We start from the raw sequence: 69,535 nt of genomic DNA on the forward strand, positions 1-69,535 counted from the left end.
GTGGGTTCTGACCCAGGAGATGCCCACAGCTCTGTGGTAGCCTGACCAAGAGTCTGCAGTCAGGGGTCAGCATGTCAGGTGTGCCAGGGAGAGCCCAGGTCCACCTGGAAGGGGCCACTCAGTTCTCTGCTTCTGTCCTGTCCACCCTCAGGAATGCCCTATGGACCACTCCAGGCTGCTGGCTCTGTCCCCATTTCACCTCCCTACACCCCTGACTGAGAGGGGGGATTGTCCTTGGCAGGGGGACGGGGCAGCTGGTGTGCAGGTGGGTGAGCAGCTGTGGGAAACAGTCTCCAGACACCACCCAGACACCACCCACAGAACAAGGGGTTCCTCGGGTCACTAGAGGGTTATCCCCATTTCCACAGCCCCTCCTCTTGGGGTGAATGGAGCCCAGGGCTGCTCTGGCCCATAGAAGGTGGAGGCTGAGAAGTTCTGAGACTGAGGAGGTCAGGCAGCCTCCACCCACCCATGGATCCCTGGGCATCTGGGCATCCTGGCCCTCTGCTGGACAGAGACCCACGTGGAGGAGCACCAAGATGTCACATGTCCCACCCTGACAGAGGCCACCATCTCAGTGCAGCTGCCTGAGAGAGCCCAGGGCCAACCACCAGCCACAGTGCCCAGCCAGGGTCCCGCCCACCCACAGCAAGGGACGTACAATCCCATGAGTCCTGGGGCTGATGGGCAGCAGTACCTGCCTGGAACAGCAGGCCACGGGGCACAGCTGAGGGAGAAGGAGGGATGCAGTGGGCTGCTCTTCTGCTCACTGACCTGAGAGGACTGCTCTCAGCTGGCCAGGAGGAGCCCTGTGTGGAGACCCTCTGGAGGTCTCCACTCGGTCAGCCTGGCCAGGCCAGAACTGCATTCCCAGAATCCTTTGCTCTACATGCTCCAGGCTAAAGTGGACCCAGGACCAGGTGAAGGAGAAGCAGCCACAGGGCTGGGAGGGTCAGGAAGCCTGGGCTATTACAGGGACGGGTCACAGGTCATCACGATCTGTTGGTCATCTCACTGGTGTGACGCAATGGCTCCTAACTTCCAGGCCAGAGGGAGGGTCCTGGAGACAGCCACTGGAGCAGGGGTCACTGAGTGCTGGGACAAGCACTGGTGGCCCAGGGGGACCCAAGTGGCCGAGGCTGAAATGGACAGCAACATGCAAACAACCAGGGAAAATGTCGTCCCTGATGTCAAGACAGTGACCTAGGACCTCTGACCTGACCTCTAGGGTCCTATTCACAGTGCCCCATCCTCCCAGGAAAGAGGGCAGGATGAGGCCCATCTCAGAACCCAGTACTCTCAGAATCCCCAGTGCCTAGGTAGGTGTGTGTGTGTGTCAGAGAGAGAGGGGGGGGGAGGTGGGGGAGAGAGCCAGGCAGACACTACAGAGTCAGGCTCTTCTCTGATGCTATAATGAAGCAGCTGAGTCTGGTGATTTATAAAGAGCAGAAGTTCATTTGCCTCATGGCTCTGGAGGCTCCACAATGAAGAGCGTGGAGCCCCATCTTCTCCACTGGGGGGCTCCCTGCTGTGTCATAACATGGCAGAGGACACCACAGGGTGGGGTGGGGCAAGCACGCCAGCCCAGGTCTCTTCTGACAAAGCCACGAATGCCATCAGGGTCCCCACCCCCAGGAACTCATCTAATCCTCCTCAACTCCCAAAGGTCCCTCCTCCTGTGGCTTTGGGACCACATTTCCCCATGTGGACGTTGGGGGACACATTCCAGCCACAGCAGGTGACATCAAGATACAAAGCAAGTAGGAGCCGGTCTGCATGATACCAGGTATTGTCATGGACAGGATTCCTGTCCCCAAACGTCCCATGACCCCATTCACATCTGTAACCTGAGAACCCTGGGGTGGCTGTGCCCACTGTAGGTGACACAGAGGCAGACCATTAAAGCCACAGATTTATGGGGGACAACAAATCTAGAATGTAACAGAGCCTCAGGGTGAGGTAAGGACAGTACAGTGTTACCAAGGGAACCTTCAGGTGGCAGAGGACAGTCCCCCAGGATTCCCACCAGCATCTCTCCTCAGAGCCCTTGGTGCTGAGGTCCCTGCCCTGCAGCCCCCCCCAGGCTCCCCCCAGCTCAGCGTGTGACACCTGAGAGGACGTCAGCAGAGCTCCTGAGTTGGTCACGGGCTGATCAAGGTGTCGTGGGACAGGAGCCGACCTGCAGGGAACAAGGACTTCCATCTCTGACCCCAGCCTTCCCCACGTGAGCTTGGGCGCCTGGCCCTGCCATGGGGTGGCGGGGACCCCCCCTTTCCTTCTTACTTGGAACGTCACTGAAGGTGGTGGTGCCCGGGGAGAGCAGGTCTGGGACGAGATGCAAGTTCCTGCTCAGGGTGGGGGTGCGGCCATGGATGCTGCCCCCTCCGTCTACAGCCAGAGTCAGCACAGAAGGTGGAGTCTGGGTCCCTCTCCTACGTCTGTCCCCAGGAACCAGGTCCTCAGTGTCCCAAACCTGAACTCTCCCTGGGGTCCCCATTGCTCTCAGGGTCCTGGAGCCCTGGCCCCACTCCTAGGAGACATCCAGCTGGACAGTTCCTCCACTCACCCGGCCCCAGAACACAGCGTGCGTGGCGCCTGATGTCACTTCCCAGGTACAGAGCGAGGACCTGGAAATGGCTGCCAGGGCCCTGCTCTTTCTGACCCGTGGTCAATCTTCTCCTTCCAACCTGACCCTGACCCCATCTGTCTGGAGGCCCATGGAGGTGGCTCAGCACACAGTGAAACTGTCCTCCCAAGACAGGGACCTGGGGAGTCCAGGCCATGGGCGGTGCTGTCCACGGTGCTGAGCAGCGTTGGTGGGGCCTGGGGTTAAAACCCACCCAGCTCTGCAGAGGACTCAGGGCCCACGGGAGGGGACCCAGCTCAGACCAGGAGAGTGGGCGGGAAGGTCTGGCCTGTCTGACAGGAAGGATCTGGGAACAAGCAGACCTCGCCCATGGGCTGGGATCTGGAAAGCTGTGTCCCCTTCCTGGTCCATCGTGGACTCTCCTGTTGTCCCTGCTCTTTTAGGAACACTGAGTCTCCAGGAAACCCCATGGGGCCTAAGATTGAAAATCCCAAACCTGAAGAGAGAAGGATTCAGGGAGATGGGCCATGGGCACAGAGGGGGACAACTGAGTGACAAGGGCTCATGGGTGAGGGGCCATCTATTCCAGAGATTGATCATCATAATACCAAGAAGTGGGGTCACTCTTCCTTAGGATGGTCTTCCAGCAGGTTCTTTAAAAGGTGCTTCTCACCAGACTTTGCTGGTGCAGTTTATGCTAATTCAACAGTTTCAGTGGATCCAGGAGAGACCAGATGACTTCCCCTTTCCTGATGTCGGCTGTGCTCTGTGACAGCCCTCCTACAGGCACAGTGAATGAACATGCAGACTTAGGTCCTCAGCGCTCTAACTTCTGGATCCTCAGAGAGGATAAGATTAGGAGTGAACCATCTGTGGCCCCCCAACTCCCCCAAGTAAGAAGCCTTTGGAAAAATTGTACAATTTGTTGTCTGAATAGAATACAATTTGTTGTCTCAATAGATTAATTAAATCACAGTCCAGGTAAGTTCTGCAGGCAGCTTAAAGCAGAGGAATTGATGCAGCAGTTTGTACAGTTTGTGGGGTAGCAGCTGTAATTCCGAAGTCAATAATATTGGAAATTCTTCTATCTTTTCTTCCCCTGCACTGGGATGAAGGCAGGAATTCTGGCAATGTTGGCTAAAGAAAATTGCATAGCATTCCAGCGAGCACTAAGAAAACAATTTTCTGAATAATTTAGTACATGATCCTGAACAAAATTATTAGATATAATGGAAAGGAAAGGTGATAGTAAACAAACAGATCTGGTAACCTCCTTTTTGGTTCACCTCTTAAAAACAATACCCAATTTAAATTAAACTGTTTAAATCACGTGAATAAAAGATATTTGGATCCAATATTTCATGAGCGCTCCTGATATATAGACATACGCACATACAGACATACAACATATAACACAAGTGTGCACACATAACACAACAGTAGAGGCCTTGTAGCTTTTCACAGGTGAAATCTATATTGCAATGTTTAAAAACTCCACAATTGATTAAAAAACAATTAAACTGATCAGAAAAATAATAACCTAGGTCTGTATGAGCTCAAAAAATAAAATAGAAAAATTCTTCTTGTAACTTGCATATGGGTTTGAAGGTATTCCCACAAGTAAGCCTCAAGGTTTTTTGCATTTGAAATAGGCCTTAATGATGTTCATTATTCATTAGCCTCCAGGTGTGGGAAAACCATTGTCACAGATGTAAGGATAACCAAACTGGAGTTCTGGATATTAGTTGTTATGGATTTGAGCCAAATCATCTTCTTTTTGGTCTGCAGAAACCACTCTAGTTAGTCTCTCTGGAATCCAAATTGGCTGCTGTTCTCCCTGTGGAAACACACAAACAGACCCCCGACTCCAGACAATCACTGGGTCAGGACCTTTCCATTGTCCAGTTAGAATATCCTTCCAAAGTACCTTTGGCTTATGTACATTTTTTGGACACATGTGCCTTTCCAAAGCACTAAGCCCTGATGAATCCAAATTTAGAAAGTTTAATGTAAAAAGAGTTATGTTAAGTTTATCTTTGGGGGATTTATATCCTTTCTCAATTCCCTCTTTTTGTTTTAATAAGTACATTTTAATAGTTTGATGAGCTCTTTCAACTATGCCTTGTCCCTGTGGATTATACGGGATACCTGTTATGTGAGTAATGCCAAATGATGAGCAAAATTGTTTGAAAGAAGTAGAAGTATAGCCAGGGCCATTATCTGTTTTTAACTGTTTTGGAATGCTCACAGTGGTAAAATTTTGTAAACAATGATCTATAATATCTTTAGTTTTTTCTCTGGTATGAAGGAGCCCATCAAATATCCAGAATAAGTATCAACTATAACATGCAAATATTTTAATTTTCCAAATTCTGGCAAATGTGTGACGTCCATCTGCCATATATGATTAGGTATCAGTCCTCTAGGATTTACTCCAAGATTAATTTGAGGTAAAAATATTATACAATTTTTAGATTGTTTTGTTATAGGTCTAGCTTGTTCCTTAGTTATTTTAAAGTGCTTTTGTAATGTGTTAGCATTAACATGGAAGCATTTGTGAAAATTTGTAGCTTCTTCTAGTATAGAAAAAATATGTATGTCATGTGTGGTTTTATCTGTTAAATCATTGTCCAAACTAAGGGCTTCAGACAATCCTGTATGTGCCCTGATATGTCCTATAAAGAATGGATCTTTTCTGTCCCAGATTAAACTTTGTATAGCAGAAAACAAAGAGAAAACAGTAGAGGAAGGGGAAATCCTACCAGCATCTTCAAGGGATTTTATAGCATTAACTATATATAAACTGTCAGAAAATAAATTAAATACGGAATCTTTAAACATCACAAAAGCTTGTAATACTGCATTAAGCTCTACCTTTTGAGATGGTTGTTCGGGTACTAAAAATGTAAAAGCTTGATCAGGGGTAACTACTGCTGCTGTACCATTATTTGACCCATTGGTAAATATATTTGGAGCATTCATGATAGGGGTTTTTCTTGTCATTTTTGGAAAAATTACAGAATGCGAGGACCAAAAAGATAACAAAGGATTAGATGGTAAGTGGTCATCAAATGAGCAAATAGATTTACACATGATTATTGCCCAAGTATTTAACTCATTAGCTAACTCATCAATTTGATCCATAGTATATGGAGTAATAATTTTATTGGGGGAAATTCCAAACACGCCCTTTGCTGCTTTTATTCCTTTGAGTATTAATTGTCCTACAGCCTCAGGATACTAGTAAGAATAGTGTTAGGAGAATAAGATAAATGTATCCACAATAATGGAACTTCTTGCCAAAATACTCCTGTAGGAATATTTTTTGTTGGTAATAAAATGAATAACAGAGGCAAACTTATATTAATTATATCCCAATGCATATTTTCCATATATGTTTCAATGAGTTTTAATTTCTTTCTTGCTTCAGGCATTAATATACGGGGTGAATTTGGATCCAATGGACCTTTTAAGATATCAAATAAAGGTCCCAACTCTCCTGTTGGTATGCCTAGATAAGGCCTTATCCAATTTATGTCTTCCAACAATATTTGAAAGTCGTTAAGTGATTTGAGTTGATCTACTCGTATTTAAATTTTTGGTGGGCGGACCATGGTCGAGGATATTAGAATTCCTAAATAATTAATTGGAATATTTAATTGTACTTTATCTTTTGCTATCTCTAGATTATAACTTTTTAATAAGTTTGTAAGTGTGGCATAACATTCTAGCAATGTATTTTTATTTTTGTGTGCTAATAATACATCGTTCATATAATGAAATACTCATAGTTCAGGATTTTGATTTCTAAGTGGCTGGATTGCTTTGTCAACATAAATTTGACACATAGTAGGACAATTAGCCATCCCTTGAGGGAGTACTTTCCATTCATATCTCTCATCAGGACCTTCATGATTCAGCACAGGGACAGTAAATGCAAAACGTGGACTATCCTCAGGATGAATTGGAATGGAAAAAAAAACAATCCTTAATATCTAAAACTAAAACATACCAGTTTTTTGGCAAAGCAGACAATTGAGGAATCCCCAATTGAGCAGGTCCCATAATGACCATCTCTTTATTGATGGCTCTCAGGTCTCACAATAATCTCCACTTGCCAGATTTCTTTTTAATAACAAAAATGGGAGTATTATGGGGAGATACAGAAGGTTGTATATGTCCCTCTGCTAATTGTTGTTTGACCAGGTCATGGGCTGCTTGTATCTTTTCTTTAGTCAGGGGCCACTGAGGAACCCATACTGGCCTTTCTGATTTCCAAATAATTTTTATTGTCTCAGTGACCCCTTCTGAAAACCCAATCCTTGTTTATCTGTTTCTGTTTGTATTGGTGCCGCTATACCTTGTCCTTGTTCTCCTAATCCTTTTTCTTTTTTAAAACCTTGTCTAGCCATATTAGTGGGCGCATTTGGATTTATGTTATTGTTAATGTCAAACCTAATTGATCTAGAACATCTCATCCCCATAAATTTACGGGAAGATGATCCAATACATATGGATGTATACTTTCTTCACATCCTTCATTTGAGTGGCTTTTCAAAATGGCCAATGTTTCGGCCATTCTTGGCGGGAGATAATGCTAAGGTCTGCACCTGTATACTTTAGCCCATTAAATTCATGTCCTTGTATTTTTAATTTTAGCATGGGCTGAGAATCCAAATTCAAAGAAAGCATAGCCCAATCTATACCTGTGCAGCCTAATCCCCTGGAACCTCTTTCTACAGAACGACTGGAAAATTTATCATATAGGCTGGGTATTAAAAATAACTGTGCTATTCTATCTCCTGGTGAAATTACTGATATACCCCTTGGAGAACTGGCTATAATTTTTATTTCACCTTCATAATCGGGATCAAATATCCCAGGACTTATCATAAGTCCTTTTAGAATAGAAGAACTGTGTCCTAATAATAAAACTACCATTCCTTTAGGAAGAGGTCCCTTTACCCCTGTAGGAGTTACCTGGACTCCCATCTCTGGAGTTAGTACTGCTCTGGCGGAGGCGCAGATGTCCAACCCTGCGCTCCCTCTGGTTTGTCTGATGAGGGATCTAATGGATAATCTGTCCTGGGCACTACCCTGATGGGGTTGCTGGGTTCCTCCAATGCCCCGTATATTTGTGGTCGTGGGCCCCGGAGCATTGGGCCCCCATGTCCGTTTTTTGGCAATGAAGTCCAATTTTTTCCTCCATAATATCGTGGATAAATACCTGGTTTTTGTCTGTTTTTTGATAATGGAGTACCCTCCACAGTGGCCTGAGAATGGCATTCATTAGCCCAATGTCTCCCTCTATGGCATCATGGGCAAATACCCAGTATTCTACCCCTTTGATACCCAGTTTTGTTAAACCCTCCTCCTATGGGGCAACTCCTTCTTAAATGTCCTATTTGTCCACAATAGTAGCATGTTTTTAGCCTGGCACCTAATGCCTGTTGTACTGCAGCTGCCAAGACTTGCCCCTGTTCATTAATATCTCTATATAGTTTGATATATGTGTTTAAATCTGTATTTCTCCATGGTCTAATGGCCTCCCCACAGTATTTATTGGCTTGTTCATAAGCTAGCTGTTTAATTAATGGCATTGCTTGTCTGCATCCCCCAAAACTCTGGTAGCTGTTTGTAAAAGCCTATCTACAAATTCTGCATAAGGTTCATTTCCCCCCTGTATTACTTTGGATAAGTGACCTTGCAAATCTCCATGCCCTTGTAAAGTTTTCCATGCCTTAACTGCAGCTGAAGTGATTTGTGAATGAATGGCAGGATCATATTGAATTTGTTGCAGCTCACCCTCATAAGGTCCCTCTCCTAACAACCTATCTAGATTTCTCTGAGGATAACCAGCTGCTGCATTTCGCTTAGTCGTCTCCATACAAAATTCCTGATTGGCAACCTTCCAAAGCGAATATTGTCCTCCATTTAGCACAGCTTTACACATATTAGCCCAATCTGCTGGCGTCATGTTCAAGTTGGTAATGGATTCGACCAAGCTTACAGTGAAGGGTGCTTGAGGACCACAGGTTATTACAGCCTTTTTCAGCTGCTTCACAGTTTTGAAATCTAAAGCACGGTGAATTCGCTGCCCTTTCTCATTCTGAAATACAGGGCATGCCAATCTCCAAGGTCCTGACTCAGGATCCCATCTATCAACTATGGGGGTTGGGGGCCACCCAGCACATGTTTTTCCATAGGTGGAGCTGTTGGTCGAATACCCTCTGGTGATAGAAAGGGGCTGGTAGCAACCTCCCGTTGTAACTTTTCCCCTGATAGCCCCTCCTTCTCTAAGCTTTCTTCCCCTGTTTGACTAACGACTAGATCTAAAATGTCCTCTCCTTGACTAAGCAAACAGGATTGTATCAACGTCCACAATGGTAATGTGCCAACTGGCAGAGTTCCTGGGTTTTCCTTTTTTATCTTTTTTAAATCTTCACCATGGTGATTCCATTGCGATATGTTTAACAACCTCTCTTTAATGAACCATGGGCTACATTTTTGTATCATCTTAACATATGCCCTGACTGTTCTTGATTTTACTGAGATGCCTCCTTCCTTTAACAATTTACTTAATGCCCTTTGGGTTTGGTTCTTATTGATTTTTAATCTCATATTTCTGTGACAAAGATACGGCTCACTAAGATAATGCAAAACAAATCCGAGACAAAATAAAACAAAAATAGAACAAAAATTCATTATATCAGCCTTTCTATCCTCTGGAAATGTCCATCCGTCCTTTCTCCCTATCTATTCCTCAGATGCAAATAGTTTTTCCTCAGATGTGAGCGGTTTTTCTTCCGACCCACCCATCTCCAGGGACAGGCAACTTAAAACAAAAGCGAAACAAAACGAAAGAAGAATCTTTAAATGGCTACCCATCCTCTCTCCCTGCCCTCAGGGGCGAGCAGTTTACCTTATCTATTACCCTTAGTCCCCATACCGGCCACGAACTGCGGAAGTCCAGCTGGGCAAAATAACCGAGAGGTGACAAGCAACTTGAAGGTTGAAGCGAGAACTACTTTATTGTGAGTGAACTCAGCAGGAACTCTGTGAGAACTCAAAGTAGCTAGCACCCAAGGTAGCAGGAGCCGCCTCTCTGCCGGACAGCAGAGGTACTTATACCCAACTAAATACACACAGCTTAACTTAATTAACATCATCTAGATACAGCAGCCAGTCATTAAGGAACCCTCATCATCTTAATGACTTGCTGGCGTTACTTCTCAAATCACTCCTCTTAGCAAAGTGCCAGGCGCCTTCTTGACTTGTTTGTGGATCTCAACAGTCAGGGACTGGATAGAGGGGAGCAGGCTGTTTCTCTGGCCCTTGTGCACTACCCTCGAGTCCATCTTTGCAGACAGGGCAGGGGCTGAGGACCTGAGTTGGTGGCTTAGGAGGGCTTGTTTGGCCAGTGGCTCATGGACGCTTCTCTTTTGAGACTCACTATACCTTTACTTTTCTGCATCCCCAAGTTCCTCCCTCAGGGCCAGTGCAGAGGCCACCCTCATAAATGTAGGTGACACTGCATGGACCAAAGTCCCAGGCCACAGGAAGACGGAGACCTGGCAGGGACGGGCCAGACCACTGTCCCCTCTACCAGGCAGCAGTTGCTTCAGTGACCCTACAGAGAGCAAGGCATGTTGAGGTGGAGGTGGGCAGGGCTCCAGCACAGTCTGAGGAGGTGGCTTTATCATGATGGCACTGGGGAGCCCTGCCAGGTCCTCACAGGGAGGGACACTCGTCCATCTAGGAACTCTGAGGGAAGACTCTGGTTCTGACGGAGATTCGAGAAAGGGGGGCCAGGGAACCTTTGGGCCTCTCAGTTTTGGGTCTCCAGCATCTTGGGATCCCATCCAGACCTGTGCCACCCACCGTCCTCCACCCTGAGCTCCACCCAGGTCCATGGTAAAGCAGAGGGCAGTCGTCTCACTGCCCGAGGTCTGCACGGAGGACCTCAGCTGCACCCACCATCGACCTCAGCTGCACCCACCATCGACCTCAGCTGCACCCACCATCGCAGCTCTCTCCCACACTCACCTGTGCACACGCACCACTACCACCCCCAGGGCCAACACAGACCCACTCTGTACAATGCTTTAAGACACCGCCCCGCGCATGTGCGCTCTGCCCTGTACAAGTCCCCAGCTTCTGCACCCCCTTCACTCCCTCCCCGCAACCCCACCTCAAAGGGTGCAAATCCTATGTTCTATAATTCCTGTAGCCTATAGTGTCGCCAAAACCAGGAAATCAGGACAAAGGTATTTCGCCTCCACGTGAATCACCAGCCACAGCCTTCTGACACAGCCACAGCACCGACTGCTCAGCGCCCGCGTAGGCACAGAGATGCCCAGCAGTGCCCTTGGAGACTCAGCATGAGTGGAAGCCTGGACCCCAGGGTTGGTGGGAATCCCCCAGCCTCAGGCTCCCTGAGGACTGTTGCATTCTGGGAGTCGTAGGCCAGGCAACACCAAGGTCTGGAGGTGACCAAGACGTGCAGAGGCAGGAAGGGATGGAGCTGTGTGTTGGGAGCAGGGTCTGCGCCTGCCAAGTCTCGGATCCCAGTAGCCTGGCCCTGAAGGTGTGGGGGTCTGCAGAGGAGGGAGAGGACGGTTCTGGGGGAGAGTCCACAGCACGGCACTGGGAGGCCCTCTCGTCCAGGCTCCCTTGTTTCCCAGTCACCATCCATGGAGAGGACACGCAGCTGGTCCAGCCGTGGAGGAAGTGGGCACATGCTGGAGGTCGGTGCTAGGGACAGATGGCAGGAGCTCAGGCGGATCCAGTAGCAGGGAGACCAGGGTCAGAGTGGACAGACATCAGGGAGGCCAGGCTTAGGTGGAAAGAAACTCCAGGTGGTGACTGAGGGGACCAGGGAGGTACAGCAAGGTCCAGGTGGGGACCCACTTGGCTCTGCTGTACAGAGAGACCCTGAGTCAGTAGCCACACAGGACCCCAGCAGGAAGGGTGGCCTTCAGGACAGGACAGGCAGCTTATTTGCAGCCATGGGGAGGTGTCCAACCTAGGGCCATGATGGGGGAGGGGTCCCTGATCATGTGGGATGCGGAGACCGTGTCACTGACCTGAGACTACCGGGTGACACTGTTTCCAAGCTCCACGCCCATTGCTGGCCTAGCTGCCCTCTTCCTGGGGGACCTCACTCTGAGGGAAGAAACCAGGGCCCTCAGGGGGGCAGCTGGGTACAGTGGGCAGTGGTCGCCTGTCCTGTGACCTCTCAGAGACTGGAGGTGACTAAGGGAGGCCGAGGAGGCCTGACTGAAGACCTCTTTGATGACACCCACTTCCCCCACGTTGGGCCAGAACTGGGGACAGACAGCGATGGCCCATGGCCCAGGCAGCACTCCTCAGCCCCTGCCTGGCCAGAGCAGTCTTCACCCCTTGGTTCCCCAGCTCTGGGACTCTGGGATTCAGTGCCAGGTGCCTGCCCTGCCCACACCTCCTCTCCACCCCTGGGCAGCGCTGACCTGAGCAAGATGAGGCAGAGGCCGAGGAGCAGGATCTTGACAGCCACCTCCGCAATGGCCACCAGGACCACCTGGGCCATGGGCCCTGACCTCCCTGCAGAAAAGTGGACGAGGCCAGGGTCACCTGCTAATCCACAACCCAGGTCCCTCCTCACACTTGAGGCCATGGACATGGCTCCTCAGGCCTCCTCCATCCCTAGTGTGGGGCCATCAGCCCAGGCCTCCCCCAGGCCCTAACTGCCCAGCAGCTGGACCCTAAGCACTGTCCAGCCTCACAGCTGACTTGAGGCTGAGCAGAGGACCCTCATGCCCCCTGCTGCGCATGTGGGCATTTGCTCAGAGGCCTGGGACCTGCAGGTCCTTCCTGGGCTGGGGTCTGGTGAGCAGCCCACTGTGAAACTCACTCTGCAGTGACAGGCTCAGGGAGATGTGCTGGGAGCCCAGAGGGTTCTGAGCACAGCAGGTGAATTGCCCTCCACCCCTGAGGTGCTCTGCAGACAGCTCCAGCACCCCAGGGTCCATGGTCTGCGAGGGATACAGAGTCAGGTTCCCCCAGGACCAGCTCAGTCTGGCAGGGGGACGGCTGTCGACGACACAGAAGAGACGCAGAGATTGACCCTCCAGGATGGAAAGAGATGAGCCATTCCCCAGGGTTGTGGATTCTGTGGAGAAAGAGACAGAGGGTCAGAGTGACAAGGAGAGCAAAAGAAAAGAGGAAGAATACAGGAGACTGCAGAGGGGTCGATTCAGGGACAGACACGAAGACTGAGAGAAACAGAGACCCAGAGATGGAGAGCATGACCCTGGGCCTGACTCAGCCCCCCTCCCAGGGTGGTGTAGATCCAGCTCTGTCCTGATGGGCTCTGGCCCCTGGACTCAGGCCCCAGGTATCTCAGAGGAAGCATCTTGGGCTTCACAGGATCCTCAGGCAAGTTGTGAGTCCAGTCCTAGATTCCAGGTCCCAGGGACCCTCGGTGACATTCAAATGCCAGACTTTCCTGGAGACTCTTGCCCTGTACCACATCCTCACCTGACGCCAGCCTCTGGTTTATCAGCCTGTTTCTAAGAGGGACTCACTCCCAGGCACTCAGAGACTGATGGACTGGGGACCCAGGAGCAGGTGTCCCTAAGGCCCCATGACAAGAGATGGGGACAGCAATGTAAATGAGACAGTGAGACGATGTGGTCAGGAGGGCTTCCTGGAGGAGGCGCAGCTTCCTTACACACAAAGTACCCAGTGAAGGTCAAGTTTGGCAAAGATGGTGGGAGGAGGAAGGGGCTCCCCAAGGGGAACAGAGAGTGCCCAAGGACCAAGGCCGAGTGCACCAGGGAGAGCCCAGGACCTGCAGGGCAGGTGGGAGACTGTGCAGGGACGTGGGGGCGGACTCACACAGGGCCTCAGAGGTCAGGGGAGGAGCTTGTTCTTGGAAACTCAGAGGGGGACCCCAGAGCTGCCACAGAGCTGATGACTACGACTCAGGACAGACCTCCACCCACTCCCTGTGCAGTCAGCGAGCTCCAAGGGAAAGGCCAGGCGTGGTGTGAGGAGGACGGGCCCCCAGGCCTGGACTGAGCTTCCCAGGACCAAGGTCAAACAGAACATCACCTGGGCACTGAGCAGAGGGGGATGGGAGTCCCCGGAACTGCCCCTGGGAAGAGGCCTCCTCCAGGGAAGACAGGGCTCATGCAGACACGCCACCCAGTCGTCACCAACACTGGCAATGAGGCCTGGGACCCGCTCTCCCCTGGGTGCTGGGAGGGGGCTCCCTGGAGACCCTCTGCCTTTCCTCCAGGTCAGAGGGACAGACGAGCCAGCTCCTGTGGTTTAGGAATTTACGCCACTGACCACGCGGGAGGGACACAGGAGACTGTTCCCTGCACAGTCTTGTTGGGAGATGACCAGTGCTGGGCGCCGGGCACCAATTTGGTTGTCAGAGGACACCCACAGAACAGGGTCCATCTGGGCAGTGGGACACCCTCACCACCAAGAACAAGGACCCTGAGTGCTACTGACATCCAGGGACCTCTCAGTCCTCAGGGGCACAGTCCAAGGCTCAGCGCAGCCTGCATGGACACTGGCCACCTCTGGGAGGGACCTAGGCTCTGGGGACAGCCTGCTGGGCGTGTTCTGTGTGTGCCCTGGACTGTGCCTCCTCCCACAAGCACTTAGATCAAAGCTGTAGGGGAAGAAGAAGAGGAGGCTGGAGGCAGGTCCAGGAGGAGGCTGGGAGGGGCCTGGGAAGCCCAGGTCTGCTGAGAGAGTGTCACCCTGTCCCTGTGGGGGTGAGGGGCAGGTGCTGGAGTCCAGGGAGCCTGGGAGGTGGGGACAGGAGCTCAAGCCAGACATGGGGCTGTGGTGCGGAGAGTCACTGGGTTCCCCAAAAAAGAGTCTGTCACCAGGGTGAGGGGACCCAGCCCTGCCCTGAGCTGAACAGGCCCTGCCCCCCAGGCCCAGCGAGGCCCCTCCCTACCTGGGCCAGCTCCTGGGGACACAGTTACAGTCAGGTTCTGTGGAGAGTCTGGGGCAGGGAGACACGCAGACCTGTCAGTGGGAGGCTGGGGACATCAGCCCTCTGTCCCAGGAGCCTCATGGTGGGGAGGGGTGGAGGCTGCATCCTCCTGGCCCAGCCCCCACATGACTTCAGGACCCAGCACCCAGTGTCCAGGGTCTGACCCCTCTCCCTGCTCCCTCAGGGACCAGCCCCATCAGAGACCCAGGTGTCCCAGCCCAGCTCTCACATGAGATGTTCAGGTGGACGGTCTTTGTCCTGGTCACACGGGCCCCAGGCAGGGTCACCTGGCAGGTGAGGTTGGTGCCATGGTCTGGGGGCCGCGGGGTGAGGGTGAGCACCGAGGAGTGGATGATGTTGGGGCCCAGGGAGGACACAGAGGGCCCTTCCCAGGAGAAGGTGGCGGGCGTCCCCTGCTCACAGGCCCAGGGCACAGAGCAGGTCAGGTTGCTGGGACGGCCAGACTCCAGGGTCCCAGGGACGAGGATGTCAGGGGTCAGGGCTGGTGAGCAGAGGGGACAGGCAGGGTCAGGGGGGAGGGGGGAGGGGGGGCCCTGAGAGAAGCTCAGGCTCTGACCCAGCTGCTCCCTGAGCCCCTAATGCTTGACCCCAGCTCCCCCAGGGCAGGGTCCCACCCAGCCCTGCCCCGTGACCTCCCTGCGGCTGCCTTGACCTGGTGACTTACCTGTCACTCGCACTGAGACCATGTCATATAGGTAACTGAATCTCAATTGTCCTCTCTCCACCCGAAAGTAGTAGGACCCCGCGTCCGTCTTCCTGGCGTCTCTGATGCTCAGGGAGCAGTTGTCGGTTCTTGGGTCCCCAAGGAGGTGGAACCGGCCCTGGGTCTCCTCCCGCACCTTCCTGTCAGGGTCATTGGTGGCCACTGGAGCATCCGTGCTCTTGTCCTGACGCCGGAACCAGTAGCCATGAGCTGGGTCCCTGTTAGTCCAGCTGCTCCAGGGGTAGGAGAATTGGCAGGGCACATGGACACACAGGCCCTCCTGCACTGTCACCTTCCTCTTCTCCACCTCCAGGGTGTAACCCCCCTGGCCCTCCACCCGCCCACAGCCCTGCAGCAGGGGCAGCAGCAGCAGCAGCAGCAGCATGTCGGCCGGGGCTGCAGGGCCACAGGGGAAGTCTGCCCCCAGAGCTCCTCTCTGAGGAACTAAGAGCCCACAGGAGGAGGCCCACGGGAAGGGGACAGAGGGGACGGTGGCCTCTTAGAGGAGGAGCTGAAGCCAGTCTCTGCCAGGGTGGCCTCTGCCCTTGGAGACCGGCCCCCACCACCACATCCAGCCTGCAGCCCTGAGGACAGAGAGGACAGGGACCTCCCTGAGTCACCCGTCTCCTCCCTCCCTGTTGACGTCTTTCCTCTTGGGAGACTTTTCTGCAATGTCACTCAATGGGCTTCCTCTAACCAGAGCCCTGAGTGACCCCAGGGCCACTGACGATTGTAGGGTCAGGATCAAGGGAGGCCATTGGGGTGAGCAGGTCACTTCTCATCCCTCCCTCAGCAGCCACACTGTGTGACACCCTCTCTGCACAACAGACCTGGCCACCAAGGTGTCACCACGTTGGGGACAGACACTAAGTCCTCAGGCACCTGGGCCACACTGGGGTCACACAGGCTGCATGGAGGGCTGCTCCCACCCTGGCTGGACATTGGTCCCAGGGGACTGTGCAGAGGAGACACGGGGCTGAGTTCTCTATGGTAAAACACCAAGGACGCAGAGGGACCCAGCTGGCAGGTGGCCTGAGGGACAGAGACCCAGGCTGAGGCCTCATGAGGGGGGACTGGCCAGGAAGACAGTGGGAAGGGAAGAGGCAGATTTTAAAAGGTGCAAAATGTCCCCTCAGGCACCAGCCACCAGGACGGACTCCCTCACCGCCATGCTCTCTGCTGCCCGGTCACTCCAGAGCATGTGGACCTGGGGCCTCCAGAGCTGGTTGGCTCTGCCCCCAGGAGTCCCAGGGAACAGAAGGGACAGAGCACAAAATGCCAGTGTGGACGGTCCACCCTGGGCTGGCCAGGATTTCGTGTGAGCAGCAGCATGCGCCTGAGTACAGTGATCTTCAGCTGGGGCAGGTCGTGGGGGTCCTGGGAGGGGAGCCCTGTGACTCGTGTGGGTTTTCCTTGAAACCTTTTTCTGGGGGAGATGGAAAGATGTGTCATGTGGGTAAATGTGCCCCGAAAACAACAGCTCCGTGATTGAGGGCCAAATGAGTGTCCTCCAGGACAGGCCACAGAGCACCCAGGGCCACCGTTGTCCTGGTCCCCGTGGCCACCCCTGCTCCCCTCGGGCAGCCCTGGCCTTCCTCTGCAGCTCTCCATCTGAGCTCACCCCCTGCAACACCATGGCTTCCTCTGAGACTCTGTGCACACAGGAAGTTGGGCTGTGTTCGTCCACTCAGCCCCATGGACCTGTCCATTCCATGGTATCCCCAGAACCAGCTCCCAAAACCTGGGGTGGGGTCGTGCCCTGTGATGGCTGGGGGGAGGGGTGGGGTTCCACACGCAACCCCCCTCACCACCCCCTGCATTGCCAGCTGCAGTCCCACCTGCAGCCCTCCTAGGCCCCCCGCTGCCCAGACACCCTCCCAGCAGGAGCAACTGCAGAGCCCAGTGGGCAGTAGGGCTGCTCAGGACCCTCTGTTTTCCATAGTCTCCAATTTGCAACGAAAAACAGAAGAACAGGAAGGAGAGACCTGGGGAAGCCACAGAGAATCTGCATGTAAGAGAGGAACTTCTGAGAGAGCTGGAGAAGCCTCTTGTTCCACTTCCCCAATTTAGAAGAAGACCCCCAGGTCAGAGTGGTGAGTGCTGAGGGCTGAATGCTGTGTCCCTCCAAAATCCACATGTTGACATCCTAACTGCTAAGGGAGGGTCACAGGAGGTGGGGACTTTGGGAAGTGATTGGTCCTGGGGAAGAGCCCTGATGAATGAGATTAGTGTCCTTACAGAAGGGACCCAAGGGAGCTCCTTTGCCCCTCTGCCACAGGAGGACACCAGGAGGAGGCAGGGTCGAGGAGGACACTGGCCTCCCCAGACATGGGGTCTGCCAGCCCCTGGGCTGTGGGCTTCCAGCCTCCAGAACTGTGAGGAGCAAATCTCTGCTGTTCACAAGCCCCCAGGTGATGGCATCTACCCACAGCCCAAGGACTCAGAAAGACAGTGGGTCCCCTCTTGGCTCTGGTCTGGGGCAGCCACCTCATCACACGTTGTCCACCAGGGCTGACTGGGCTGGGGGAGAAGTCCCGTCAGATGGGGAGGGAAGGACTGTCAAGTCTGTCCAGGGGACAAGGAGAAGCTGCGTTCATGCCACAGCCAGGTGTTGCCCATTCACACTGGGCCCTGAGGTCTACAGCTGAGGGGGGAAGAGGACATGTCCAGTGGTTTCCTTGAGGGACAGCAACGTCTGGATGGGGACACACAAGTCCCCAGACAATGCCAGTGCCACAGGGCAGGTGGCTGAGATGGGCAGGCCCAGCTGGGGGTGGGGGGATCTTGCTCTTCTGGAGAGGAAGGTGAACTCTCAGGGGACACAGCAGAGGTGACATGGTGGGGACGTCGGGCAGACCTGAGGGACATGGGTTACCCAGGGGACGCTGAGACAAAGGCCATTCCTGGCTGAATTCCCCACACCTCTGAAGCCCCCTCTGCTGAAGTCCTCAGCCAGTATTGAGTCTGTGCTCCGTCTGTGTCCACTCCCACTCTGCCCAGCAGGGAAAAGGGCGCTGCTCAGAGTGGGCGCTGCCTCTGCTCAGGACTGGCTCTGGCTTGGGGATGGGAGGCCATGGGGTGCTGTCCGTGGTGCTATGAGAGTGGGTTCTGACCCAGGAGATGCCCACAGCTCTGTGGAGGAGCCTGATCAAGAGTCTGCAGTCAGGGGTCAGCACGTCAGGTGTGCCAGGGAGAGCCCAGGTCCACCTGGAAGGGGGCATCAGGAGGGGGACAGATCTCTGCTTCTGTCCTGTCCACCCTCAGGAATGCCCTATGGACCACGCCAGGCTGCTGGCTCTGACCCATTTCACCTCTCTACACCCCTGACTGAGAGGGGGGATTGTCCTTGGCAGGGGGACGGGGCAGCTGGTGTGCAGGTGGGTGAGCAGCTGTGGGAAACAGTCTCCAGACACCACCCAGACACCACCCACAGAACAAGGGGTTCCTCGGGTCACTAGAGGGTTATTCCCATTCCCACAGCCCCTCCTCTTGGGGTGAATGGAGCCCAGGGCTGCTCTGGCCCATAGGACGTGGAGGCTGAGAAGTTCTGAGACTGAGGAGGTCAGGCAGCCTCCACCCACCCATGGATCCCTGGGCATCTGGGCATCCTGGCCCTCTGCTGCACAGAGACCCACGTGGAGGAGCACCAAGATGTCACATGTCCCACCCTGACAGAGGCCACCATCTCAGTGCAGCTGCCTGAGAGAGCCCAGGGCCAACCACCAGCCACAGTGCCCAGCCCGGGTCCCGCCCACTCACAGCAGGGGACGTACAATCCCATGAGTCCTGGGGCTGATGGGCAGCAGTACCTGCCTGGAACAGCAGGCCATGGGGCACAGCTGAGGGAGAAGGAGGGATGCAGTGGGCTGCAGTCCCCCCAGGACGACTCTCGAGGTTGGGGAAAGGAGTCGGGTCCTGAAGCTGCTGGGTGGAGGACAGTCAGAGGCACTGATTTATTAATGACAGCAGACACACGTTCAAGACAGAATGCAGGCCATCTTGAGGGTGAGAAGCTTCTGGAATAAAGAATAGAATTCACGTTCAAGGGAGAGCGTGGGCCATCTCCAGGGGGAAACAGCAGCACCTTGGTCTGGGGTGTCCATATTCACATAGGGACAGTAGTTAGGGGCTGCACTAGAGGGAGCAGGCTGTTTCTCTGGCCCTTGTGCATTGCCCTTGAGTCCATCTTTGCAGACAGGGCGGGGGCTGAGGACCTGAGTTGGTGGCTCAGGAGGGCTTGTTGGGCATCCCAGTGGCTCATGGACGCTTCTCTTTTGAGACTCACTATACCTTTGCTTTTCTGCATCCCCAAGTTCCTCCCTCAGGGCCAGTGCAGAGGCCACCCTCAGAGATGTAGGTGACACTGCATGGACCAAAGTCCCCAGGGCCACAGAAAGACGGAGACCTGGCAGGGACGGGCCAGACCACTGTTCCCTCTACCAGGCAGCAGTTGCTTCAGTGACCCTAGAGAGAGCAAGGCATGTGGAGGTGGAGGTGGGCAGGGCTCCAGCACAGTCTGAGGAAGGTGGCTTTATCGTGATGGCACTGGGGAGCCCTGCCAGGTCCTCACAGGGAGGGACACTCGTCCATCTGGGAACTCTGGGGGAAGACTCTGGTTCTGACGGAGATTCGAGAAAGGGGGGCCAGGGAAGCCTTTGGGCCCCTCAGTTTTGGGTCTCCAGCATCTCGGGATCCCATCAAGACCTGTCCCACCCTCCGTCCTCCACCCTGAGCTCCACCCAGGTCCATAGTAAAGCAGAGGGCAGTCGTCTCACTGCCCGAGGTCTGCACGGAGGACCTCAGCTGCACCCACCATCGACCTCAGCTGCACCCACCATCGCAGCTCTCTCCCACACCCACCTGTGCACACGCACACTACCACCCCCAGGGCCAACACAGACCCACTCCGTCCCCATCCTCCGAGATGCCCTGCGCATGTGCGTTCTGCCCCACACAAGTCCCCAGCCTCTGCACCCCACCCACCCTCCCCATCCTCGCTTCACTCCGTCCCCGCAACCCCACTGTTAAACCACGATGCAAAGAAAGGCCACCAACTCCAATTGACATCAAATTAAAGCAATCCTGTAATTCTGACCAGCCAGGGCTGTCTCCTGAAAACCGTGGGAACAGAAGGCAGCCCGCAGCTCTGAGGAGTGCAGCTTTACAGCACAGAAAGTTACAAAAAGGGGGGTGTCTGCAGAACTTACAGATAGCAGGATTTTGACAAGCATAAGACAGAGGCAGGCAGTAGGTAATGGTGGAGCACTTAGGGAGTGAATCAGATCCCAGCATCAGAATTCATAAGTCACCATTAGAGCTTCAGAGAGGTCCTTATCTGGCCAGGGAAGGCCAGAATTTAGGAGGCAATATCAAAGTTTCAGAGAGGGCTGCTATCTGGTCGGGGAAAGCCAGGGTGGTGAGGTCAAGGCACGGGCAGGCATTCCAAGCAGTGATTCACAGTAAAGCCTAAATTAACTACTCATGCCTTGTGACGTGATGGCTCCCTATCTTAAGAGGGAGTTAGGCTGCGTTATCACCCACCTCGAAGGGTGCTAATCATATGTTCTGTAATTCCTGCAGCCTATAGTGACCACAAAACCAGGAATCAGGACAAGCCGTTTCCCCTCCAGGCGATCCACCAGCGACAGCCCTCTGCCTCATGGACACACGGTCCTCTCTCACCCTGGAGCAGGCACAGAGGAGATGCCCAGCAGTGCCCTTGAAGCCTCGGGCCGAGTGGACGCCTGGACCACAGGGTTGGGGGGAATCCCCCAGCCTCAGGCTCCCCGAGGACTGGTGCATTCTGGGAGTCGTAGGGCAGGCAACACCAAGGCCTGGAGGTGGACCAAGACGTGCAGAGGCAGGAGGGGACAGAGCTGCGTGTCAGGAGCAGGGTCTGCGCCTGCCAAGTCTCAGATCCCAGGAGCCTGACCCTGAAGGTGTGGGGGTCTGCAGAGGAGGGAGGACGGCTCTGGGAGAGAGTCCACAGCACGGCACTAGGAGGCCCTCTCCTCCATGGTCCCCTGTTCCTCTGTCACCGTCCATGGAGGGGACACACAGATGACCAGGCTGTAGAGGAAGTGGGCACATGCTGGAGGCTGGCACTGGGGACAGATGGTGGGAGGTGAGGCGGATCCCATGATCAGGGGAGACGAGAAACAGGTGTGACCAGGGTCAGGGGGACAGACATCAGGAAGGCCAGGCTTAGGAGGAAACAAAGGCCAGGTGCTCAGGGGACCAGGGAGGTACAGCAAGGTCGAGGTGGGGACCCACCTGGCTCTGCTATAGTGACGGGGCCCAGAGCCACTATCCATATGGGACCCAGCAGGAAGGGGGAGCTTCAGATGGGAATGGGCAGCTCACCTGTGGCCATGGGGAGGTGGCCAACCTGGGGCCTTGTCGAGAGAGGGTTCCCTGAGCAAGTGGGAGGCTGAGAGGCCGCGTCACTGACCTGGGACTACCTGGTGACAGTGTTTCCAAGCTCCACGCCCACTGTCGGCCTAGCTGCCCTCTTCCTGCAGGACCTCACTCTGAGGGAAGAGACCAGGGCCTTAGGGGGGCAGCTTGGTGCAGTGGGCACTGGTCCCTGCCCTGTGCCCTGTCAGGGACTGGAGGTGACTAATGGAGGCTGAGGAGGCCTGGCCTGAAGACCTCTTTGATGAGACCCACTTCCCCCACGTTGGGCCAGAACTGGGGACAGACAGGGATGGCCCATGGCCCAGGCAGCACTCCCTCAGCCCCTGCCTGGCCGGAGCAGTCTTCACCCCTTGGGTCCCCAGCTCTGGACTCTGGGATTCAGTGCCAGGTGCCTGCCCTGCCCACACCTCCTCTCCACCCCTGGGCAGCGCTGACCTGAGCAAGATGAGGCAGAGGCCGAGGAGCAGGATCTTGACAGCCACCTCCCCGATGGCCACCAGGACCACCTGGGCCATGGGCCCTGACCTCCCTGCAGAAAAGTGGACGAGGCCAGGGTCACCTGCTAATCCACAACCAGTCCCTCCTCCACCTGAGGCCATGGACATGGCTCCTCAGGCCTCCTCCATCCCTAGTGTGGGGCCATCAGCCCAGGCCGCCCCCCAGTCCCTGACTGAACAGCAGCTGGACAGACAGGACATAACTTCCTCATTGTCACAACAAAGTCTTTCATCAATCGATTTCACCATCAAGAAAATGAAAGACAACACACAGAACTGGAGCACAGAGTGGCCAGTCACAGGGTTCGGGGTGGACAGGTCACTGTCCAGTGTGTGGAAAACCCTCCTAGGGCTCCAGTGACCAAGGACCCACACACCCAGGCTAAAGCAGGATCCTGGGATTTGAAAACACCCCCTTCTGAAGGACCTACAAATGACCACACGTACAGGAAAATGTCCCCATCTCCCTCCACGGGGACCTTCATGACAGTCAAAGCTGCACTGAGTGTCCCCTTCACACCCACATCAGAGCACAGTTTGCACAAAGGAAAACCCCAGTGTTGGTGAGAGTGTGGAGAATTCAGGACGCTGGACAGTGCTGGTGGGAATTCAGAGTGTCTGACGCTGGGGGAGGGGCTGTGCGTCCTGACACAGGGACAGTGACAAGAGTCTAGGTAGCTCCACCTGCAGATTATACCCAAGGAACAGGAAACCCTTACTCAAAGCAAAACACCAGCCCTCCCAGCCAATGTTCATAATGGCCAAAGGGAGGGAACAGCCCTCCTGTCCATCAACTTGTGAATGGATGAGCAATCGTGGTCTTGCCCACAATAGATACTGGACACTTGGGAAGGAGTGCAGTGCTCCTCTGTGTTACAGGGAAGAACCTTACATCACTGTCTGGTGAGCGAGGCCAGAACAGAAGTCACTCTGTGTGATTGCACTTCTATGCATCGTCCAGAGAGCAAATCCTCAGAGACTAGATCAGGATAGTGTTGGCCAGAGGAGGAGACCTGCTTCCTGGGTGCAGGGCTTCCTTCTGGGTGATGAACGTGTTCTGGGACTTCACAGAGGTTGTGGGTCACATCACTGCACAGGCACAAGATGCCACGTCTAGTGTAACGTGGATTGTGGTGGGTTTTATCTCAATAAAAATGTGTGGGTGTAAGTTTATAAACTACAGGGAGATTTGAAATTGGCCTGACATGGGCAGAGATCCAAGGGTTCTTCCAGGAGTAGAGGGTGTCGCTCAGTGGTGACTAGGTCCCGAGCCCTGGGTTCAATCCCCAGCACCAGAAGCACAACCAGACAGGGGTCCTCCCCACCTGGCCTGGTGGACACCCTCACTGGCCCCTCGCTGGTGGGAGTTACTGTCTCCACTCTGAGGGGAGAAGCACCTGGTCATGCCCCAGAATGAGAAGAGCTTGGGACCCAGGTGCCTCTCGTTCAGGAGCTGAGCTCACTGAGTGCACACCCAGCTGTGGACGGAGGCTCAGGACCATCCACTGCCCACTCCTGTGGGCTGAATGGACTCAGAGCCAGGACGGCCAGTTGGTGGAAGACCCCACAGAACAGGGTCCATCTGGGCAGTGGGACACCATCGTCACAGGGAACGAGGACCCTGAGTGTGGCTGACATGCAGTGACCTCTCAGTCCTCAGGTGACATTCCAATGTTTGCCGCAGCCTGCATGGACACTGGTCACTTCTGGGAGGGACCTAGGCTCTGGGGACAGCCTGCTGGGCGTGTTCTGTGTGTGCCCTGGACTGTGCCTCCTCCCGCAAGCACTTAGATCAAAGCTGTTGGGGAATAAGAAGAGGAGGCTGGAGGCGGGTCCAGGAGGAGGCTGGGAGGGGCCTGGGAAGCCCAGGTCTGCTGTGAGAGTGTCACCCTGTCCCTGTGGTGGTGAGAGGCAGGTGCTAGAGTCCCAGGGAGCCAGGGAGGGAAAGGACAGAAGGTCAAAGCAGCTGTGGAGCTGAGAGTGGGGAGGGTCCCTGAGGTCTCCAACTAGAGGTTCTCTTACCAGGTTAGTCCAGCATGAGGGGGACCCAGCCCTGCCCTGAGCTGAACAGGCCTCCACCCCAGCCCCAGCGAGGCCCCTCCCTGCCTGGGCCACCCCTGGGGAGACACTGACTGCAGGGCTCTCTGCAGCATCTGGACAGGGAGATGGTTTGTTTCCCCTTTTAGTTGGATTGAAGATAAGACAGTGTGGGAGACCAACCTGGCATGTGACTGAGTCACTCCCTGGCTGGGTGATTGAGGCATGGGCTAGCAGAAATGCCACTAGAGTGCCCCGCCCTTCTTGGGTTCCAGGACTGGAGGACAGTGTCTTGTGTAGACGCCTGTGTCTCCACAACCCCAGGGACCAATCTCTACACCTGACCTTGCAACTCTGCCCCCCTTGACCTTCATTGGACGGGATTTTCCCCAGAATTTAGAGTTCCCCAATAAAAGCCCACTCCAAACCATGCTTGCCCTCTCTCGCTAGCCTCTCCTGTAGATCCTCGCTCCCTGACTGGGGAGCTTGAGGCAGAGAGCAAGAGGAGCCATCCTGGAGCTTGGTTTAAAGGTAATTTGTGTGTCTGTGTTTTATTTCTAACTCCCTGAGAATTTCCCTGAGTGACCGAATAGTTCATCATCTGCGCTGGCATCAGCCCATAAGGCAGCACTCCCCACACCCAGCCCGTAACCACAGACACAGAGACAGGGCCTGTGCCCTTCCAGGTCCCTGACTCAACCAGGCCCCCAAGACATAAATAGAGTGTTCCTGGCCCTGGAATTCAAGCCTCTTTCCCTGTCCCTCACACCCTTAGGGACCCAGGTGTCCTGGCCCATTACTCACAGGTGACATTGAGCTGGATGGTTCTCTCTGTGGTCACACCAGTTGCAGGGAACTTCACCTGACAGGTGAGGTTGGTGCCATGGTCCTGGGGCCGCGGGGTGAGGGTGAGCACCGAGGAGTGGATGATGTTGGGGTCCAGGGAGGACACAGAGGGCCCATCCCAGGAGAAGGTGGGGGGTGTCCCCTGCTCACAGGCCCAGGGCACAGAGCAGGTCAGGTTGCTGGGACGGCCAGACTCCAGGGTCCCAGGGACGAGGATGTCAGGAGTGTGGGTCAGGGCTGGTGAGCAGAGGGGACAGGGAGGGTAGAGGGGAGGGTGGGAGGTGGGGCCCTGAGAGAAGCTCAGGCTGTGACCCAGCTGCTCCCTGAGCCCCTAATGCTTGACCCCCATCTCCCCCAGGGCAGGGTCCCACCCAGGGCTGTCCTGTGACCTCCCTGAGGCTTCCCTGGAGCTGGAGTCTTACCTGTCACATGCAAAAAGACCTTGTTGTTATAATAATTCCACTTAAATGTTCCTTTCTCAACCCGAAATACGTAGCAGCCACTGTCATTGTGCTTGGCGTCTCTGATGCTCAGGGAGCAGTTGTTGGTTCCTGGGTCCCCGAGGAGGTGGAACCTGCCCTGGGTCTCCTCCTGCACTCTCCGAATAGAGTTGTTTGTGGCCACAGGACAGCCGTGGTCTGTATTGTCCCCTGCATGGAACCAGTAGACAGAGACATTGCCAGTCTCTGAGCCACGGTAGGAGAAGCTGCAGGGCACCAGGACACACAGACCCTCCTGCACTGTCACGGACTTGGGCACATCCACTCTGTGTTCTGAATCCTGAGGGGAGGGCCCCTGGGGAAGCCGAGGATCATCACAGGGCACCCTCCTCAGCCCCACTGCACAGGCCCCCTCCACTGCCCCCAGCAGGGACAGCAGCAGCAGCAGCCGCAGCATCGGGAGGCAGAGGGTCCTGGGCTCCTGGGACTGAGCAGAGCAGTGAGAGCCTGCGGAGGGGAAGCTGCAGGACCCACGGAAGCTGGGGAGGGGCCGACGCCTGGGCGGTTCTCAGAAGAGGAACCTCAGACCCGCTCACCACTGCAGTCCATCTGCTCTGTGCTGAGGAGGGACACCCCACAGCCAGAGACCCAAGACCTGCCAGAGAGGGGCAGAGGAGAGAGGAGACCAGGCCCTGCCCCGTCTTGGGTGCTTCCCTGGAACACTCAGTCGGGACCAGGACCCTGGGGACACTGGGAGTCCGTGACACTGGCAGGGTTCTGAGTCCTCCCACCCTGAGGGCTTTTCTGTGTGTACTGGTCACCCCAGGAGCTGGCCAACTCCTACCTGGACCTGGGACCAGACTTGTCTCATTCTGTGGAGTGGTCAGTCCTGCAGGAGGGACTCTGTAGGGCCGCGTCTGAGCACAAGAAAGGCAGAGGGACACAGCCAGCCAGACACTCTGTGCAAACCACCAGGCGCTCCCTGCACTGCTGGTGAGGCCACCAGAGGCTGCCCCCTGGTCCCCACCTGGGGCGCTCCACGCAGGAGCTCAGCCTCAGCTGCCTGCCCCAGAGCCCCAGGTGCTGGGGAGTCGGCCACCTGCCTTGGTGGCATGAGGGAGGGGTTCAATAGGGCACAGCGCTGTCCCAGTGTCCAGTGCAGACACCAGGTCAGTGACCCTCTAGAACAGGGGCCACGCGGTGTCCTCAGGAGGCACAGAGAGGGGCAGTGTCCTCCACCAGAGCTGAGGGGCCTCTCTCCCAAGAGTGCTGCCTGCTGGGCGAGCACTGGGGCCATTTGGGGACGTCCCCGTCACACACATTGGCACTTCCACATTAGTGTGCCTCTCACTGTGAAGTGGCCCCCGAGGGATGTCAGGTGTCCAGACAGCCCCAGGCTCACAGGACAAGACGCAGTGCTCAGCTCGCGGGTCCCCTCCCCCAGCGGGGGCTCAGGTCTGCTCCACTCTCCTGGCTCCTTATAGTCCAGGGTCATCGCGGGTTGGCTGTGTCCCAGGAGCTCCTTTCATGACGACCACCCACGTGGCTTCTGTGGACACCTCCACACACTCACCAGGTGACAGTGGGGTTGTTGTCAGGCCCTGGTGACAGTGACAGAAAGCTGCTCTAAATAGAGAAACACAAGGACAAGCCGCTTATGTGTGGAGGAGAGTCCCCATGTCACTTGGTGAAGATTTGGGAGAGGTTGGCGTGATCCCTGGCAAGAGTGTAGGTTCCCATTTAGGTGACATCTGCCAACTCCTCCCCACGGGGCGGTACCACTCATTGTCCTGCTGGCAGTCTTGGGGAGCTCTGGTGGCTGCAGGTCCTCTTCAGCATTTGGGGACAATGGGGTGTCCCTAAACTTATGTCATGTCAACCCTCCTTGTTCCTTTGTGAAGGTTTCCTTGGTGCGTCACAGTTGAGCCCGAGAGCAGGGTCACTGGGACACCGTCATCTGGGCAGGGAAGGTGACTGGCTCCACTCTGTCCCAGTGCTGTCCCCTCCCTCTGTCCTCCACCTGTCCCCTCCCCCACCCCCTGGGCTCTTCTACTGATTCACTGTCCTCTCCTTGGGGCTCTGTTGGAGCAGGACAAGGTGGGACTCAGGCCCTGTTCCTGGGGATGCACAGCAGGACTTGGTCCACTGCAGCCCACGGTCCTCCCCTCTGGTCGCTGTATTCCCCTGGAGCAGGCCGCGCACCGCCCCTGGCTGCAGTCTCCAGCCCCACAGGCCAAGGCTGCTGAGCAGCGTCTCCTCACTGACTGCCCTGGATTCTCTGTGCCCAGTGGAGCCTCTTCCTGGGCCCCGCCATGGAGACCCCAGTCCCCTGTGAACTCTCCTGCTCCAGGCCCCTCAGTGGAGATGGTGCTGTCCCTGTGCCTGGCCTCCTGTGCTCAGGGGGCACCCTGCTGAGGCTCCTGCTGGGTCCTCCTCCCCTGCAGGTTAGGGAGGCTGGGTTGGTCCAGCAGCTGCTGAGGGACAGGTGGCCGCTTCCCCTTAGCTACAGTGAATGCTGCCACAGTGACCCTGGGGTGGACACATTGCCTCCCAGGTCTGTGTGGGTTCCCTGGGGGTGGTCACAGTGGAACCTCTGGTGACTGGATCAGCTGTTCCTGGTCTTTTGAGGAACCATGGCTCTGCCCTCCTCAGCGGCTGCCCCCTTTCTCCTTCTCAGCACAGAGCACAAGCCTCCAGCCCCACGTCCTCCTCCTCACTGGCATTGCCCATTTTAAAGTAGGACCCTCATGGTGGGTGTGAGGGGCACGTATTTAACAGGTGCAGTGTGAAGGGTGACGTGGAGGTTTGGGGTTGCACTTCTCAGGTGATTCCTGATGGTGGTGTGTGTCCGCGGGCTTAGCCGCCATTTGTATACCTTGGAGAAATGTCTCCAAGTGTTTTACTATAGCCATGTGTGATTTCCTTACAGAGTGACCATTTGTCAATCAGGTGGGGACCATTTTTGTTCCTTTGTCATTTGTAGATGGCCTGGTTTTGAGGTCCTTCCATGAGGATTGAACCCAGTGCCCCACACGTGCTGGGCCAGCACTCCACCACTGAGCTCCAGCCCATCCCAGAGGGTCCACCTTGACCTGCTCTGGACACAGGACACGCCCTAGTCCCAGGGTTTCCTCTCATGTGTGACTTTTTCTCTCCCCTTGAATGACCTCATCAGCAGAGCAGGTCCCTGTTCCCCAGCGTGGGTGTTGCACACAGGAGCCCACTAGTGTGTCGGGGCTGGAAAAGTCGAACAAAGGTCAGGAACATAGGACAGGGGGCCACCTCATGAGCAGAAGGTCACAGGACATGGCTTTGGGCTGAAGGGACCCATCCAAAGAGTCCCAGGCCCCAGCCACTGGAGCTGTTAATGTTACCTTGCTGTTAAAAGGGGGTTTGCAAATGAGACCAGTTAATGACCTTGAGCAGAGTTGATCCTCCAGGATTATCCAGGGGGTGCCTGAATCCAATCAGGGGTCTCTCTGTGGGAGAGACCTGGGCAGGAGACCAGGCATCCGCAGAGGAAGAGACTGGGGGACGGCAGCCAGGGGTCCAGGCTACACCCTGGGAGAAGCAGGGGTGGACCCCGCCCCAGCTCTGCAGAGACAGTGTGGGAATTGTCCCCCCGTGGCCATCATAGACCAATGGGCACATGGAGGGGATTCACAGGGCAGCTCTGGAGGGTGTGGAGCAGGATCCAATTAAAGCCCTCTGTCCCCAGAGCCATTTGTGTATCCCTCTTTGCAACCAAGTCTTCTAGATGCCTTGTACTCCCAGCGCACTCCTCCTTCCAGGTTTCCTGAACATTCTCCAGGGAAGTCTCCACACCCTTCCCCATCGCTGCGTTGGAACTGCTGTTGCCCAGATCCTCCCCCTGCACAAAGGCCACCACAACAGATGGAAGGCCCCAATGTGAGACCTGGAGCTGTCACACGCTGGAGGGAACACGGGGACAGTGCCCTGACCCTGGCTGTGGCAGGGGCATCATTTCCTGGGTAACCCAAAGCACAGGTGACAAGAACTGAACAAGACAGATGGGATCGAACTAAACCCAAGGAGACAAGGAGAAAAGGGACAAGGTCAGATGTTCACAAATATAGACACACATGGATCAGGGCTGGACATCCAAAGTGCACAAGGAACACAAAGATTTCACAGCAACAAACCACCTGCTAAAAATGGAGAAAGCCCCAAATAGATATTTCCCTGAAGCAGATTCCTGTGGACAGCAGGCGTATTTAAAACACCCAGGTCACTAGTCATCAGGGAAATGCAAATCAAAACCACACCGAGGGCGGGGTTGAGGCTCAGTGGTAGAGCACTTGCTACCCACTTGCACTGGGTTCTGTTCCTGGCTCCACATAAAATTAAAAAGAAATAAAACAAAGGTAAAAAAGAAAAAAAGAACAATGGATGTCCCCACACCCCTGCAAGGACACCCAGTGTCAAAAAGAGAAAAGACAAGTGTCAGCAAGACACGGAGGAAGGAGCCCGTGCCCAGGGTCTGTGGGGATGTCCCTCAGCAGAGCCGCCCTGTGGAAGAGCACAGCCCCAACCCTGAGAGAAGGACCCGCCCAGGATCCAGCAGCCCCACTGTGGGGGTCAATGGCCACAGCAAGAGATGAGCTTGTCAGAGAGACGCCTGCAGCCCACGTCCATTGCTGCACTGTCCACAAGAGCCAAGGCAGGGAGCCAGCCTGTGTGTCCACCAGCAGGCAGAAGTATATTAAGAGGTGATGCACACACACACACACACACGTGCACACATAAAAATACAGGAGCACACATTCATATACATATATGCACACACATACATGAAGTGATGCACACACAACTGCACACTCATGCACACACTCATAGCATGATCTTATACAGCCTTAAAAAATAAGACTGTTTTTACACACACAGGAGCTTGGATGGCATGATTTTAAGAAAAATATGTGGGAAATTGAAAGAGAAATATCCCATATGTCATTATGTGGAATGTGACAAATTCACACCCAAATACAAGACTACAAGCTGGATGAGCCAGGTGAGAGGAGGGTCCAAGAGCACAGAGCTGCACCTGGGAGAAATGAGTCCTGGGGTCGAGGACGCCCAGTGGACAAGGTCAGTGTGACGTGCAGCGTATTTCAGCACAGCCAAGAGAGCTCCTTCCAATCTCCCATGACAGAGCCACAGGGCAGACACTGCCAGGCACAGAGCATCTTCCCACAGCACAGGGTGTGCCAGGTGGAGCGCAGAGGGGCTGGTGGGGTTGAGGGCGCTCACCTGGGAGTCCCTGTGCTCAGCCCTCCACACTGTAGGGAGTGTCACAGCTCAGTGCTACACACAGTGAGCAGTTGTCACTTCTATCTGTCCATAAGAGAGTGACATTAGTGATGGTAACAACAGAGCACAGCAGTGAATATTCACAAGAGCCACGTTGTGCATAAATACGGGACATTTTATTTGTCAGTTGGACCACATCGAAGTGCTTGTTCTTTGGGGGGAATATAGAAATATCTGCACAGATTAAGGTCAAGAAACTCTTTCTATGAGTTTTCTTTTCATAGTTTTACAGATTTAGGTCTTACGTTAAGTCTTTAGTCCATTTGAGTGGTTTTCTATGTGGCACAAAATAAGTGTTCACTTACATTCTTCTGCATGTGGATATCATTTTTCCTAGAATTTTTAGACTATATTTAGCTGTGATTCTGCTGATAAATATTTTTTAAATTAATTTTCAATTAAGATATAATTTATGCACACCAAAAATTGACCGTGTTAAAGCGCAAAGTAGGAATTTCAGTGTATTCCCAGTTGTGCAGCCATCGCCATCGTCTAATTCTAGAACATTTCATCATCACTCAGAACCCCAGTGTGCACTAGCCTGCCCTCTCCCAGCTCCCAGCCCCAGGACCAGAAATCCACTAACATACTCTCTGTAACCATGGATTCATCTGCTCTGGGCATTTTTATATATGAAATAAAATAAAATTTAGTTTGGGGGCCTTTTCTCTCTCACTGAGCATGTTTCCAGGTCTTGGTGTCATTTCTCAGTGCCCCTTTGGTCTTTATGGTTGAAGAATCTCCCTCTGTATGTAGAACACCTTTTATTTTACACATCCACTAACTGATGGACATTTTGGTTATTTCCACTCTTTGGCTATTATGAGTAAATCACAAACCCATGAATCACACTGCTGTGACTGGGAACTACTTTTTAGTTCACATCTAATGAAGAATCCCTGTTGCAATTTACAACTCTAGAGGAACTCTGTCTCACTTAATCCTCCAGCAACCTGGGACTTAGATCTCAGCATCCCTTCACATAGAATGTCATAGACCCAGAAGAGTCCTGTGTCTGGACAAAGGATGGGAGGAGCCACTGGGTTGACAGGTTGCAGATTCAACTCGACTCCAAATGGAGTGCCCTTCTCAGGATTTCATGTAGCTTTAAAACCTGCGACATACGCATGATCAAGTTCATTTTATCACGTCCATCTCCTCATGAACAAGAGATGAGACTAAATCAGCTGGTCCTGACCACCTTATAAGGTGGGTAAGACATTCCAGGAAAGAGCTGTAAGATGCACAGCAAGACGAGCTACAGACATTTTCAGCTGTGACCTGAGATGACCCACACAGTGTGCCAGCAAAGGGATCTAGATTCTTCCTCATCACAAACTGGAAGTCAGATGGCCTGATCTTTGTCCTTACTTCCTGGGTGAGTCTCAGGAAAGTCACTTCCCTCACTATTGGACTCTCCCAAGATTGGCAACCAGTGGTACCCACGCTGGGAACTCACTTCTTCTCTTTTGTTTAAAAAAAGGAAAAGTCAAGCGCACTGCCTGTGTGAATCCAAGTTAGCTGTATAGGAGCAGACAAGCTGCTTCACGCCTCCCTGGGCCTGTTTCCTTGTGTTTAAAACGTGTAATAACAGCCCCCATCTCATATGGTTGTGGCTCAGGGTTAAATGAGCTAATAGAACAACCTCACATGGAGTGACGCCCTAGAATGTCCGTTACTTCTTAGTGAACTGCCTGCCTGGCTCCGTCAGCCTTGGATTTGGATGTGCTCTGGGTCCCCTTTCCTCCTGCCCGTGCTGCAGACTCTGCCCTCCTCTCCCCTATTCCACAGTTCTCCACGTTGACAGGACCCTCAGAGTGGAGTTCACATGCAGAGCTAACCCTCACTGTCCAAACTGACTGCCCGACTTCTGCTCACAGAAAGAAGATTCTGCCAAGTTCCCCAGTCAGGAGCCTCTCACACCAAACACATGCTGCCTTGCTTTTTTTTTTTTTTAAATTTCTTCTGTTTCTATAAATTAAAATCTCAGGCTGGGGTTGTGGATCAGTGGTACAACACTCGCCTCACAGGTGTGAGACCCTGGGTTGGATCCTCAGCACCACATAAGAAAATAAATTTAAAAAGATAAAGACATAAAAAAATAAAAAACCTCATTTGGGATGTTGGATGAACCTTACCTGGGTTTTGGCTCAGGCTTTGCCAGTAAATCACTGAGGACCTTGGATCCAGTATTTTTTCCCCTCTTGGTTTCCTTTTTCTCACGATGACAGGAGTGGGCTTTATTCCTGAAGATGTAAGGGTCCATCTAGTTTAAAACTCTGACTTCTTCTTGTTCCTCTCTGCCAGGCTCCTGACCACCACTCTTCTCAAGTTCACCTTGTCTGGGTTCCAGGGCTGCAGCCAATTCTTTGTCTGGGGCTCACCTTCCTCTGTGTGTTTCCTTAGCAGAGGGAGAAGGTGGGAATGCTCTCCTGCCTTTATAAAGGAAGCACTGACTTACATTAATGGAAAAACTGGTTTTCTAGAGGAGCCCAAGGCTAACAGGGAGACTGATACCCTGTCTTTATAGGTGGGATGACTGTGAGACTAATAACTGCCTGCCTTCTCCTAAGAGATTGATGTAGAGGAGCCTAATTAACCCACTAACAAGCAGGGCATGAAGGGGTGAGTTGTCTCAGTAACTGATGAACTGACTCACAAAGGGCTAATCATGACTCCTTCGGGCACTAATCTGCTCCTTCATTGACCACAGCTTGGTTGGCTTACCAACAGACTGGTGACTCACTTGCTGCCCTTTTGGCTGACCTGGCGACTGATCTGGAAACAGGCCGACCAGGGAACTGAGGGGGAGGCAGGCTGACCAGGTGACAGGGTGACTTACTGTGCAGGGAGCACAGACACGGGCTCCAGGTGAACCGACCAGGGCTCCAAGCTTTCAGCTGCCTGTGCACCCCCTAAGGGCCTCTGAGGCCTTGGTGCAGGGCCTCCATGGCCAGTGACTGGAGCACTGACTACCACCATCCACTGTAGAGCAGCCCCGCCTCCTGGAGCTCAGTCTGGGGAGTCCCAGGCAGGTCCCCTCTGCCACTCCAGAAATGCCGCAAGCAATGTGCGCCCAGAGACAGGTCCCCATCACTTTGTGGCGCAGGGAAGGCAGTGGAGGGCTCAACAGCTGGCCAGGCCACCCCCCCAGGTCACACCCACACCATCAGCCAATCAGCGGCTGCGAGGCATTTTCAGAAGCCAATCAGCGGCTACACACGCCTACTCCACGCCCTCAGCCAGTCAGGCAGATGGAGCTGGGGCCTCAGGAGCTGAGGCACAGTCACCAGGGCCAATCAGGAGCTCACCTGCATGTCCCGCCTCTCCTTGTAACCAGTGGGACAGAGCTAATCAATAGAGGGGGACAGAGTCTTGTGAGTTGGCAGGGGGCAGTTTTTACTTGGGGAGGCTTCTCTTGACCACACTCATGAAAGCCCACCCACCCTCCAACCCAGACACTCCCTTCCCCTTGGTTGAGCCTCCTAATCTCCCATGCTTCACCCACCGCATGCTTTCTGACCCCCTTCAGAACATTATGCTGATCAATTCTGCTTTTATCGCCTGACTGTCCCACTAGGACATAAGCTCGAGTAGGCAGAAATTGTAGTCACTGCATGTCCTGGCTGTGTCCTCCAGGCTTGAAATATTGAGGGCATCATATTCACCCCTGAGCGGTCATTTAATCAGGGACAAGCACGTGGGGGGGCCTCGGAGTTCCACAGGTTAGACATAGAGATCACTTTGTAAGATGTAGCTGATGTGGATACACAGGTGACACTCCCACCCCCAGAGCAGGAGAGTCCCATGTGCTCCACATCCCTGCCAAGGGGTGATGAAGGCGTGTGTGTGTGTGTGTGTGTGTGTGTGTGTTAGGGCCTTACCATGATTTTAATTTGTATTTCCCAGAGGGCTAATGTTATTTTCTATTCGTGTAAACCATTTGGAAATGTGTGGTAATTGTGGGGGGTGGGGACTGTAAACTCTATATTCATTAAATAAAATTTAGTTGTTTTGTATTTTTTATATTTCTTGTTTTATAGCACTTATATAGTGGGATATGAATTCTTTTTTTAGGTACACACATTGTAAATATCTTCAAGTCTTTGCTTGCCTTTCACTCTCTTAGTGTTTTTATTATTTTTTTAATGTATTAGGGATTGAAAACAAGTGCGCTTCCCTACTGAGCCAAATCTCCAGGCCCTTTTATTTTGAGACAGGGTCTTGATAAGTTGCTTAGGACCTTGCTAATGTTGCTGAGGCTGGCCTCTACCGGCAAACCTCTTTCCTCAGCCCCCTGAGTCACTTGGGTTACAGATGTGTGCCACCACACCTGACTTTAATGCTTTAAAATTGAGAGAAGTTCTTAGAATTTTAAGTGAAATCCAATTTAACATTTTTTAAAAATCAGGGTCTGGCTTGTGGCTCACCAGTACAGTGCTTGCATCACATCTATGAGGCACTGGGTTCGATCCTCAGCACCACATAAAAATAAACAAAATAAAGGTATTATATTCATCTAAAACTAAAAAAAAATTAAATATGGGTAGTGATTTTTGTATACTGATTAGAAATATGAGTCCCCCTAATATTATAAAATATTCCTCTTTGCTTCTACTAGAAGCTTCATTGTTTTACAGTCACACATTGTTTTACCTGTTGTTAGGTGCAGGACAGGCTGAGTAAGTTGTCTGCAGGGCTTGCCAAACAAAGTTAGCTGCAGGGTGACCTGCCCACTCAGACCCTCTGTCTGGTTCTTTATCACCTGTTTGCTTCAAGCCCAAACACCCAAGCCCCCACTCAAGGCTCAGTGCTTCGCCCCCCTGCTCAAGGCTGAACACTCAGCCTGCCACTCAAGGCTGAACACTCAGCCTGCCGCTCAAGGCCAAGCACTTAACCCCCTTGTGTGCCAATAAGGCAGTTTGCAGACCCAGAGACCCCATTAGATTTGGGCTATAGAAACTCCCTCCTGCCAGGCCTCTCTCTCTTACTCTCTCTCTCTCTTGCTCTCTCTGTCTTTCTTTCGCGAGCTCTCTCTCTTGTTCTTGCTCTCTCCCTCTCCATCTCTCCTCTTTCCTCTTTCCGCTCTCTCTCTCTCTCTCTCTCTCTTTTGCTCTCTCTCTCTCTCTCTCTCTCTCTCTCTCTCTCTCTCTCTTCTCCTCTGTTGCACTGCTGCAATAAAGCTCTCTTGGTTGCTCTGAGTGTTGTGGTCACTTTTCTTTCATTGGTGCCGAAACCCAGGAGAGGGTTAAAACCCACTTTTGGGTCCCTCTTCCTTTGGAAGTGCCACTCACCGGACGGCCTGAACCCATTTTCTCGACCCCAGAACTCCATCCACCACCGACCTTCGATTGGTGAGTTTCCCCTTCCCGGAGTCCTAAACCCAATGGTGGTGTCAGGAGGATTTGACTGTTGATCGTCCGGCAAACCTCTCTGCCCACCTGCGGGGAGGAAAACACCCCACCACAGCCTTTAAGGCCACGGTGGCCCTCAGGGACTCCTTCCTAGGGCAGAATAGACTCCTGGGTTCAAAATTATTCCTCTTCCCCTTCCCAGCTGGTAGTTAACCAGCATAGGCTTTGTAGGTCTTTCTCAAAGGACTGTGTAACCTCCAGGGACACATAACAGAGAACTGAACATCTCACCCCACCCAGACCTTCACTGTCTCAGTGGCTCTCATAAAGTCCTCTCACCTTTAAGACTCGGTCACTAGAGAGACGCTTACCCTCCCCTACCTCTCTCTTGCCCTGTCTCTCTCTTTCCCCTCTTTCAGGCCCTGGGAGTATCCGGCCTCTCCAGGAGGGGTCCCGAAAAGCCTTGGCCAAGGTCTCCCACGGCTCCGGCTCCGTCCAGGACGAGAGCTTCGACTGTCAGGATTCGGTGACGACCAATCTCTGCAGCTCGAACCTACCACTAAGGCACTCCTCATTTTTGGCTTTAGCAGGGATGCCCCTTTTGCAATAAATCAGTTTCCTCCTTCCCTCCTGTACTATCTTTGCGTCTCCTTCCTTCTCCCCTGTACTATGTTTGCGATCACTTCCTTCCTCCTTATACTACTTTGCGACATGGGTAGTGTGTCCTCTCTGCCGGTCGACTCTCCCCTACAGTGCCTCTTGGAAACCTCAAAACCCTCTCCTTGACACCAGACATCAAACCCCCAAAATTGATCAAATATAGCACCCAGGCCTGGCCCACTTATCCCTTAAACAACCAAAGCAGATGGCCCCCTTTTGGGTCCCTGGATCCCTCTATTGTAAGTGGTCTCTACAATTACCGTGAGCGTTCAAAAACATGGGTAAAACACCCCTATGTCCAAGCATTCTTCTTGCTTGTGCTCTCTGCACCTCTTGCAGACCTCTGCAAATTTTTCTAGCTTGTAAAACCAACCCCCACAACCACCGATCTCCAATCCTCTCCTCCTCAGACTCATCCACTACTTTCGACCCTGCTGATGAATCTCCACCCTATTGCATGGCTCGAATAGGTCCTCACCCTCAACCTTCTGCCCCAGCCCCTCCACTGTCTCCCCACCTCAACAACCTGCTTTCTCCCCTCCAATTACTAGATCAAAAACCTACACCACTACCCTTCCTCAGACCATTGCCCCTTGCTGAGGTAGCAGTTACTGAAGGAATCCACCCACCCACTCACTCCTCTCTTCTCCTGTCAGTGCCCACACCCAATCCCACCAGGTCCCCTTACCAGCTAACCCAAAGCTCAAACTAGCTGAGGACAGCCCTCAGACCCCTACCCAAGATCTGGTGAAAACGGCCTTTAAAGTTGCTTTGTCATCACTGAAAGCAGGTTACTAACAATTGTCCCTGACAGGCTTTTTGGGATAGTCACTCCCGTCCTCCCCTCTGCTCCACCTGTTCTACTGCTCAAGTTTTCATTGCTAGGAAAAACCCCCAACCCCTTTCCCATTATTGTTTCACATCTCCTTCCTCGTTCTCAGATCCACGAGCTGCTCTCAGCCGCCTTCCCGTCTTCCCCCTCCCTACCAGGCCCACAGAGAAGTCTTCACCGACCTTCTCCAGAATCTTCACCATGGCTGATTTTAGGACTGTCAGTAAAGAGTCCCTACAAAAAAAGTTCAATGTAGATAAACTTCCTATTTTCATGTTGTCCTGTTCTACTTGGCCACTGGCTGGGAAAGATCAACCCTCCAAATGCTAGACACCCCCTTACTAATTTTTCACAAAATATGTGAGCAAGGCCTCTGGCCTGGAGCTGGGCTTCACAGTGCTGCCTACATTTCTAAGATAAGGGAGTTACCAACTGGGCTCCATGGTAACAGCTGGCAGGGGGAGGAAAGAAAGGAAAGAAAAAGCTCTCCCCCTCCCAGGTGTCCTTGAAAAGTTAACCTGCCCAGAAGAGAGGGAAATAAAAACTGCTTTTTGTGAACTTCTGCAGACTGTGAACTTCTGAGCCCCTCCCCTTACCTGTTGGGTACAAAATTCTGAAACTACCTAAACTTGGGCTTCAGGGGATTAATTGATTACAGCAGAAGCAGTGCCCTCTGAATCTGGTTGCAACCAAATAGGACTGTTTCCCTGTCTTCACTGCTATCTGAGGTGCCTTGCCATGTCCGTCCCTACAACAGCATAATTCTATATACTTAAACATTGTTCATGTTTTCATGAAATGGTAAACAGATGTGATTAATTGTGTACTGCAAATAACAAAAAAAAAATCTCTTATTAAAATGGAATAACTTGCCTAAATTCAGAAATTTACAAGGATTGTTTCAAAGTGTGAATAAAGAAGGAGTTAACAGATGGAAAAGAGAAATTAGAAGGTTCTAAGTATGGATTTAATAGAAGGAAAATGTATTTCTGGATAAGAGAGTCTATGTGATTAAGTAAAAAGAGGGTTTAAGCAAGTAATAAAGAAGGTCTGTGTAAGTTGGTTATATATGTAAACTTTTTTGAGCAAGTAATCTTGAAGGAATTAAGCATTATACAATTATGGTTAAACAACAACTGTTATTTTACAATATTGTAATATGTTATTTCTTTAAGAGCTAAACTTAATATAAAAGCATCAATGTAATTGTGGTACTATTACTCTTCTTTGTATATTAAATGTGTTCATATTTTCCAGGTATATAAGTCTTTAAGATAAAAGCTTTTTTTTTTCAAAAAACAAAAGGATCATATCAAGCTGGTATTCTCCAAAAGGTTGCATGGTAATTTTAGGCTTATAAAAATAACATATTGGAGATTTATTTATATCATTTAATGTTCCATAACTGGACCTGTTATCAATAAAATTAATATAAAGTTCTATACACTGGGTACAATTTAAATGTAATGTCATATTGTGTTAGCTAGTATTCATGTGACATCAAGAAACAATATATGTAAACTTTATAAAATGATATTTAAAAACAAAGGTCAGCTTCAACACTAGAACACTTTACCTAGGATTTATAAAGAGCCCTGGCTTACCTGAGATAAGGCTGTGCCTCCCATCTTACTACATGTCAGAATGACTCCAAAGTAGACCAGACTTCAGCTAAAGCCCAGTACTCTTAATTTAAGGTGAAATTGACTTTGCTGGATGTTTAAGATCAAGACTTAAAGTTAAATTAAAATGGCCAAGAAAACCAATATCTGGCTCTGGCCCTCTGAGTCAGTCTGAATCCAGGGAACAGGGGACTTCTCTAAAGAGCTTTGCAACTCTGGGCCACATAACCTCCTGATCAGGGAGATTAATGAGACCACTGGAGAATGAAAAGCCAATCAGTGCATTTGCTGTGAAGAGGAGGGTCACCAGAGAAGGGGGACATCCCTGATGCTTCCAAGGGAAGCCACATGGTCAAGCAAGACCTGGACCCATCCTAGCACAAATGGCACTGGCAGAACTAAGAAGCTGCTCTCAAGTTCCCCCATGAGCGACCCCTATGGGAACTCGGCTGTCTCTTAACAATAGATAGAAACAAAGTCAATTTGACCAGCTTGATCTTAAACACCTACCAAAAACAGTTAATCCAAAAAGTCATTCCTAGGAATAATGAAAAACAAGAATAGTTAGAAAAGAGGAGACAGCAACTAGCCAACAGGCTCCATGGGGAATGTTCAGTCAAGTATGGCCTTGGCTCCTCCCCCTCGCAGGACCCCTATTACTCCTCTTTATGTTTCTCCTAATAGGACCATGTCTGTTAAATTGTCTACAGAAGTTCCTGCAAGATCAGATACACAAATTCACCAACCAGTCAGTCAATCAACTGCTTCTTTAAGACTACCAGCCCCTGATGCCCAAGACGGAGACCTAGGACTCATGACCAACTCCTCTAGCTCCAGAGACTCTGCCCCACCTAAAACGCTCCCTAACCCATTTTCCAGATTTTACAACCCCTCTTTCACTTCCTGGAAATGAGAACTACTCTCCATCAGGTCCACCTGCTTGTTCTGTCTGCTCTACAGCATCCCCACAAGGAAGCATCAAACCTACACTCCCCACACCTCAGATGAGGAGCCACCAGCCAGGCGAAGGCTGGTGGATAAACTTCACTCATGTGTCTAGGCACAAAAAGCTTCTCTACCTACTTACTTTGGTTGATACTTTTTCAGGTTGGATAGAAGCCTTCCTACATCCAGGGAAACTGCTGACACTGTTGCCTCCATCCTCATTGAGCAGATCATTCCCAGGTTCAGACTTCCCGCCTTCATCCAGTCAGACAGTGGTCCAGCCCTCACTTCCCAGGGAACATGCAGACCGGTCCCTTCCTGTGCAACCCCCTGCTCAAGGCTGAGCGCTTCGCCCCCTTGCTCAAGGCTGAACACTCAGCCCGCCACTCAAGGCCAAGCACTTAACCCCCTTGTGTGCCAACAAGGCAGCTTGCAGACCCAGAGACCCCATTAGATTTGGGCTATAGAAACTCCCTCCTGCCGGGCCTCACTCTCTTACTCTCTCTTTCTTGTGCGCGTGCTCTCTCTCTCTTGCTCTTGCTCTCTCCCTCTCCATCTCTCCTCTTTCCTCTTCTCTCTCTCTCTCTCTCTCTCTCTCTCTCTCTTCTTCTCTTTCTCTCTTTTCTCCTCTGTTTCACTGCTGCAATAAAGCTCTCTTGGTAGCTCTGAGTGTTGTGGTCACTTTCCTTTCATCTATTATTTTGATATATTATTTGATATTATTAATTGATATTTGGTTATAATATGAAATGTGGATCCAGGTTAATCCTCTTTTGTTTAGATTTCTAATAACTTTGGCACCAATTATTGAAAACACCATTTCTCCCCTGAATCCCTGTGGCCCTTAATCACCCCCCAGTTCTCTGTGTTCAAGGTCTTTATTTAGGTGCCCTGTTCTGTCCCAGTGGCTTGTTTATCTCTGCTTCCACCAAAACCAGTGTCTTAGTTACTCTAACTTCATCCAAGTCTGAAAGTCAGGCATCTTCAGGATTCCAGCTTTCTATTACTTCAAGAATGTCTTGATTTTCAGCTGTTTTGCATTTTCTTATAACTTGGAATCAGCTTGTGACCCCCCTCAACACACACACACCTGCCAGAAATTTGATTGGAATTTTATTGAACTTAGGAAAAGTTTGGGGTGAATTAATCACAATGTGGTACAATACTCTTTTTAAATTTTATTTGAGAAAATGCACATGAAATAGTAATTATGGTTTTAACCATTTTAAGGGGTAATTGTCAGTGTCATTAAAGACAGAGGTTTCAGTTTGGAGTGTCATGGTGGGGACCCTGGCATGGACGTTCCTGCTGGTCACAGCTCCACTTCCCTGTGGTCCTGGTATCTGGCACATCCTCAGCACGATGCTGGCCTCCAGAATGAGCTGCTGCTCCTCTCTCCACACTTTATGGGGAGATTGAGGTTCACGTTAGCCCCCCATGATCAGTAGAGGTGACCAGTGAGGCCATCTGGGCAGGACTGTCCTGGTGGAGGTCTGGGGTTAGGGACTCATCTTCTTGCCAGTGTGGGGTCTGCTCAGAGGCTCTGCCTGCTCATGGCTCAGCCTGTGTAGGTTGCAGGTTCCAGGAATCTGTCCCCTCACCAGGTGGGGCCACTCATTAGCTAGGACTGTCCCAGGGGCTCAATTAATCCTCTTCATTTCTCTAAAGTCATGGGGATATCCTCATTTTCACTTACGACTTTCATGATGTGAGAGTCTCTACTTGGTCAGTCTAGCTACACGTTGGTCAATTCTGTCTGATTTTTTAAGAAGCAGTGTCTTGTTTGCTTGATTTTCTGTTACTTTTCTGTCCTGGTGTCATGGTGTCTGTGGTGACCGTGGTTCCCCTCTTTTAGGTTTGTACTTTGGTCTTTGCCTGACGTCAGGTGGCTGGTTGGAGACCTTTCCTCCCAGGTCAGCTCTTAGGCTCACATTTCTCTCCAGCTCTGCCCCCTGGCACCTGGATCCTCACGCTGTGTCCCGCTGCTCCTCATCTCCAGGAATTGTCGGTCTCCCTGGGGAGTTCTTCTTGCCCACGGGGTGTTCGCGGTTGGTGTGGGATTTCCACATCTGTGTGGCTCTGTGCTCTCCTCTTGGGATGGGTTTCTGGTCTCGTTCCATCATGATAGGAAAAGATGCCGCGCGATTCCAACCTTATAAAATCAATGACGACCTGTGTGTGGCCCAGGGGTCCTCCTGCCCCAGCAGATTATCCTGTTGATAAATCTCCTTCTGAGTCCAGGTTTGTCCTTTCCATGAGACTGCAGGGTGACGTCCCCCTCATCCTGGCTGCCTGGCCCTTGGGCACAGACCCAGGCTGGTGGGGACCATTAGGAAGCTCCCTTTGCTGATGCTGTGGGTGATGGGCTGGAGGCTGAGGGGAGCCCAGAGGTGGGGAGAAGGCTGTAGGAATGGTCTGGGGAACAGAGGTCACAACTTGGACCTGGAGGTGGGAAGAGGGCACAGATCAGAACTTGGGGACTGTGGGAAGGGGCCATGAGAGAGAGAGGGAGAAGTGAAACCAAACCCTGGCCAGGCACATGCGGGACTTCTCCTTATAGAAACATTACCTAATACTTCCTATCTGCTAACTGGGACTTCAGCGGGTTTTCCCTGTGACCACAGGACACTCCCTGGATCAGGGGGCAGGTGCAGAGCAGCATACAGCTGGTACCTTAGGGGATTGTTATGGTTGGGTATGAGGTGTTCCCTGGAAATCTCACGTCCCAATGCAGGAATGTCACAGGTGGAATGAGGAGACTGTGGCACTGTCACCTAATCTGTGGGTTAGTCCACGTGATGGGATAATAATTTGAGGGATTACTGGGTGGTGACGGGAGGCATGTGGGGATGGCTGGAAGAAGCAGGTCCCTGGGGTGTGCCTGTGGGGCTTTTACTTGTCCCTGGCTCTGCCCTCTCATGTGCTCTCCTCTGCCCTGGGATGAGCAGCTGTCCTCCACCACGCCCTTCTGCCACGATGTCCCACCTCACCTTGGCCCCAGAGCAATGGAGTCTGCCCACCACAGACTGAACCTCTGACTGTGATTCCCAGATAAACTCCTCTTCCTCTGAGCTGTTCTCACCAGGTGTTTGGGCCACATCAGTGAAAACCTGACACAGTCAATTAGAAAATTGAACAATGACCTCAGCAGCACGTGGCACTCAACTGAATGCACTTTGACCAGTCCCCCAAAGCTGACTGCTGCTGGACGCTTACCACACCCCAGACCTGCACCAGACTGCTGTGCCACTTCCCTGAATCCTCAAGATGAACCCTTGAGCTAAGTGGTCCTGTTATCCCCATTTACAGATGTGCAAAGGGAAGAAGGAAGAGATGGAGCTGTGAAGCAGTCATTAGAGTCCTGGAGCTCTGCCTTCACATGTCCATCACCATCACCATCATCACCATCATCACCATCACCATCATCACCATCACCATCACCATCATCACCATCACCATCACCATCATCACCATCATCACCATCACCATCATCACCATCACCATCACCATCATAAGCATCACCATCACCATCACCATCACCATCATCAATACCATCACCATCACCATCATCACCATCATCACCATCACCATCACCATCATAACCATCACCATCACCATCACCATCATCAATACCATCACCTTCACCATCATCACCATCACCACCATCATAACCATCACCAATACCATCACCATCACCATCATCACCATCACCACCATCACCATCACCATCATCACCATCACCATCACCATCACCATCATCACCATCACCATCACCATCACCATCATCACCATCACCACCATCATAACCATCATCAATACCATCACCATCACCATCATCACCACCATCATAACCATCTCAATCATTACCATCACCATCACCATCACCATCACCATCATCACCATCACTATCATCATCAACACAGTTTGGTTTTTGGGACTGAACTCAGGGGCACTTTACCACTGAGCCCCACATCCCATCCCTTTTAAATTTTTAGTTGGAGGAAGGTTCTTGCTACATTGCTTAGGGCCTCTCTTATTGCTGAGGCTGGCCTTGAACTTGTGATCCTTCTGCCTCAGTCTCCCAAGGCACTGGGATTACAGGAACATGCCACTGTGCCAAACCTATTATTTTTCTAATTGAGGCAAAATTCACATGACATAAAATGAACCATTTTAAAACAAACAATTCAATAACATTTAGTATATTCACAAAGTTGTGCAATCAGCTCTATCTAGTTACAAAATATTTTCAAAACCTCAAAGTTATGAAAGTTTTGTTCAGTAAGCAGCAACTATCCATTTCCTCCTCCTCCTTTCTTCCTGGACATCACCAATTTAATTTCTGTTTCCATAGATTTACCTCCTCGGGACATTTCCTATTGTTGGAATCACACAATATGTGATCATTCGTGTCTGTCTTCTCATGTTACATCATGTACTTGAGATTCATCCATACTGGAATGGACATCTGTCAGAACCGCCCTCTGACAAAGGTTTGGGGAATGCATGAGACCAGCTGGTGCTTCCCTTATCTGAGCAAGAGGGTGAGTGTCACGACCCAGCCCACCACCCAGCCTGGCCAAGAATCACACTGAGTGGGGAGTTGAGTCAACCATGGAGGTGCAGCAATCTCAACTTTATTGTGACAGGGACAAGGTTATATAGTGATAGGAGGGAGTAAGAAGAGACACTAGCAAGACCAATAAGGGGCAGTTACGTCACTATCACTAAGGGGCCTAGGCAGATTTCAGATTAAACCAATAGGCAGGGCTAAGGTGTATGACAGTCATGGTGGTGTCCCTCTTTGGGGAAAATCGTCCTTGGATGGAGTAGTGAAGGAACCCAGCTGTGCCTCTGTGCCCAGGGTCCCTGCTGGGTCTGTGCCCTTGGCCTTAGAGACAGCGCCCCAGGCCTCCAGGTGGAGCAGATCCTGGGGAGGCCACAGGTGAGGAGGAAGCTGGCCCAGGTGGCCCCCCACGCAGGCAGGAACCAGAAGGAGAGGGGAACAGGGAGGTGGGGGTGCAGGCATGAGGTCCCCGTGCCCAGGTCTCAGTGGCACCCAGACTCCCTGCCCCTCCAGGACTCTGGGCTCAGGTCAGCCTGAGCCGAGAAGAAACTGCAGGAAGCATCTGGGCAGAAATTGGGCTGGGGACTGCGGTGCCTGAGACCACCTGGCAAGATGGACTCTCCAGACAGAAATGGGGGAAGACAGAGGGAAACCTCTGAGGGGAAAGAGGGGATAAATTCAGACCAAGAGGGGGAAGCCCTGCGGGTGTGGGCTGCCTGGAGCAGGCTGCTCACCAGAGCCAACCTGAGTCTCCCAGGGTCTGGGCGTGCTCTAAATGCCACTGTGAGTGACTCATGGTCCTTACCAGTGCTGTCCCAAGACAGCAGGCCACTCCCACCTGGTCACTGGGGATGTCCCTGGCTAACCCCTCGTCACCTCAGGACAGCCTGAATCCCTAGCTAACACCCTGGGGCCAAGAAGCCCCAGCCTGGACACACCCCACAGGGTCCTGGACACCCCTGACCAGCTCACAGACAGCGTGTCACCAGGCCCCTCTCTAACCCACGACTGCACTGGAGTGTGGCCAAGGCTCTGCTCAGGGACCTCCATCCACCAGGAGACTCTGGCCCAGGGACATCCCTGCAGAGGGGCTGCCACTGACCGTGGTGCTGAAACAGGATCAGGATCAGCTCAGCTGCCCCAGCTCTGCAGAGGGCTGAGCCCAGAGCCTGAGGAGCCCAGTGTGGCCCAGGAGGGGATGGCCAGGCCTGCTTCAGAGGCACAGGTGGAGTCACAGGGGACCAGACATCAGAGGTGGGTTGTGCTGAGCACCCCCTGCAGCTGCCTGTCCCCCTCGGGCAATGTCCTCCTGAGGGCAAGGTCATCTGCCCCCTGGCTGGGCCACAGGGAAGGGGCTGTGCTTGATGAGGCCCTCTGCTGGCCCCTGAGCTGCCCCTTTACCATCTGGCTTCTCACCAGCCTCATGACTTTGACCAAGAAGAAAACTGAGGGTCAGAAATACCAGTCGCCATGGCTCAGGCCTGATGGGGAGGGGACCACCTGTGACCACGGATTCAGCTCTGATTGGCTCCCCTTCCAGGAAATGTCGGTCCTGCCTGAGGCCATCAGAGGGATCCTCTTCTACCAGGAGCCCACGTGGCTGCCTTCTGCTGCTGGCCAGGGGTGGGGGCGGGGTCCTGAGGGACCTGCCACTGTGGGGTGGTGGCGGCTGAAGGGACAGAAGAGGCTCTATCTCCGTGTGTCTCTCCAGTCCAGGGTCCCGACCACCTGGCCTCGCCCACTTCTCAGAGTCCCTCTGTCTCCTGCACCATTTACAGGTTCCTAGTTGTGCTGAGGTGGGAGGAGCAGGGGACATGGGACGGTGCCAACTTCTCAGGACCAGAAGCCTCACAGCCACCTCCCAGTGTCTCAGCAGTGAAGTCGAGCTGGTCACACCTGCCACCAGCCTGGACAGGAGCCTGACTCAGCCGCCCTGCTGAGGACCTGGGAGTGGCGTCCAGGCCACAGGTGCTTTTCACTCACGGCCAGTCCACCATTGTTTACTGGTCCTCATGAATTTCTGGCGTAATGCTGTCCCTGCCATGGTTTGGTGCTGCTTGGTGCATGTTGGGCAGTTAGTCCTGAACTAGCTTTCATTATTATAATGGGGCTTTCTAGAAGGACAGTCATGAGTTCTACTTCACCACTCTACCCAGCATCTGCCTTTGAGCTCATTCTGAAGGACATGGAGGTTTTAGCCTACCTGTGGTAAGCTCTGAGTTCTAGAAAGTTCTGTCAGTGCTAGCCTGCAGTTTGCCTGTGGCAGGACATAAAGGAGCTGGGAAGGCTGAGTAGGAGAGAGGAGGGATGGAGAGAAGGAGGCTGGGAGTGGAGGGAGGTGGTGCAGGTCAGGGGGAGAGCGCCCCCTGCAGGGTGTGGGCAGAGGGAGCCTGAGCTGCTGACTCAGTGTCTGTGCTCAGGGGCCTCTGGACCAAGGTCAGCAGGAAGGACCAGGATGCACAGTCATGGGCTCCTGCAGGTGCATGCTGGGAGTCACTGTTGCACTAATGCAGACCTGGAATCTGGTACACGGAGGGCAGAGTGGCTGGCCTGTGTCACAGGGTTCATCAGGAGGGAGCACAGATGTGATCCAGGTCTCTGGTGGCAAAGTCTCAGAAAATATAATTACACCAGGAATCGCACAGCTCACCGTGTGCCTCCTGTCCACCCCAGGCTCCTGCCCAGACCTGGGACCCCACTTTTTCTCCACTCTGCAAACAGGGCTGTTACAGACCCCTTCTCTATGGGGTGTCAGTCTCCAGTCGTCAGGCTCTCATTCCAGGAAGGGTAGGATGCTGTCCCCTAGCAGCTCAGGCAACTGAACTAAGGTGGCTCCTGTGAATTTGAAGGGACACAAAATGAAACACAGAATTTACCTTCACAGAAGCTCTGGACAGATTTTCTGGCTCTTGGCCTCAGGTTCCCCAAAGGGGAGAGCAAGAGAAAGTCACAAAAGGCAGATGAGAGAGAGAGAGAGAGAGAGAGAGAGAGAGAGAGAGAGAGGGAGAGAACACTTGGAAGTCATCTTTTATTGGGGGACTCTGTTCATAGAAAGTTCTATCCATAAAAGGGCAGAGGGGCAGGACTACAAGGGAACAGGTGAGTGTGACTCCACCCTAGGCACATGCCCCACACAGAAGCCCTCCTTGCTGTCCCCTTGGGTCTCAGGGTTGGCCAGAGCCTGGGGCATCAGGACTGGAGGGCGTGGTCACTCAGTGTGGCTCCACAGCAGGCATCCTCTGCTGAGACAGGCCCCTGCTGGTCCCTCCCTGTGCCTTGATCTCTGAGTACTGGGTGGAGGTGTCCTCTGAAGGACTTGCCCCGTGGACGTTGCGGGAGGCCCGGTGAAAGCTGAGGGTGGCGTAGTGCAGCTCCTGCTCCTGCCCCAAGCCAGGGCCAGCTCCTGAGGAGCTGCAGGGGTCAGCAGGGCCAGGCAGCGGGGGCTCCTGCCGACACCCCTGTGTGGAGAGGAGAGAGGGTCACACAGGGCAGGGTGGGGAAGCTGGAGGGGCTGGGCGGGGTCCACCCTGGCAGGACCCTCCTGCCCCTCCTCCTCCTCCCCAGGTGGCCTGATGCCTCACAACACAGGAGTCCCCTCTGCTCCCAGTCCTGCTCTGCATTCACAGACCTGGGTGCAGACCCCTGTTCTGCTGTCTCACAGACCCGGGAACTGACTCAGAGAGGAGGGGCTTCCCCTCACGCACCCTCCATCCCAAACACCACTGGGGTCCTGGGCCTCTGTGCCCAGCACTGGGTGCACAGGAGGGGGCAGTGCAGAGGGAGCCCTGTGGGTCAGTGTCAGGGGGAGCAGTGCAGATTGCTGAGTAGTAGGTGATGGCCAATGGCAACTGTAGAGGACAGGGCACAGGTGGCCACAGAGGTCCTTGTCCTGTGGTGCTCAGGTGGGAGGCCCCAGGGTCTGCGGCGGCCACCAGGTGTAGGGAGCTGTGCCCACAGGAGCCTGGGCAGCCATGGAGAGGGGCCGAGCTGCCTGGAGAGTTTGGAGACCAGCCCTTCTCTGCTGCAGGCCCAGTTCTGGGCTCTAGGTCCACAGCGCTGACCGTGACCCTGCCTTTCCTGCCCCAAATGCCAGGGAGGGCTCCTCAGGGCTCCTCTTCTGCAGTGAGGAGAAGCAGTGCTTTTCAAACTCAGTGGGGACAAGGACAGTTGGTGCAGGTCCTGCTGATGGGCTGGGGCAGGGGTGTGAGGCAGGAAGGAGTGGAGGGGAGCTGGGCTGGGGGGAGGGCTGCCTTAGGCTGACTTCAGAGGAACAGGAGTACCTTGGTGCAGGTGGGCAGAGGGAGAAGGGTGGGGGACTGGGCTGGAGAGGGGCCAGGTCTCTGTTGGGCTGTGGGGACAGGAGGGCCATCAGAGATGGGGAACCCAGCAAGTGAAGGGTGCAGGGATGTGTCAGCCACGCACTTCTGAGGTTCTGACATCAGGGCCTTGCCCACCCCAGACACTGCCTCTCCCAGAGCCCATCCCCAGGGACAGCAGAGGACACGCCTACTACGCACCTTTCCCTGCAGACCAGGTACCCAGACCCCAGACCAACCACGTCCTCCTGGAGCCCTTCCTCTCTGGACGACCATCACGTACCCTAATAACCTAGGGCAAGGCGCCAGGCAACAGAGACCCCCCAACCCCAGGCTCTGCTGACACAGAGCAGCCAGTCCTACCCGCTGCCCACCCGGTCTCGCCCAGGCCCTCAGCATGGGCTCCTGCCCACGTCTTCCCCTCACCCTGTCCCCTGACCAGCCCTCCTGCTCCACGAGTGGCCTTGCGTGGCGTGGCCTGCCCGTTCCTCTAGGAACTGGGAGTCACACACTGTCTTCACACAAGGCCATGGTCCCCTGCAGACTGGCCTTGCCATGTCTCAACACTGAGACCTAAACTCTAAAACAAGGGACAGCGACCAGCTCAGTTCTAGGCATGCTGAGTGGGCACCACCGTGGCCACCTGGGGACTTGCCCTGGGGACAGGCTGGATCCCAGGGTGCACAGGGCACTTACCAGGGAGGCTGGCTGGAGGGCGGGCTGGGTGTCACTCATGTCCTCTGCTGCCCTGGCTGCCTTCCTCCTGTGGGACTTCACTCTGAGGGGACACGGGTGTCTTTGAGCCTGGTTTGCTCAGATGCTGGGTCACTGTCGTAGCCTGGAGTGCGTGACTATGGCAGGTTTAGGTCAGCAGTCACCTGGTGGCCTTCACCATAGGACTTTGTGACAAGGTCCCCTCTCCACCCTGCTTCCTGGGCATCTGAGGCTGGGGCTGGGAGGGGACAGGCTTGCCCAGAGGCTGCAGCCTGGATCCTCAACACCACTGCACCCCATCTTGGTCCCAGGCCCTCAGAACCCCTCCAGGTCCCTCCAACCCTGAATCCCCCTTCTCCACCCCTGACCCACCCCGACCCCAGGCTGGGGCTCACATGGAGAAGGTGAGACAGAGACCGAGGGCCACCAGGGCCGTGACGCCAGCCCCCCCGATGGCCCCCCAGAGCACTCCTGCTGCTGCGTTTGTCCCCTGACTCCCTGCAGAGAGAAGAGACTTGGGTGACCTCCAATCTTGGTGACCAGGCACGTGTCCCCTCCTCCCCAGCACTCGGGGGCCTCACCTCCCACGTGGGTTCAGCCCCTAAGTCTTCCCACCCTCAGAAGACGCCAGCCTGTCAGGGACCTTAGGAGGAGGACACAGCTCACCCTGTGCCTCCTGTCCACCCAGGCTCTTGCCCAGACCTGGGACCCCAGACTCTCTCCACCCAGGGACTCCACGCCACAGACCCCAGACCTGGCCACAGTGGGCCCATGAAGCTATGGGGGACAAGGACTTTCCATTAGAAACAGGGACAGGGACAGAGAAGGTGCAGGACCCTGACGGACCTCATCCCTCCCTCTTCCCTAGTCCCCTCTCCTGGTCTCCGCTGGCCGTGTCACTCAAGGTCACAGCACTCCCTGGGCCTGCAGAAGGGACGAGAAGCAGGTGGAGCAGGGAATCCATGTCAGGCCTCGGGTCAGACCTGGGCAGCCTCCCGGGACCTCGACACCTGGAGTCGGGGTGTCCCTGGGCAGTGGAGGTCCACAGTTGAGGAGGACTCCTGAGGAACCACCCTGCCCTGGGGTCTCACTGTCCAGGGAGGGGACCAGATGCCATTGCCATGGGAACAGGCCGTGGTGCTGATCTCTGGGCAGAGGTCAGGGCCAAGGGAGGAGGGATTGACAGGAAAAGCAGAGAGTCCCAGAGATGTTTCAAGGGCTCTTCTGTGTGACTGTGCTATGGGGTCAAATCCCACAGAATGTACGACTCCAAGGGTGGCCCTGCCGAGACTGAGGCCTCCAGGTGACAGTGACGTGTCCACGTAGGTTTGTGGACTGTAGTAACTGGCCCCCTCTGGAGCACGAGGTCTCCCGACTCAGGAGGTGGTGCACACAGGGCACCTGTCGCTTGGTTTTGTAGTGACTGTTCAACTAGAACAGAAAGATTATTTTCAAAATGTCCCCAAGACATTCAGTGATTGAAAGGAAACATAGAAAATTATTTGGGGTATAAAGTTCTAGTTGCTGGTCACCCCAAATGTCCTTAGGCAGTTATAGGAGGATACATGGGGACGGAGGCCTGAGGGGGGCTTCCCGGGGGGGGGTCCTGCAGCCTCTCCAGTATTCCAACACCTGGAAGCCAGGTCTCCACCAGCCTGGCTCAGAGAGCACAGCACTAACAGCCCCGGGGAGGCCCTCCCCCTGCCTGGGCCACCCCTGGGGACATTGACTGCAGGGTTCTCTGCAGCTTGGTGGACAGGAACATGGTTTGTTTCCCCTTTAGTTGGATTGAAGATGAGGCAGCACTCCCCACACCCACCCCATAACCACAGACACACAGAGGGACAGGGCCTGTGCCCTCCAAGGTCCCTGACTCAACCAGGCCCCCAGGACACGGCCACAAATTGTTCCTACCCCTGGGACCCAAGCCTCCTTCTCTGCCCCTCACAGCCCCAGGGACCCAGGTGTCCTGGCCCATCACTCACAGGTGACATTGAGCTGGATGGTTCTCTCTGTGGTCACGCCAGCTGCAGGGAACTTCACCTGACAGGTGAGGTTGGTGCCATGGTCCTGGGGCCGTGGGGTGAGGGTGAGCACCGAGGAGTGGATGATGTTGGGGCCCAGGGAGGACACAGAGGGCCCTTCCCAGGAGAAGGTGGGGGGTGTCCCCTGCTCACAGGCCCAGGGCACAGAGCAGGTCAGGTTGCTGGGATGACAAGACTCCAGGGTCCCAGGGATGAGGATGTCAGGGGTGTGGGTCAGGGCTGGTGAGCAGAGGGGACAGGGAGGGTCAGGGGGGGAGGGGGGGAGGTGGGGCCCTGAGAGAAGCTCAGGCTCTGACCCAGCTGCTCCCTGAGCCCCTAATGCTTGACCCCCAACTCCCCCAGGGCAGGGTCCCACCCAGCCCTGTCCTGTGACCTCCCTGAGGCTTCCCTGGAGCTGGAGTCTTACCTGTCACATGCACTGAGACCTTGTTGTCACAGTAATTCCACTTTAACTCTCCTTTCTCCATCCGGAAGAAGTAGCAGCCACTGTCACTGCGCTTGGCGTCTCTGATGCTCAGGGAGCAGTTGTTGGTTCCTGGGTCCCCGAGGAGGTGGAACCGATACTTGGTCTTGTTATTCACTTTCCGAGTAGAGTTGTTGGTGGCCACTGGAGAGCCATGGTGTTTATTGGCCCCTGCAGGGAACCAGTAGCCAGAAACAGGGCCCTTCCCTGAGCCGGGGTAGGAGAAGCTGCAGGGCACCAGGACACACAGACCCTCCTGCACCGTCACGGACTTCGTCACATTTATGCTGTATCCTGGATCCTGAGGGGAGCGCCCCAGAGGACGACAGGGGTCATCAGGGAGCACCCTCCTAGGCCCCTCTGCACAGGCCCCCTCCACTGCCCACAGCAGGGACAGCAGCAGCCGCAGCATTGGGAGGCACAGGGTCCTGGGCTCCTGGGACTGAGCAGAGCAGCCAGAGCCTGTGGAGGGGAAGCTGCAGGACCCACGGAAGCTGGGGAGGGGCCGAGGCCTGGGCAATGACAGAAGAGGACCCTCAGGCCCGCCCTCCAGGGGAACTTGCCCTTCTGCACAGAATGGACGGAAACCCACCTCCAGGGCCCAGAGACCACTCAGAGGGGGACCAGGGCCCCATCTGCCCCTTTCTCTGGGCTTCCTGGATTCCAGGGGCCTGGGCCGGAAATGTGTGCACCACCCACCGTTCCTTTAGGATCAGCCATGCACATCCTGTCTGGGGTCAGACAGGGACCTCTGAGGTCCCCTGAGGCCCAAGAGATGGGAACACCACGTCTAGGAGTGCTCCTGCCCAGGCTGAGGTGCTGCTGTGCCCCTTATTTTGCACCAGGAATGGTCCCTCCCTGGGTTGGCATGAGGAAGTCACAGGGTGGTCCCAGGCTGTCTCTCAGCCTTGCTCAATTCCACCCCTAGGACCCTGGCCACCTGGGCAGGCACTTCATAATATTTGACTGGGACATGGCGGAGCTCCTGCCCCCTAGTGGGTGGAGGCCAGAGATGCGCTACCATCTGACCCTGCAGAGAGCAGTCCCCCAGCATCAGGTCAGCAGGGTCAAGAGCACCAGGTTGAGGAGCCCTGGAGGCAGCCTGTGCAGCCAGGTGTGGGCATCGGGGGCACAGAAGGTGGGCAGCGTCCTGGTGATGGGTGGAGGCAGCCCTTGCTCCCTCACTCCCAGTGAACACAGTGGCTTCTGCTCTCTGGCCTCAGAGCCCAGCAGCCAGCTCTGTCCACGCCCCCGAGGGCCTCCCCAGGCCAGGACTCAGACAAGTTGCCAATGAGCACTTAGCTGTGGGTTGAGGCCTCATGTGAGACGGGACGTGGTCTGTCCTCTCCGGGGACTGGAGGGATATTCCCAGAGACAGAGCCCTCCCAGGGGGGGTGACCTGGCCAGAGGCAGAGCTGGGTGGGGCCCTCCTCGGCGCCCGCCTTCTCCCTGCTCACCTGCCCTTCTCACCAGGTGGTGCTCAGCCCACCTGCAGGTCTTTTCTCATCTCTCACCTCCCAGCACCCTGGCCTGCCCCACGTGGTCACGCTGTCCCCGATGGAGCCCACACCTGCGGCTGCTGACAGCTGCTTGATGCTCTGAGAGGAATGTCCCCGTCCCCACCTGTTCCTGTGCTGAAGTCCTAACCCTGAGGTGATGGAGCTCAGGGGTGGGGCCTCGGGAGGCCATCAGGGCTGAGAGTGGAGCCCTCCTGAGTGGGTCACTGTCCTTGGAGTAGAGAAGCACCTTGCCCTCCCCCCACGGGAGGCCACTGTGAGCAGGGGCCACGTGGACCAAGAGGGCCCTTGCCAGACAGACCCCACGGGTGCACTGCTCTGCCCACTGCCAGGCCGGAGAAGGGTCCTGCCTCCTCCATCCTCAGCGCAAACCTCTGCCCTGAGCTGGGTGTGATGGTGGACAGGGCGGCCCAGGAAGGTCTTCTCTGTGGGGGCTGATTTCATAGTCACCTGCCTGAGCCAAGGGCTGCCCAGGTGACGGCCTAACAGTATCTGGACGTGCCCTGCCCCTCCCCCCACACGGGCATCTCCACTGAGGCTGGGTGGGGGGAAGGACTACACTGGAAAGAGCTGGGGCTTGGATGTCCATGTGTTGGAAGCTTGTCCCCAGTGTGGCCATTTTGGGAGGTGGTGGGCCTACTGGCTCCTGATAAGGTCACTGGACATAACCCTCAGAAGGAATGAATGTAGTTGTCATAGGATTCCAGTTGATTGTTGAAAAAGAAGGTCATTATCAAAAGAGGGGCCAAGTTGTCGTGTAGCCGGAAGTCCCTCACCAGGTCAAACAGGTGAGGCACCCAAGCCTGGACTTTCAGCCTCCAAAGCTGTGAGCTAAAGAACCCTGCTTCTTTACAAAGTATCCAGTGTCAGGTGCTTTGCTACAGCCTCAGGAAATGGTCTAAATCACAGACCTTGAGTAGAAGTAAGAAGAGAGTGAGAGAAGGTTGGAGGACCTGGGAGGGGGAGAGAGGCTTCAGGAGGGGACCAGAAGTGGCACAGAGTTACTCACTTACCATTCATCTGAGCACGTGTCCTGAGGCCGCTTTCTTCATTCTGCAATCAAAATAACCTGATAGCAATTGCTTATGGCAAAGGCTTATGAGAGCAATGGCTTCTTAATCTCTTAGAATTACAGCCACTCTATTATGAAGATGCTATTATCTCTTTTACTAAAGGGAAAACTGAGGCTGCTGGGTGTTAGAAAACTTGCCCAAGTGCCTTTATTTAGTATTCACTGGTTTACACCTTCCCTGCTTGGTAACAAGTCTCTGCCCTTGTCATCAAGAGAAAGTCACCAGGGTGGTTGCTAACCCAATGCATCTGTTGTCCTTAAGGTGGGAGACACGGGGGGAGACTGCAGAGAGGGTCTGCAAGCTGCACACCACAAGGGCACCAAGGACTGTGTGCTCTCACTTAAAGAAACAGTGAGTGTCCCAGGAGCTGAGTTTGGCCGTCTCCAACACGATGCAGCGTTTGCAGGTGCTGAACAGCACGTGGTTCCCATCAGTGTCTACAGATTTATGTTTTAGGTAGTAGTTTAAAATACATCTGATTTAAATTAAAACAGAGTAGACCCGTTTTCAGAGCTGGTGTGGCTCTCAGAACACTGGAAGCCCCAGACCTTCCCCTGGCCCCGCCCCTCCCCTTGTGATGGACATCTCACTTTGGCATGGAACATGGGTTACAGTGAAGACATCATTATCAGTCCTTTACCAATGAGTCAAGTCCATAGCTGATTTGTGCTGCCCACTGTCCTCCACCCTGGCCCCCCAGGACGCCACATCCCCTTCAGCCTTGTGTCCTGGCTTCCCTGGGCTGGGCTGGCCTGGGTGGTTCTGAGCTGCAGGGGCAGTGACTTGTAGGGCGCCCTCTACTGGAGCTTCCTGGCGCTTTCTCCTGTTCAGTCTGGGGCCAAGCATTTGGAGAAGAATTGAGCTGTTCACTTTATTCTCTCAGAAATGGAAGTCAAGCGTGCATCTGGGATCTTAGCAAGTAAAAAAGTAAATTAAAGGACTGATTTGGAGTATAGGCCAGGTCTCTCAGAGAAGCTCAGCCAAAGGCTTTTCAGCAACGGTCCTGGATGAATGTTCAAGTTTATCATTAGTCAGAGAATAAATAGCAATTCTCCATTCCACCATCTCTTAGAGGCAGACTCACTCTCATCACAGAGATGTGCCCCTAGCACACTAAATCTGGGTTTATAAAGGTAGTGGCCGAGGTGTCCACTGTAAGACGAGGACCTGGGGCCACAGAAAGGTCAGGCAGCTATCCTTCTGTAGGGGAGCCCCCTGGGCACCCAACGCAGGTGGCTACTGTGCTGAGGGCCCCTCTGCTGCCCACCAGGCTACAGGGGTCAGCTCTGCCTCCCGGGACCCATCCTCTTTTTCCACCCAGTGCTTCGTGCTGCCTGGCTCTGACCCTGCCCACCAGAGACTCTCCTGCCTCAAGACTTACAGTCTCACCAGGAGGAAAGAGAGCGACAGGGCACACTTGGTGCTGTTAGTGCTGTGGTTGGTGATGTTATTCTACTGTCCCCTGAGCCTCGTCCTCTCTGAAAGCTGGTGGGGGGCTCCTGACTCTCCCCATCTTTATCCAGTTCTTGCTCCAGGAGGGATTCCTCCCAGGAGGATGCACAACAAGGTCAAGGAGGCTGTTTCCCCTAACCCCCGGCTTCTCCTGGTGCTGTGAGGCTTTGGGGGTGACGGGGCTTGCCCAGATGGGGTGGGGGAGGTGAGAAGCCCCCTGCCTTCCTCTCCCCAGATATCACGAGTCACCATTCCTGCAGGCTGCAACCTGACAACAGGGAGGGGCAGGGTTCAGCAGGTCCACTTGGCTGGGCTGGGCTGCACTTTGCCCTGGGAGGGACCATTTTGCCATTTTGATAAATAAGAAGGAACAACATTAGACCCCAGAATGAGGTTAAAGTTTCCTTGGGGCTTCTCACCAAGTTCCCACCTGTCCCTGGGTGGTCACTGGATGCCACCACTCCTGACTAAAGGGACAGGTTTCAGATGAGACACTCCAAGTCATGGAGGATCCAAGAAGGGGTGGCCAGGCCCAGTCGGGGGTCCCCTGAGGAAGGGGCGTGAGTTCCTGAAGGTGGAGGCATCTTCTGGATGATGCTACTGAGATTCATGTGGTCCACCTGGGGTTTATGAACAATAGCAAGATTTAACCACTGGACCATAACAGCTTTAGAGCCAGGTCTGGGAGTTCATGACTTTGATAACTGGGTGCTGATATGAGTCACCAACATAGCCACAGACTTCCCTCTGCACGGTGCAGTCCTGGGTTTTGAAGGTCTCAGACAACCATCCGTCACCAGGGACATCCCGTTCCTGTACCCTGTTTGCATACAGTCCCATGTTGCTTAAGGACCCAGTTAGGTTTGGGAAATGTGTCCTGGGGCAGTTTGTTATAGTGTGAACAGCGTAGAGTACACTCACACACACCACATGGTGTAGCCTATGACCTGCCTAGTCACACACACACACTCATGCACACATCCACATTATATAACAAGTTATATTATGTGTAACAAGTTCCTCTAGACACACTACACTGCAAACAGTTACATTATGTACATGCACACAAACACTATATGTAACAAGGGACATTGTATATATGGAGCTTATTGCTTCTAGGGTCACTATAAACAAAACATCAGATTAAATTACATACATGCAAAAGAAAAAAAAAACAAAGAAAGAAAATGATGTGGTCAAGACACACAGGAACTGGGCCGTGGGAGGCTGCAGGCGTGAGGGGCATTGTGTTCCACGGGAGTCAGTTTTTGGTAAGTGGAAGTGCAGGCTGAAATGATGACGTGAAGTTGAGCACAGGGAACACGTCAGCCCCAACACAGGGTCGGTCACCTCTGTACCATACACCATATGTTCCTGACCCACCTGGCTTGCGGGTGGCTTTGGGGACATGGGCTGGTTTACACTGGCCCCAACAGAAACGTGTTAATGCCCTGTGGTAGGAGGTGGGGATGGCTGCGCAGTCACTAGGCAATGGGAGCGTCCCAGCCCTGTGGTGACCCACGGAACCACCCCCACCCTGTGGTCCCCTGGCAGGGAACGCACCTGCACTGAGTTGGGTCTGGGTGTCTGACGCACACCTTGCAGCCATCCACACGGCCCTGGGGAAGGAAGTCTGTCACCCTTCACTGGCGGTCACAAGTGCTGTCCCTGATCATGTCCACTGCCCCCAAGGGAGGGAAGAACAGGGTGGAGGGGCCAGAGCAGCCGGCCAGAACCCGAGAGGACACGGAAAACGTGGGCCCAGCCCTGGAAGGAAGCCCAGATCAAAGGGAAACGAGACGCCCGGTAAAGTGCTCTCTGCTGTCTTTCATGTGCTTTTCTGTGTCTCCTGGCTCACCAGCAGCAAGTCTGGGTCATAAATATAATATAGACACAGGGACAATTAGAGTCCAGTAATGAGCTCAAGGCAGCAGGAGGCCATGAAGATAATGACCTCCTCCCGGGGCCCCTCCTCCCCTCCTCCCGCCCTGCGGGGCAGAGTCCACCCTGGGAGGACCAGCACCAGGAAGAGGGGACAGGACAGAGCACATCTCAGAAGACGCAGGTCGGAGGAGGAGAGAGGCTGCCGGCTCTGGGGGGACACTCTTCCTGGGGACCCCAGCAGTTCATGGACCTTCCCGTCCCCAGGCGCGGCCCCTGCAGGCCCCTGTTCCTTGTGGGTAAGCAGGACCAGACCTGTTTTCCAGGACCAGGGAAGGTCAGCTGGGGAGTCAGGCTGGGAGGGAGCCAGAAACCTCCCCATCCAGGGCCAGCCCCACTCCCAGGACGGTGGGGAGGGAGGGGAAGGACCCCACAGGACCCTCCTGGGCTCACACACCTGGGCACCCCCACCACAGACACAGGCCACAGACGCACACAGACCGCAGGACGCGTGCACAGGCACACGCAGCCCCGGGGACACACGCAGCTCTGAGTCCCGACACCACAGAGCCCTGAACCTGGACCACCCGTGGCCTGCCACCACCTCTCCCTGCGCCTGTCTGCCTGGCCCTGTGCCAGCTCCCAGGTGGATCCCACCCAACCCCTCCTTCCCAGCACCCTCTGGGCCCTGAACCTGTACAACTGTCATCCTTCACTGGAGGTCACAAGTGCTGTCCCTGAACATGTCCTTGTCCCCCACGCAGGCCTGGAACATGTCCAGTGCCCCCACCCAGGCCTGCAGCAGGGTCTCAGGCTCCTTTGCCTCTTCCCACAGCCAAGGTGTGGGCTGCACAGAGCAGGGGACACCTGCCAGAGTCCTGGGTGTTAACAGGTCCCACCCCCACGCACACCCACTCCCAAGAACCTGGACGAGTGTGGACCGTGTCAGAGTAATAGCACCCCAACAGCCCCTGCCGAGCACCCCGGGTTCCACTCAGGGTGCTGCACACTCAGGGCTCAGCAAGACGTGCCCGGCCCTGCACCCCCTGGACCTCTAGGCACAGGGTGACACAGGGACCCGTCACCAGGCCCTGACAGCCCCAGTGCCCCTGGCTGGGGTGAGGGAAGTCCAAGGGGCTGGGAGAGCCTGGCAGGGCTCCTGACCCAGGCTGGGGGGGACATCAGAGCCGAGAAGTGAGGGTGCAGCGGGGAGCAGGCGCTGTGTCAGGAAGGGGAACAGGGACATGCAGACACAGACCTTCTGCACCATTGCAAAGGTTCTACTGGACAGTTGCTCTAGGCCAGTTACACGAGATGTTTTGAAGAGTAAAAAACAACGTCTTTATCAATAAAAAGTAAAGAGACAACCACAAATGACCCTCCCCACCACCCCGTGAGAAAACACCCTGCATGGGACAAGGAGAGGCCCAGGGGGGACAGAACCTCATCCTCAACAGGGCAGAGAGGGGGCAGCTGGGAGGGAGACTGAGAGTGTCCAGGACGCAGGAGGAGGAGCAGGGCAGTGTCGGGTTTTCAGCCCCCGTCTCCTCCAGGCCAGCGGGAGAAGTGGGAGCAGCACACCCCGACCAGGACAAGCCAAGAGAGGTAAAGGTCGACTGGCCGCCCACCCCAGCCCTCCCTCCCAGGAGGACAACCAGAGGAGCCAGGGAGGACAGTCAAAGCGGGATCTTGTTTAATGAGGAAGTACACACAGCTTATATACTGCACAGGAGCCAATCAGGATAAAGGCCAGGGGGGTGGAGCAAGTTCACGTGTACACCCCCCATAGTCTGTGAGGGAGGGCAGGAGCTGTCCACCAGGGTGGAAGAATCCTGGACCTATCCGAAGTGGTCTGCCTTTTCCAGTCCCTCCTGGCTGATCCCCAGGAGCCATCCCAGTCACATGTGCAGCCTCAAGACCAGGAAGCAGGCAGACACGCCCTACAACTGCCCACAGCACTGCCTCCTAGCTGGTTGCCAGGAGATAGGCCCCACAGCCGGGAAGCAGGCAGCCACGCCCAACATCTCCCCTTTTTTGTTTTATTAGCAGGTGTTTTCCTTACTCGAGAGTGTGCCTATCTTAGGTTGTCCCCTCTGGGGATCTTACCTGTCATTGACTACCACTCTAGCTCTTCGGGCAACCCTACCTGCAGGGCCTGCAGGCCCAGTGGGAAGCCTCAAGGGAGGGAGATGGCTCTGCTCCCGGCTTACATCTGCACATCCCGGTAGGAGCCGTGGCCAACCTCATAGGGTTCACAGTCAGTGTCTGTGAAACAGATGCCCTAATCCTAACCCGACGATGTCCTCCAGGTCTTCACCAGAGCTGCCCCAGGTAGAGATACAAGGCAAGGCCCACATGTGGGTTAGTGTCTTAGTGGTCACAATAAAAAGTCAAAGGTGAAATCACTTAATGATGTTTTATTTAACACATTAAAATATCAAGTATTAAGATCACTAAGGAAGCACTGTGTTCTTTGGCCTAATCAATGCAGCACACTGGGGGTGCCCAGGCCTGGGGGCTGGCAGCTACCTCGTGGACCACCCAGTGTAGACGCTTTACAGGTTCACGCTCACCTCCAGGTCCCTGACTCACCGCAGACGTTTCTCGGGTGTGATGTGGTGAGTGTCAGAGTTTCCACTTCCAACCCTTGATCCACTCCTTCTACTCCACTAATTGAAAAGTCTCTCCTCTCCCAAGGGAATGAACTTGAAGTCCACTGACAGGGTGCAGGGCCATTCATGGAGTCCACCGTCCCACTGCACTGCCTGGTGACTCTGCCTGAAGAGGACTCTGACCCTCCAGCTCTTCTTCTTCTGCTAGATGGTTGCATTATTCTGGGCCCTTTATATTTCCCTGAAGATTCACAGTCACTTGTGCATTTACACACATGGAGGTGAACGTCACATCCTGTATAATCACATACACACGTCTACTCACACACCTGTATCTACTAACACGTGCACCTACTCACACTCAGAGGGTAGGGTTGTGACTGGGTATTTGAAACCCACATGGAGAAGGTGACACCCCACCTAGGGGTCTTCCAACCCGTGGACATGGTGTCCCCCACGCATTCCTTTGTATCTTCCTTCTGCTCCCGCGGCAGTGCTCCGTGGGGTGTGGACAGCTGTATTCCACGGTTCTCAATCCTTGTCCCTTGATATTTGTGACGCTGCTGTGAGTGGGCTGGGACCCAGGTTTAGGGCTCTGAGTGCTCCCCCCAGTCCTGGGGTCCTTGCCTTCCCGCCTACTTGTGAAGTGACTGCCATGATCCACTCCTTCCCTTGTTGGGGTGACGTGTGTCGGTAAGACTTTGGGTCACGTGGTTCATTCTGGGGATGACCCTCCAACTGTGGGACACTTTTCTCACTCCCTGGTTTGGCCCTGGAGGGGGGAGACCATGGCTGCTTCCCCTTCTCAGCTCCCCCTGGAGCTCCACGCTCACAGGAACAGGAGACCAGGAGGACAGCCTTCCAGGGGGAACCAGTGTCCAAGGACCATGGAGGTGTCATGGGGCCGACAGAAAAGGGCTCAGAAAGGCAGCAGTGAGGACCGAGAGGGCGTGGAGGGAGGCCACAGGAGGCTGGGATGGGCCACTCAGGACCAGGGAGCCCCGGTGAGCTGCGAGCAGAGCAGAGAGCTCCTGTGTCCATGCCCCCTGACTGCACGCAGGTGACAGCTACGGAGAGCTGGGAGGCCAAGGCCAGAAGGAGGGAAGGAGGCCGGGCCAGAGCTGCGCAGGCCTGACCCTAAGGCACGGTCACTTCCTGGAAAGCTGTGGAATGGCCACGTGTGGCCAAGGGCACAGGCAGGTGCAACTGCTGCCTCCAGAGGAGGAGCCCGCAGGTCCTGCTGCTCAGAGCACAGGGACCCGCAGGGGCTCAGCACCCACCTCCAGGCGCCCTGCTGACGGGACCTGACTCCTTAACCCCCACCCGGCAGGCGGACGTCTCAGCCCAGGTTCAGAGAGAGTTTCTGTCCCTCCATTCCTCACTGTAGGGCTTTTTAAAGTTTTGTTTTGTTTTGATGTACAAATAGAAACTGTGTGCATTTATCGGGGACAATGTGATGTTCAATAGCTTCACACCCTGAGGACTGACACACTGGGCCAATTAGCCATCCATCACCTGGGACACCCTTCATTCCCTTGTGGTGAGGACATTTAAAATCCTCCCTTGAGGCCCAGGGACATGGCCCAGTTGGTAGAGAGCTTGCCTCACGTGCACAGGGCCTGGGTTCCATCCCCAGCACCACAAACCACACTCCTCTCTTGCAATATACAGTGTGATGTCCTGTCATTGTGACACCTGGTGACCTGCAGGACAGTGTGGTGGATGACACAGGCCAGAGAGACACACAGCAGGATCTCACTGCAGTGGAGTCAGAGAGAGTTGAGCTCAGGAGCAGAGAGGAGAGCGGAGCCCTGGGTGGGCAGGTGGGCGGGAGAGGAGGAGGTGGCCACAGCACGGAGCGCAGCTGGGAATAGGTCTGGGTTCCAGCTCTGCGTGGCGCCAGGACCTAGAGGCGTCCCTCTACAGGGACCTGACTTTTCCTTGGCCTGGAAGAGGCTGCGCCTCCTTGAGCCGGGGCGGTCTCAGTCTCTCATGGCTGGATGTGGATCTCCGCGTACTCACTGTCGGGGGCCTGCTCTCCCTGCGGCTCGCTGGCCTTCACCTCATGAAACCTGAGGGCTGCATAATGGATCTCCTCATCCTCTGAGGGGCGGGTGGCCAGGGCCAGGGCAGCTGGCTCTGGGGAGCGTTCCTCTGCCTGGGACTGGACCAGGCAGCTCTGAGTGGAGAGAGGAGAGAGTCAGGTGGACAGTGGGAGGAGGCCAGGGCTCCAGGGGTGCCCTGTGTCCTTCATCCACACAGCCCTGTGCGCCAGAGTTGAACTGCCCCCATGGACACTTCCCCAAGCACCGAATGCTCCACGCGCACCCAGCCTCGTGAATTCCCCCCAACAGCTCCATGGGGGAGGTGTTATTTCGTCTCCATTTCACAGAAGTGAAAACCGAGGTTGAAGTAGGGACGCAGCACACCCGAACTCCAGGTAAAATCAGGGTCTCATCTGTTTCTCCCTGACCCCAAAGCCCAGTGTCCTCCTGAGGGCCGCGGTGCCAGATCCTAAGCTGGTGCTCGGTGCACCCTGTGGACACAGCAGACCTAGGCCCGGCCTCTTGCAGCTCATTCCTTAATGGACGGTGGTCACAATAAGGACTAATCAAAAACCAAAAATGCAATCGTGCATTATGATAAAATGGGCAGGAACAGGGCACCTGGGAGAGGCCGGGCCTGGACCAGACATGGCGCCCGCCCCGAGATGCTTACATCTGATGGGACTGGGGCAGGAGCCAGCCAAAGAAATGGTATCCCCCCAAGAGGAAGAGAAAGGACCCCCACATGTCCTCATGTGAGTCCCTGGAACCTGCAAATACATTTCCTTGTGAGAGAGACTTTGCAGGAGGAATTAAGTCCAGGATGTGGAGGTGCAGAGGGATCCTGGGTTTGTGGGCGAGCCCAGTAATCACCAGGGACTCTTCAGTGAAGGTGCAGGGGACACGAGGGACTGGACGATGCTGCTGGCTCTGCAGATGGAGAGAGGCCCCAGCCCTGTCCAGGTCCCCAGGCCCCCAAGACACAAAAGCAAGAAAACGTCATCTTCCGGAGCCTCCCCGAGAACCAGCGCCCGCTCCCTGATTTTATTCCCGGGAAACGCATTTTGGACTTGTGACCTCCCGAATGGTAAAGTGACAGGTATTTTTATTTGAAGGCACTAAATCTGTGGCAAGTCTTACAGCAGCAGCAGGAAGCTAATAGAGCAGGTCAGGCAGCAGAGAGCCACAGGGGCTCCCCCAGGCGTCCCCCATCTTAGGCCTTTCTCTGCCCACTCTGGACAGCAGATGGCACCACAGAGCCACAGTGACTTGGCTCCGCCCCCTGCCTCCTGATTCTCTGAGGATTCACACTCCAGCTGCTTCTCCACCCTGAGGCCCCCAGCCCTGCTCCTCCTGGACTCTGCAGAAGCCCAGGACGCAGCCGCACACCTTCCCCACGCAGAGGCCCTCTGCACTGAGCTACGGAACATCTCCAGGCCCATCCACCGCCCGGGCAGCCCTCTGTCCTGTCCACACCTCCTGATCCCTGAACCTCAGTTGTCGCATTCTTCTCTGCAACGTCCCTTGGTGGTCACGGTCAGTCCACATGATCCCTCGCCATCAACAGCTGTGACATGCAGCCCTCCTACCCGCTCCCCCTCCTGACCACAGACTCGGGCCAACAGTGTGCAGACGCTCCTCAAGTTACAGCCAATAAACCTACATAACTAAAAAGGTCAAGGTCAAAAGTGAGCTTAGTGCACTGGACGGCCCAGGAGCACCAGTTTACCTCCCGACCTTTAAGCTCCCTCACCACACTCATGTGAGTCTGGCACTGGGAGAGTCTCACGCAAAGCCTGTTTTGTATCGAGTTTGAACAGCTGTGGAGCCACTCAACACCGCATCCACAACAGGGCAGCGCAGTCCTCCACAGAGCGCTGGTCTACCTCGGCTTGTGGCGGGACGCTGCCCCTGCCCAGGGCCACAGCGTGTCATGTACCACCCATCCCTGGTCCCGGAGAAGGTCAACATGCTAAACCTGAAATGTGGCTTCTCCGAGTGGGTACTGCTTTGCATGTTCGTAAAGTTGACAAGTCGCCCATGGAAACACTGTGAGTAGGGGCTGTCAGTACTGGAACCCTTCCCTTGTCCAGAGCTAAAACCTATTTCAACAGAACTCCTCCTTCCCTCCCCAAGTCCCTCCTCCTACCTCGTCTGGACCTCAGTGGTTGGCGCCTCCATTCTGACTGCTCAGGGCAAAGATCCCGGATTCAAGCATCCTGGATCCTGTCACTCAGTCCCCGCTCCCCGTCCACAGTGGTCCCACTCAGCTGACCTCAGGATCCAGCCAGAGGCCAGTCAAGGTTCCAGCCAGCGTGACCTCCTGCCTGGCAATGCCTCCCAGCCTCCTTTATAACCTCCAGCCTCTGCCCCCACACACACACCTGCTCCCCACCACACACACACACACACACACACACACACATTCACATGGTCTCTCCTGCACACACACACACACCAGGCCTCACCACACACACACCACACACACACACACACACACACACACAGGGTCTCTCCTGCACACAGAAGCCAGAGAACTCCTCCTGGTGCTCAGGCCTGCAGACCCTGCACAGCCCCACAGCAGATGGGATTTGCATAAGCTCAGCCTCTCCCAGCTGATCTCCTGGGGTCACCTGCCTCCCTCTGTAGAGCCCAGGCCCTGCCCCCACCCCTGGGCAGCCTCCTGTTGGAGTAACTGCACCCACTGCTCCTCTGCCTGGAACCCTCACACCACAGACTCCAGAGCCCCCTCGTCACTGCCCTCGCCACAGTGGGAAGACACTTGGGAGAGCCTTCCATCTGATAAGGGCCCAAGAGCCAGGCTGCAGAAGGACCCCTGCAGCACGTCAGCACAAAACACAGCCCAAGTAGACAGTGGGCAAAGAACGTGATCAGACATTTCTCCAAAAAGACACAGAAATGGCCAATAAGCACGCACACAAAAATCGTCAGTTCACTAGTGATCAGAGAAATGCAAGTCAGAACCACAGAGAACTATCACTCACATGCATTAGATGGACAGTATTAGGAAAATAATAGGAAATTTAAAAAAAAAAAAAAGTGTTGCCAAGGATGTTGAGAAATGGGAAGCTTCGAACACTTCTGATACATGTAAGATGGTGTAGCTTCTGCAGAAACAGGAAGTTCCTCAAAAATTGAAAATAGAACACTATACAATCCAGAAATCCTAGTTATGGGCACATACCCAGAACTAGAAAACGGAATCTTGAAAGGATGCTCACACAGCTGTGCATTATTCACAGTAGCCAACAAATAGAAGCAACCAGAATGCCCATCAACAGATAAATGGGCAAAGAAAATGTGGGGGATATTATTCACCCTTAAAAAGAAAGACCTTCTGTCACCTGCTACAACACAGACAAACCTTGAGGTCCTGCTGCATGACATAAGCCAGTCACCAAAGGGCAAATCCTGTACAAGTCCACCTCAGAGAGGCCCAGAGGAGGCAAAGGCACAGACAGAGAGTAGGAGGGTGGCTGGCAGGGTGGGGGGCAGGAGGGCAGCGGGTTGTGCTCATGGATGGAGATGAAGTGCTCCGGGGGTCTGCTGCCCAGCTCTAACTTCAACACGGCTAAGACGGTCAAACTCACGCTGCATGGGTTTTCACCATGGAGGACAGATCTAAAAAACAGAAACCTCTCAGCCCCTCCCAGTCCTGCACTCTTCCTTCCCCAGAGTCAGTCTCTCTCTCCTTGTGCCCATGCACCACCATCTGTTTGCTTGGTGGCTTGCTGCATCCCTCTGTCTAGAAGAGTAGCTCCGAGCCTCAGTTTGCTGCTGTGTCTCATAGATGGGTCCCTGGCCCCTACACAGCTGGTCCCTGGTAGGTCTCAGGGACATTCCCTGAGGGGTTAAGGAATTCCAGAGCAGGCTACTTTGCTGCCAAACTCTCCAAAGCAGGCTCTAGATACAAAACACAAAGGAGGAGGGTGACAGGTCCTAGAGAAAGGAGGGTGACAGGAATGAATAGTGGGACTGCAAAGAGCCTCTGAGAGGGAGGAACAGGCAGGCCCAGGCCCAGAGGCACCAATGACCTTGTTCTGTTCTGGGGGACCACAGTGAAGGCCCTCTGCAGAGGAGCCCAGTGTGGGGGGCGGGAGCAGGCTGTGGGGAGAACAGGGCCAGGCGAGTGAGCTGGGCACTCACCAGGAGAGAAAAATTAAAAAGGGGGAGAAAAATGTCAGAAACTGAGATAAATATTTTAATGCAAAGATTTTAAAAATCAAAATAAATGCCAAAATTCGTGGAAAACAAAATAAACCCAGCATTAGTGAAAGTGTCCAGCTGAGCCAACTGGAGGAACACTCTGTTTATATGTTTTAGTGCCATTTGTAATGGTCAGCTTTTTTAGAGGACTTTAAAATAAGTGAAATGATCACGTTTCATTAATATGTAGCACAGCCTTTTCCTGAGTTGAGGATCTGATGTCCCCACCAGCCCTGAGGTCATTGCGCCTCCTGGCTCTGCTAGAGATGAACAGGGGACGGTATTTACAACCTACTCTTTATTCCCTTCTGTTCAGGGGAATGCGGCCACGCTGCACAATGTCTCTGGACGGAATGACAACCTTAAGTCACCTTAACTAACTTTACCTTACCTGGTTTTGTCAGCTCATTAGGACACTATTTGTCTCCATTCCTGAGATTTTCTTGGCACCCCTTAAATTTTCACTGAAGGCAAGTGGCTCCTTGGCTCCCCCAGGCTCCTGACCTGATGGGAGGTAGGGGGCCACCAGGGGCTGAGGAGCTCACTTTCCCTGGGGTCAGCCTTGCACAGGACCATGGTCACTATTTGCACAGACCCTGTGACACAGCAGATCCTCATGCCACAGTAGCAGAGCTGAGAAGCCACAACAGGGACAGGGGGTCAGCAGCCAAGGGGTCTACCGTCTGGCCCTGCAGACAGGTGTTCAAGTGCAGAGGAGTGGACACTGGGCGCCTGGAAGATGGCACCAGGTGGAAGGGGAGACAGAGGCGGGAGGGGAACAGGTCCAGGGAAGAGATCCCGAGTCCCTAACCATGAAGGGGTCAGGGAGTGCGGGACTGGTGCTCGCTGCTCTGAGGAGACATGATGTGACACAATGGCTTAACAGGAGGACAGCAGAGCAGAGGGGGTCCCTGAGGCCAGGCCTGGGAGAAAGCAGGGAGGAGGGCGCTGTCAGCAGCCCACGGTGTGGGGATCCAGCTGGACAGCCGGCTGTCCCGGGGAAGAGGGGAGAGCAGCTGCACTACCCTCAGCAGAGCAGCCCTGGGGACATCACCCGGAGGTGTGGGGATGCGCCATGTCACTCACCTGAGAGGCCGGGCCCTGGACAGCGTTGGTATCCCCCGAGCCCTCCGCTGGCCTGGCGGACCTCTTCCTGTAGGAGCGCGCTCTGAATGGGGACACCAAGGAGCCTCAGTGGGACCAGGCGGCACAGAGGGCAGACGGCCACCCCACCCCTGCTTCCTGCTGAGCCCAGGAGGGTGGCCACGTGGGAGAGGACGGTCCTGTCCTGGAGGCTCCTACTGGGAAGGCAGGCTCCGGGCTCCAGCCTCCGAGAGTGGGGACAGCCCGGGAGCCCCTTGCTGGGACGAGGGCTTGTGTGGCTGGCTCCCCCAGAGCCCACCTGGACCTCAGGTGCCCTGGCTTCACGCCCTCGGCCATCCAGGTCCCTCCAGCTCAGGGCTGGGCACGGCTCGCCCTCCTCCTGTCCAGGGTGCTGCCCGGCCTCCCCGACGCCCGCCAATGCTCACCCGAGGAGGAGGAGGGTGCAGGACAGGAAGAGCAGGGAGGTAGCTCCAGCGCCCCAGAGGGCCCCCCGCGTCACTCCAGATAGAGGCCCTGCTTTGCCTGTGGACGCACCAGAGGGAATCCCTTTGCCCACTCAGCTCCCAGGATCCCTCCTCCCTCCCTGCTCCCTGCAGGACCCTGGACTGAGCCTTCCTGGTCCCTCTCCCAGACCAGGAGAACTAGGATGGGGCGGGGGGCGCCGTGTGGTTATTAAAATTTGGTATTTTGTTCACCATAGAATTTTTTCTTCCATTTTTACTTTTTAATTATTGCACCGTGATACTATTTTCGCTCAGTGTCTGGGCTGGTTCTGTTCTCACGGGGGTTTTGTTTGCTTTTATTCTTGGCTTCTGGCTTCTGGCTTCATCCTAAATGTTGTGCCCAAGGCAAATGCCTCACGAGTCCTGGCCCACAAAGCAAGGGCCCTGCTGCCCAGACCACCTGTCTAAGGCCCACCTGGCCTCCAAGATCCACCACCCACCTTGGCCCAGCAGGGAGGGGGCAGCCAGGCTCTGGGTCCCAGGCCCCCAGCTGAGGGCAGGACAGAGATGAGCTTCCCTCTCAAGCCCAGGAGGTGGCTGCAGGGACTGGTGTGGGGCAGGTGCTGCCCCCTCCTCCTGCCCCTCTGCAGCCCACTGTGACACTCACTCTGTGGTGACAGGCTCAGGGAGATGTGCTGGGAGCCCAGAGGGTTCTGAGCACGGCAGGTGAATTGCCCTCCACCCCTGAGGTGCTCTGCAGACAGCTCCAGCACCCCAGGGTCCATGGTC

The 69,535-nt window shown here is 54.3% G+C and overlaps 3 protein-coding genes across 4 annotated transcripts in view; all 3 read right to left on the bottom strand.

Moving 5' to 3' along the window:
- Nucleotides 1-11,679: 11,679 nt before the first annotated feature.
- Nucleotides 11,680-15,694, bottom strand: LOC143638207 (sialic acid-binding Ig-like lectin 13). Its single transcript, XM_077105899.1, has 6 exons — nucleotides 15,271-15,694; nucleotides 14,815-15,087; nucleotides 14,547-14,594; nucleotides 12,480-12,737; nucleotides 12,076-12,169; nucleotides 11,680-11,752 (listed from the first exon to the last, which is right to left on the bottom strand). The coding sequence occupies exons 1-6, from the start codon at nucleotides 15,692-15,694 to the stop codon at nucleotides 11,680-11,682; spliced, it is 1,170 nt and encodes a 389-aa protein (XP_076962014.1).
- Nucleotides 15,695-21,809: 6,115 nt separating this feature from the next.
- Nucleotides 21,810-52,804, bottom strand: LOC143384290 (sialic acid-binding Ig-like lectin 12). Its single transcript, XM_077105900.1, has 6 exons — nucleotides 52,336-52,804; nucleotides 26,535-26,555; nucleotides 25,529-25,879; nucleotides 25,065-25,343; nucleotides 22,134-22,255; nucleotides 21,810-21,839 (listed from the first exon to the last, which is right to left on the bottom strand). Exons 1-6 carry the CDS (start codon nucleotides 52,802-52,804, stop codon nucleotides 21,810-21,812), a joined length of 1,272 nt encoding a protein of 423 aa, XP_076962015.1.
- A 9,940-nt stretch (nucleotides 52,805-62,744) lies between these two features.
- Nucleotides 62,745-69,535, bottom strand: part of LOC143384291 (sialic acid-binding Ig-like lectin 8) — an 8,882-nt gene continuing 2,091 nt past the window's right edge. Inside the window, exons 4-7 of one of the 2 annotated variants that reach the window (XM_077105712.1) lie at nucleotides 69,414-69,535; nucleotides 68,729-68,825; nucleotides 68,286-68,367; nucleotides 62,745-63,106 (exon numbers count right to left, since the gene is read on the bottom strand). The exon at nucleotides 69,414-69,535 is cut by the window's right edge and continues 136 nt beyond it. In XM_077105712.1, the coding sequence (XP_076961827.1) occupies nucleotides 62,918-63,106; nucleotides 68,286-68,367; nucleotides 68,729-68,825; nucleotides 69,414-69,535 (490 nt within the window). In that variant the 3' untranslated portion in view covers nucleotides 62,745-62,917. Of the gene's footprint in view, nucleotides 63,107-68,285; nucleotides 68,368-68,728; nucleotides 68,850-69,407 lie in introns of both variants that reach the window. The other variant, XM_077105711.1, reaches the window with a different exon arrangement.

This window comes from Callospermophilus lateralis, chromosome 18 (assembly GCF_048772815.1).
Source record: "Callospermophilus lateralis isolate mCalLat2 chromosome 18, mCalLat2.hap1, whole genome shotgun sequence".
Classification (NCBI taxonomy): Eukaryota; Metazoa; Chordata; class Mammalia; order Rodentia; family Sciuridae; genus Callospermophilus; species Callospermophilus lateralis.

Bases quoted from the DNA above. Each gene is read 5' to 3' on its own strand.
- LOC143384290 (XM_077105900.1), bottom strand. From the start codon at position 52,804: ATGCTGCGGCTGCTGCTGTCCCTGCTGTGGGCAGTGGAGGGGGCCTGT. The intron at 25,880-26,534 runs GTGCAGGGAGCG...CTCAGGATTCAG, and splicing joins CTCTGGTGGCCTCACCAGCA to AACACAGAGTGGATGTGCCC. The intron at 21,840-22,133 runs GTGTGGGCAGGG...CTCTTCCCTCAG, and splicing joins TGCCCAGGGGTGGAGAGGAG to AGTGAGGTCCTGCAGGAAGA.
- LOC143638207 (XM_077105899.1), bottom strand. From the start codon at position 15,694: ATGCTGCTGCTGCTGCTGCTGCTGCCCCTGCTGCAGGGCTGTGGGCGG. The intron at 15,088-15,270 runs GTAAGTCACCAG...TCTGCTCACCAG, and splicing joins GGTCTCAGTGCGAGTGACAG to CCCTGACCCCTGACATCCTC. The intron at 14,595-14,814 runs GTGAGAGCTGGG...TCCCTGCCCCAG, and splicing joins CGTCCACCTGAACATCTCAT to ACTCTCCACAGAACCTGACT.